This window comes from Borostomias antarcticus (assembly GCF_949987555.1).
Source record: "Borostomias antarcticus genome assembly, chromosome: 26".
NCBI classification, from domain to species: Eukaryota; Metazoa; Chordata; class Actinopteri; order Stomiiformes; family Stomiidae; genus Borostomias; species Borostomias antarcticus.
The window spans coordinates 5,453,371-5,525,459 of record NC_140259.1 but is presented as its reverse complement, the minus strand read 5'-3'; the positions used below and the strand labels follow the sequence as shown (position 1 = coordinate 5,525,459).

Here is a 72,089-nt window from a genome sequence, read left to right as displayed (position 1 = left end):
ACCCCAAAATCGCTCACTATGGCGCAGTACCTTGTACTGTCGCTCTCACAGCAAGGTCTCCGGGCCTTTCTGTGTGGAGTTTGCATGTTCTCCCCGGGTTTGTAAGGGATTCTTCACAAAATAACCAAATGCGAAAAACATGCAGAAGATACTCTTCAGTCCAGACTCTGACCAGGAGCACTTGGAGTTGGTGCCCGGGCACCATAAACGATGGCTACCCACTGGATGGGATAGATGCGCCGGCAACCACTGAAGATGTGTGTGTGTGCTGTCGCCCTCACATGTGTGGGTGTGATCACATGTGTGGGTGTGATCACGTGTGTGGGTGTGATCACATGTGTGGGTGTGATCACGTGTGTGGGTGTGATCACATGTGGGTAATAAAGGTCCAGAATTATTTTTAACATAAATTGGGCTAGCTATTTGCAGGCTCTCCTTCAACCCATAAATCCAATCCCAGAAGTTCCTGAAAGTCTTGGGTATTTGTCAATGAATGTACACATACATGTACACCTGAAATGCACGCATGCAGGTCACAAGCATCAAGGAAGCCTTTAATACCACTGCTGACTGGACTGTGCAGGGCCAAGAAGGTCAGGGTTTAGAGTGTGTATTTTGTGTTCCTGCAGTGCCTCCTAGTGGTCAGTAAAGACTAGGAAAGCAGAGTAATTGTTTCCCGAGTTATAAAGGGGAGCCCCTGATTAACCAAAACAATACCACATGAGTAATGCTTCTGAATAAATCAGTGTTGTCATAATAATAACAGTGGTTAGTGGGGTGGAGAGCGGTGGCAGTTGACACGTCACTCTGTCCTCCCCCATTTACGCACACAATTGTACTAACTGGCCAAGTCTATTGCGTAATACACGCAGACAGACACACACACAGGCACATACACACACACACACACACACTCACACAGACAGAACGTGAATCACGGGTCTATGGGGGAAAATTACTCAAACTAAACCACCAAACCACTAATAGGAGATTCTCCAGAGAAATATTCTGCCTCCTGTGTCTTTCCCAACCGCACGTGTGTCATGACGAAGGAGAAATGAACTGACCCTCCATTGACTCGTCTACCTAACTGCCTGGAGAGACCCCTAGAGAGTTTGGGTCTGTTTCCTCCATTTGTGAGTTATATTTGTGTGTGTGTGTGTGTGTGTGTGTGTGTGTGTGTGTGTGTGTGTGTGTGTGTGTGTGTGTCTGCATGCACGTGCTCTAGGGTGTAAGTATGTACTTAAAGTCAACAGAGGTCACCAAATATTCATGGTTGAATAAGGATAGAGTTTCCAATATTTCAAAATAATTTCTTCTGAAGCCCAGTATGTGGTCATAACATTTTTGTTTGTAGTCATTTAGGAGGCACTATTATGACAATGAGTAATTTAGATCATTTTAATGCTCATACTGTAGGTCATCTGCTCCATAAAGGCCAGCAAACTGCACACACACACACACACACGCACGCACACACACACACACTTCAAAATGCAGAGGCGCACACAATCAGTAAAAAATGTGTTAGACACATTCACAAAAATACATGTTAACACTCATTCCTACTGTATACAGTACAATATAATGCATGAGAAGATTCAGATTAATACGCATGCAAATAAGAATACCTTTACAGCCTTACAAAGCTAATGTAACACACACAGACTCATTTATTACATTTATGGCTCAACAGTCTGGTCATACATTCAGTTATTAGCTGACAAATACCTGCCGTGTGGTGATACATGATTTTAAAGTATAACTTTCCATTAATGCCTTTACTCATTCATTCATTGATTTATTACACACCCTCATGTTTTTTTCTCATTGTTTGTCTGGAATAATCGGCAATACAGTAACATTTTCGGGATGGACTCTGTGAGCCACATTTGCCTATAGACAGCAAGATGCTGCTTGGTCATGCCCCGTTCAAAAGTTCACAACCGTGTCGCCCTCCATGCGAGGAGTCTTTGGGTTTTCCCCGATTGATTTGTTTATCCGTGTGAGTGAAGCCGATGTGATCCGAGTCATGTCCCCGAGCTCACCTCTGTGGTCACGGTTACAGGTAGCAAAGAGAGAACAGCGTGCCACGGGGGAGTGGTGCTGCCACGGGGGAGTGGTGCTGACAGTAAATAATGAATTAGTCTTAACCACACCACCAAGCCCCCTGAAGCTGCCGTGGTTACACGACCAACCTCATCGCTGCATCAATCAGCGTGTCTCTCCCTCTGTCCCTCCCTCGTACCTCTCTGTCTCACAGTCCGTGACTGAAACTGGCTCTGAACATCAAACGAACTGAAGCCTTCTTTCCAATAAAGTTCAGATAAATAACTCAACACCTGTGGATTCAACCTTGTTGTTGAGTGGAGTCTCATGTTCTGTAAACATGATCCAGTCCAGGAATAGGCCAAATATGGGTCCCAATAAGCAACCCTCGTCTCAATTATCCCATGCCATAGTGGCAAATACTATTAATATTGAAGTTAAATGACTTGAGTCGCAGCAGACAAAATATATTTTCTCTAAAAAGTGCATGTCATGTTACTTCTAGTGAGTATAAGGGTTTTTGAGACATTGAGGCTTATGTAAAGCCATTCTGTGTGAATAGATGTGTAATCTGCTCTGATGTATGGAACTGGGGGACTGGCTCTGACCATTCACAGATTTTGTGTAAATGGGGTGCCTCTATACGCAGTCTTCCAGTAAGTATGTGCGCCAGGAAGCATATGGTTCCTATAGAAGCATATGCGGTCTGGGCAGGTTCAAGGATATGGAGAACAACTCCCACACAGCGTGTCTCACACACGTCATACTATACTTTCTCTGTTTACTGTGTGCTCTCCCATGTGAGGCTTACACCCCACTCACAGCCTTCTTCCACATCTCTTTGTCACACCATCTTTAGGTATTTTCACACGCCTCATATCTTTCGCACCTGTAATTTGTCTGTCTATCTCTGTGTCCATCTCTCTCTCTTCTCCTCAATGGAGGTATTATGACGCAGGTTAGTCACACTGAAACCCAAACCACCTGTGCATCAATTAATGGCTTCAGCTTGTAGTGTAGTCTAGGGCGGGGTTTCCCAACCTGGGGTCCGGGCCCCCCTTAGGGGGGCGCAAACAATCGCAGGGGGGGCGCCAGGCCTCAGATAAATTGAGGCCTTAATATCATATTTAAATAGACACATATTTGTTAAATAATCATGTCATTGACATGCCACACAGCAGTTATAACAAAATACATGATAAAGTCTGACAGGGCCAAAAGCCTACTACACTAAATTCTATGTTTATAAATATATAAAATCGCACAAGTCGCACTGAAATGAAAAAAGTATTCTGTCCCATTTTGGTTCACATAATTGGTCATAGTGTTCACCTATTCAACGATGTATGCCAGAAAAATTACAAAATTCTAATTTTGTTGTAATCTTATATCAAAGTATATAATTTCTTACTTCCTGGAAAACGGTAGGTCACGTGCAATGATGACAACAGGTACCTTAGATTTTAGGCCAATAATCTCACAACATCCACCCGTCAATCAACGCTATCCTTCTATCGAATCTGTCTAAAGTTCTTAAAACCCGTCCACTTGTCAATGTTCCAATCAAATTCCTCTAAATGCATGTCCCACCCTCATAGCTTATTTACGTCGGAAATACGTCAAATTATTATTTGCTGTTATAGTATATCCACTCCTTCAGTCACCACTAGACCACTGCTTGTACCATCTCAAACATATCGCCCTGATTAATAAAAAATAAATATAAAAAATAAACAAAGCCAAGTGATCAATCAGATTGATTTATAATAACCTGCCTTGATCTAGGGACACACCTTTCCTGTGTGCCAGCATCCAAAACATCCGTGGAATCAGGGTGTCAACATTCCGAAAAGGTGATTGGAGGTATGCAGATAGTTTGAAGCACTTCTACTGTAGTATTGGTAGCACCCTCTGATGACTCCACTAAATAGCCACTCTAATGGGGTGGAGTGTTTCCAAATGCCTGGGAACAAGATGAAATGTCATATTGAAAACATGTTTGTCACAGTGCAATTGGTCATAATGAGCTTTGATTAAACTTGCAGGATGCTTGCATTAATTAAAAGTGTGATTGACAACAGTTGACACAGACCTATACAGAATTAACTTAAGAGCTGGGAGACAGGGCAACACATTAGTTTAAACGGTGCATAGACAATACCATCAACATAAATATAGCCGCAAGCGGCAATGATCAGGGTCCAAGCACTTTGCGAAGAGGTGTCGAAAATAGGATTTGAAGAAGGAGCAGAAGACCAGTGAAGCAAAGATGCAGATGACTTGATTTAAATGAAGGAATTTGTCTAGCCCAAGAACCATCAACATGTTGCTCAATAGCCTACTTGTGTGTGTGTGTTGAAATAAAGGCCAGTTCATCTCAGTGCCGTAAATGAACAACCTAATGATTGTTCAACTGAAATGAAATAATTCCATTTGGAATGGAATCACTTGAACAGCTACACTTTGCAATAAAGACAACCACCGTATCACTCAACAACTGAGCAAATCATTGTGTATGTACATTACAAGCATGAAAAATAGAGACATGGCTAAAAGGTTTTGACGGGATGAATTATGAATTGAATGAAATTCTGTTTACTTAAAGGAGTAGTAAAGGGAAAATGCATGTTTAGTCCTGTTTTAAGGTTGCTTATGATCATATACAATGGTTCAGATAAAAAAGTTGACAAAACTAGCACTTTTGAGAAAGTAATTGCTCTACCACCGTTTAGGTCATACAATGGATGTGGGTGGGCACCGTGAAAAATCTTTCAAAAACATGTTAAACTCTCGATTTCAAAGACAAAAGAGAGTCTAGGCTAAAATAAGCGGTTGGGTTTCACTATTTAAGTTCTACAATCCCAGACATGTACTAGCTTACCACTCTGTCTGTACAGTCAAGCATAGTAAGCCTTTAATCCGATTTAGGAAAACAGAAGTGAATCCAGTTCCACAAAGCTGATTGCAGCAGGAGCTGCTCTCAGAATTCACAGGACTTTTGACTTCACATTGTGGTGATTCAGCACTCCACACTTCTGATTCCTCTGTAAGCTAGACTCATGAGGATGGCCCAATGTGTGTGTTTTTATAAATCATAGACCTGACAGACTTCTGCATCCCTCGTACAGGTCTGTGACTGAGCATTTACCTCAGTCACCAATGAAATTGGACCAATGCTCATGTTTGGAATAATGAAACAGTAGGCCCATACTTCAAGATGCCTGACCGCAAATACCGTGTTTGTAGCTGGCAGTCTTTGATGCTTTGAAAACTATGTATTCAATTCGTGTGAAGCTCTTTGCCTTCAAGAACTTTGAATTCCAGAGCAGAATGCTTTTATATAAACAAGGTTCATCCCAGGGTTATTGCTTGACTTAAGTTACATTAACTCTTACCTCTCTGTGTCCAAATTAGCCTGTTGTTTTTTTTTACATTGTATTTATAACCTTCTGTATGAACAGTAGCTTAATTTCATATTCAAAATCAGCAAGTATAGTGCACAAATATATTTTTACACTCAAAACATAATTTCATGATCTTGTAAACCCAGGTCTCAAAATTTTGGTGATCTCACAATTAGGGTCTGGGATGAATTTAGCTATTGATCATTGCAACCTTTAACTTAATCTGAATCATCCCCATACTATCAATCTCCTTTGATTTTCCACTCATCTCACTCTGCCTCTTAAATATCCCTTTCACATGTATCGTTCTTTCATGTGTAGTTAGACCATATCAGCTACTCCATGGGTCTCTAATTCCAGCACTGAAATCCTCTTAGGATTCATGAGCTATTTCTGTGGTGTCCCACCGTGATGTCTACTGCTGCTTCTCTCAAATCTCCCTTGGGCCCAGTCCATTGGCTGCCACACACACACACACACACACACACACACACACACACACACACACACACACACACACACACACACACACACACACACACACACACACACACACACAGTCTCAATAGTATTAGATATCCCAGTTAAGTGACCACAGTCCATGAGGAAAGCTACTGACAAGGACAGAGGAAATACTTAATAGTGACCAGGAACACAGGTAAGAGGAGGTCATGTACTTGTGGTACATTATAAGGCTTTGACACTGTTGCTTTGACTAACCTTAACCAACATGCTTTTACTATCTTTGACATGCTTGCTGTGGATAGAAACATGTTTCATGTTGTTTTGGGGTTGATCTTTGGCAATGGGGAGTATAATTGAAAATCTTTTCTGCATCTTTCCACTTGATCACTTAACAAACAAACACACAAAGCACGAGGCCTGAACAATTTACCAGTTTGCCAATATTATAGGCCAATTTAAAAACCTTCAAACACTTTCACTGATATCGGACAAATTATTTTCTGGGGGGGGGTTGTGGGGGGGGCATTTGCGGGGAATACTCCATTTGTTTACTTTTTTATGTATTACTTAAAAAAATTGTTTGACTTCAGCTATTCAAATTCTTACATTAAATTTGACAGACATTTCAAATTTATTTCTTATTTAATTTTCTAGAGCAGTGCTCTTTCTTTACTTGCACTGTGACTGGAGGTGCTGGTGGCATTTGTTCTTATTGAAAGCTTTACTGATGATGACTTGGATGTACAGTCAGTTTACTTCCTCTAGACAAATGTAATTATTGTAAGTCACTTTGGTTAGAAGTGTCTACTAAACAACTAAAATATAAATGTTATATATTGCTAATCAATATAAATATTATGGTGGTAATGTGGTACATTTTAATGTTGTTATTTGTTAAGTTATTTCTTAAAAATGTAGAAAGTTATCTTTAATCATCTTTTGCAGGGCTGTTTTGAGCACAATCGAAACAGGAAAAGGTCTATTGTTAATTTCCGCTCCAAAAAGTCTAAATAATGGCAAATATATCACCAAACTGTGAATTTTCCACTCTACTAATCTGTAACATATCCTTACATCTATGCAGCATTAGTCCTTTAGACAGCTTGGACGCTACCTATCCACAAAGCCATCCTAACACCTTGGGGTTAAGGGTTATTTCCAGATACCTTTCTCTGTCGTAAGAGGTTGGACGGGGTAGGGTAGAGATTTCGTGCAGGATGGAGGAGGCTGTCGATTATGACGTTGGGATCGAAACTCTGGAGATTAAGCCCATTTAATCCAATCACGTACTGTATACACTGTAACCGCCCAAATGAAGGTATTACCTCACATGTATCAGCAGGCACTGTGCCTGTCACAGGTTATAGGCTGATTTAAGGAGAGCTTAATGGAAAACATTGGAAGATATGTCTATCCAAAGATGAACACTATTGTAATTCTACAGTATGGTTTTTCATCTGATTCCAGTGAGGCCACCCAGGCCATCATTCTTTCTACTGCAAAATGTAACTGCCTTAATGTGAAGCATTTGATACCTAGGGCACACAAAGACAGAGCTACCTTTAAAGAAGAAGTAATCAACTACTTTGAATAATGTACTGTATCAGCAAACAACCCTCCCCCCCGCCCCGTGTTCCTGGAGGGATGATAAGGGAGTATCAGTTTCAATTAAGCTTCCGCTCCTCTATTTCCAACAGCTAACCCATAAGCACCATGTCCGGCAGAACGATGGATGAGGAGGAACCCCCAGTCACACACACAGGTGAGGGAGATTGTTGTCTCTAGGAAATGTAATGGTTTGCCCCCCCCCGGCCCCGACGCGGTGAGATGGAACACTGTCAGTCTCGTTTTGTAAACGTGAAATGAATGGGCTTTCTGATTGTGAATGATAAACCGTCGGCAAGTCGTTGAGCGGGGGGGGGGGGGTTCTGCTCCTCTTGCCGCCCCCCCCGAGATACGGCCCTGGGCGGCTGCCCATGTTGCCCATGCCTAAATACACCACTGGGAGTGTGTCAGGTGTAGCTTTTCTGGGTTTTAGTGTTAATTCCAAACATCCCACTTTATTTTTAAGAGTATTCCACCAGACATAGGGAGATAAGTAGTGTTAGTAGACAGAAGTGTTGCTGAGAGAGAGACCTGCATGCTGGCAGGTTGACAGACGCCCTAAGATGCTTTTCTCTCCCTGCTCTTACACAACCAAGGTACAATTAGAAGGCAGCCTTCAGTGTCTAGTTTAGGCTTTACAATCCATGACAGAGATGCTTCAGAAACCCTAGATCCCACCTGTGATTCACTTCTGCTCTACACTGTAGGCTACACATGTCAGTCATACTGTTGTGGTTGTTTTACAAAACCTACAGTAGTCAAAGGCCAAAATAAAGATGGCCACCAATCATGTAGTGGGGTGGTCCTAAAGTAGCATCAATCCAATTTTACTTTGTAAAGTATTTTCATTAGTTAGTATTTTCATTAGTTAATGATTAGTTGTCATTTGACAATCATGGCGGACATCGAAGCGGTACAAATTTGCCAAACTATATTAAAAGGTTACAGACTTTGTAGCAAAATGTGTCTGTGGAAAAAATATTTTATTACCCAGCTATCTTAGTTACACCAATATTGAACTATTTTGACAGCTTTGGGTTGTGTGTGTCGTATTTATTAAGTTTGACAAATCTACGAAGCTTATAGCTAACTTTAGCTAACTAGCCATAGCCGAAGCCGCGGCTCTATGCTGGCTAGTGTCTGGTTATATTCGTTATATTGACAACGTGCTTCACTAGATCACATGGGCTTGTTAATTCTGTTTGGAAAACGATATAGTTTATAACATTAAATGATTCAAGTAAAGTGACAAGAAAGCGATCTATCATTGTTTACACACACCATTGTTTACCAAAACCATAGCAACGCTATTTTCAGGTCGTACTGCCGGACTGGGATTTGCCGGATGAGTTCAAGTTTTTGTCCACCGGAACGGAATTTTGTCCGCACCGCATCCCTCGGAGTGCATGCGGTCTGCGGACTCTCATAGGAAATGAATGACTTCCGGTCTTTTCAGAACCGTACCGCAGTCATTTTTCCGCAATGGTGTAAAGGCGGCTTAAGCCACAAGGGCCAGAGCTGGCCTGTATATGGCCCAGATCCGCTTGCTATCTGGGGACACTTCAAATAATATTCTCTCTTCAAAAAAATTAACTGGCAAAAAGTTAAAAAGTAAAAAGAGATACAGGCTCCCCAGCTCAGTTTGTTTTCCCAAGAAAATATCTCCTTCATCACACCTGAACTTCCGAGCACTCCTGCCCTTTTCTTTTTGAATAATATTCTCTATTCAATAATCTAATTCAGTCCAAATGTTCCAATATATAGTCCTTATAATCAGTTTATTTGATGTCCTTCATCCATTCCCTCACGTTATAGCTCCCATAATATGACGAGAGGTACAGTAGGCTATTGAATGGATTCATGTCAGCCATCCTAATCTGTAATCATTGAGCAATAGCCTTGGAATTGGTTTGTCCGTGTGTGAGTCATTGATCAAAAATCTAAATAGGAATTGGATATGGAGTTTGGATAACTGGAAACCAGGCCAGGCCCAGCCTGGCTTATGTACGTGGCTGGCTTGTTTGTGTTCAGGACTGGTAGGACGGAAGCTAGTCATGTCACTCTAGCTGTGAACTGAAATGACATAAAATAATGTCTGATAAATTAAGATAGGTCTTGTCGCCTGGACGCATCAGTTCCAATGCTTCCAATGCTAATCCAGCACAATAAGAGCGGGATAGCCAGTTAGCTCATGGGCTCACAACAACTAGCAGCAGCTTCCATAACATTAATGGTTGCAGTCAGTGGCTAAAGCAGTTACACTGATGATAACATAAAGTCATCCCCACCGGGTCTTGAACCCCGATCTCCCGGGTGGGAGTCCAATGCTTTCATCACTACTCTACTTGTGGAGGGAAGGAGTGTGGGTTGGGGTTACAATAAGGGTTGGGGTTGGGACAGGATCTGACCTATAAGATCCTGTCCCAATAAGATTGTTCAAAAACGCCATCATAGCCATGGACCTCCGCACTAGTGTAATCCAGGCCTCAGTTACACATAGGCCTACACAAAACACTCAGGAGTCATGTGTAAATCATGTGTCTTCTCAGTGACATACAGAAAACATATATTTTATATCCTTTACCTACAGGTATCACATTACTTTCTGGTATGGCACTGTATATTAAAGGGGCCATAATCATGTAAAAATTGTATATTTAGAGCTTTAATGTATATAATTTATACAGGATTTTACAGAAATGAACATTTATGAAAATAATTTGTGCAGACCTTTTCCATATGGGAAGTGGAATTTTGTGTTGACTTTGGAGAAACCACTTGTATTATTAGTTGTGTTGAGCTATTTAAATTGTTCTTGTTTGATTTGTTTATTGCAAACAGCTGAAAGTTTGTACATTTTGCCAATACACCTAATTTGCAATGGGGGTTGAATAATTTTGATTGCAACTGTATATAATGTATCTATATTCCATTACAGAAACGATTGACATATCTATGGAGTATGAAATCATTATTGATCTGATTTGTGCAGGTCCAAAGGGAGTGATCAATGACTGGAGGCGATTCAAGATGGAGAGCATGGACCAGGATTCCCTTCCCCCTCAGAAGAGAGAGCTGCTCAGACAGATGTCCTCCTCACACAAGCCCAACAATGATCCCAACCGCAAGGTCCGTCAAACTGTCTGGTCAACAAAGTGTACTTTACACTGACACAACCATGACAAACACACTGGCATACACTGTGTCTATAGCCTCTAGAAATAATGAGATTTTTAGAATTGCCTTTCAGAATCAGAATCTGATTTATTTTGGCCAGGAAGGTTTTCAAACATGCAAGGAATTTGCTTTGGACTATTGCTGCATAACAATAAATAGACAACAAATAAACAAGGTGAAAGGATAAGACAGGATAGTGCACAATAGAATAGCGTGGAGGCAAATACAATATGATCCTACATGCAATACAATCCTATATGCAATACAATAAAAAATAATGTACAAAATAATGCTGCAGAGTCAATGGGGGTCATGGGCCTTGTTGATGACCCTGCTTTTGTACTGAAAGGTTTTGGTCCTAATGGACTGCAGCCTCCTGCCAGAAGGGAGTGGTTCAAAGACTTTGTGTCCGGGGAGGGAGGGGTTGGCTACAATCTTTCTGGCCCGCTTCAGGGCCTAGAGGCATGCGGTTCCTGGAGGGATAGCAGGTTGCAGCCAATCACCCTCTTGGCAGAGTGGATGACATGCTGCAGATCAGGGCGATGGGTCTGTAGTCATTTAAGTCCACTGATCCTTGTTTTTTGGAGACAGGGATGATAGTTGAGGTGTCGAAGCAATCTGGAACGTGGCATATCTCTAATGAGGTGGTGAAGATGTGAACACCTGAGACAGCTGATCAGCACAGTACTTCAGAAAGGAGAGAGAGACAGGGTGTGGCCCAGCTGCTTTGCGGGGGTTCTTTCTCTTGAACACCTACAAATACATTGGTATTTAATGAAATACAGTGGTATTTAGGCCTAATGCTGTCACTAGCTGAGTTGAGTTACCCCAAATCTTTAGAATACTTTGCTCATATTTTATCTGAGTTACAATGTCACTAGACAAATTCATTATCAGTCAATTCTGATAATCGTCATGCTTTCAGATGAGTGTCCAGGAGTACGAGCTATTGAAGGAGGAGGATGAGAATTGCTTGAAGAAATACCGCCGGCAGTGCATGCAGGAGATGCACGAGCGTCTAAGCTTCGGGCCCAAGTTTGAGGGGGTGTATGAGCTGGACAGCGGTGAGGCCTTCCTGGAGGTCATTGAGAAGGAGCACCACCTCACCGTGGTGGTGGTCCACATCTACAAGAACGGCGTCAAAGGTTGTGAGGAGCTCAACAACTGCCTGGATTGCCTGGCCACCGAATACCCCAGTGTCAAGTTCTGCAGGATCAACGCCGTATCCTCGGGCGCCGGGGAGCGGTTCTCTGACGCCGTTCTGCCCACGCTGCTGGTGTACAAGGCCGGCGAGCTGCTAGGGAACTTCTTGGCAGCTACGCAGCACCTGAACGAAGAGTTCTTCGCCACAGATGTGGAGGCTTTCCTGAACGGGTACGGTCTGCTGCCCGAGAAAGAGATGCCGGGCATGGAGGCCAAGGATGAAGCTGATGTGGAGTGAGAGAGCGAGTGCGGAGGAGGGGGTTGAGGTGAATGGTATAGGACTTCATAACAAGCAGGTGGGCTTTATATAAAAATAATACGTTGAATTATTCTGCTAGGTAAGAGACACATACACAGTCCTTGACTATAGAAGGTTTGTTGTGCCCTACTTGAGAGATCCTTTCAAATCCAGCCTGTGAAAAAACCTTGACAGCCTGAATACGGCTCTTGTACAGGTGCAATGTTTTTTCAAAATTTGATAGCAGGAAGAACAAGCAAGCATCCCTTGGTTTCAGTCGTTCTCCGTTGCTTGCTAAAGCTCACCTAATACAGGTATGAAGAAGGGAAACATTACATGCCGGACTGTTTTGGTTGTACTGCATTGTAAAGTGTAAATTAGCTACATATTGTAAATATGTATTTATATGTCTAAAAAAAAACATATTTATGTTTGTCAATGCATATCAATATATAAAATCCACTTGAAAAGTATTCTGTAATTGTTCTAGATTGTTGACTAGAATGTTCTACAGACTATCCTTGTACCTTGAAAGCACAGTATGTGTTACTGTGAACTTGGTTTATCCAAGCCTGTGAATCATGACATTGTCAATGGGGGTTCCGTTTCCTGTGTGTCCTTTTGAGGGGGTGGCATAAAGTCATGGAAACATCCCCCTGTTTATTTAGGAAACATTTGATTTGTGATGGTTTTCCTGTTTGGTGAGGTGTGATGTTTCTCCCTACGTGCTCCACACTATAGGTTCAAACTCTCACATCCCATGTGTTTGCATTTCCTAATAACATGGCGACTCTAACATAAATTGTGTATTGGGCTGTTATGGTAATTATACAGTAAGCATTAGCTTGTCTTAAGTGATGAGTCAATAATGTTAATAAAATAAAAACTCTATTAACCATTGACATAATTCTGTGTATTTCCTTTCTTGTCAGACTTGAAGGTTCTGTTATTTAAATTAATCGAGACATTTCAAAAACTAGGGAAGGGAATTCTTTCGAGAGGTCAAAAAGAACCTAATGGAGGAACATCTGGAAGAGAGACACAGAGAGGCAGAGAGGAACATCTGGAAGAGAGACAGAGGCAGAGAGGAACATCTGGAAGAGAGACACAGAGAGGCAGAGAGGAACATCTGGAAGAGAGACACAGAGAGGCAGAGAGGAACATCTGGAAGAGAGACAGAGAGGAACATCTGGAAGAGAGACACAGAGAGGCAGAGAGGAACATCTGGAAGAGAGACACAGAGAGGCAGAGAGGAACATCTGGAAGAGAGACACAGAGAGGCAGAGAGGAACATCTGGAAGAGAGACACAGAGAGGAACATCTGGAAGAGAGACACAGAGAGGCAGAGAGAAACATCTGGAAGAGAGACACAGAGAGGCAGAGAGGAACATTGAAAAGTGCAGCCTTTCCCTCTGCTCTATACTGTATAGCAGGCTGTCACACCCAGACATAGTTACTGTAAAAGTTCACACATAACAAAACATACATAAAAGCTGGTTGAGTTATTCAAGCACAGAATCAGAATTATTTACCAACAATTGTATATGCTGCCTCCTATTTTCTTAAATTGACATGCGTGCACCTCACCCACTGGAAACATGATCTCAGTTCAACAGTAGCTTGACTTGTGGTTAAACCTGGAGGCCCACAGCCATCAAGAGACAGCGCTGCGCGGCAAGCTACAGTATATAGTGATGACTGATGACAGGGTGAGTGCATAACTGTAATGTCTAGAATGAAAATCCAGCACCCCTCTTTGACAAGTGCTAGAGTCTCATGTTCCAACGTGACTTTCGAGTGCTCTTCCAACTTTCTTAAAAGATTAGCCTGTTGGACATCTTCACTGGAGTAGCTGTTCTGCCTCGATGCTGTAAATGAAAGCCCCTCAAAACCCACAGCTGGAGAACACTGAAAAACAAACATCCATGTTACTCAAAATGAAGTTATTACATAATCCTCAATTAAAAAGTGTCATATTGACAAGCAGTCCTTTTGATCACAGTAATCTTCATTGAGCTGATCAGTCTGATAATGCTCTTATGGGATTAAGCAGTAAGCCTTTGTGGCTGTCGCTGTATCTGTGTTCCTGAACGTTTGCCAAAAGAGGTGTAAACAATGGTGGATAAAGCTATCCATCACAGATTTGTTACATTTACAACCAATATCCATAAAGATGACATAAGATATGCAGGCTATACTGTAAATCCAATGTGTGGTTTGCACAGTTGCCCGATCATGCAAAATTGTATTCTCTTATCCTACACATTTTTGGAATTGCACTTCAAATAAGTACTTACTGTAGGTTACAAGACTATGCTTACCACAGATTTAACAGTATTTTTGTAATTATCACCAATTTACACCAATTATTGACATGTATGTGAAAACCTAAGTCACTGGTTCTGATGAGCATTCTTCAGTCAGAATACCGTGAACTATGACATAGTGACAGATTTTCCTCTGGGGGATGAAAGTACAGGTGTTCTTACTTCATATTCCTGGCATAGCCTGAGTAGCCTGTAGCTGAGAGAGTCGCTTTCTCTACACCCAGTAAAGCTTAGCGTGTCTAAGCTTTATCCTGACCTCACGGGGATACTGCACCTCCCACTGGAGGCTTCCGTGCAACCAGGTCCTCCTGAGGTACCCTAGCATGTCATGACAGAGTCTCACCAGACGCCCACTCAACACGACTACCTTCACATGGGTGGCGGCCGAGTTACCAAAATATCCTCTGCCTTCCTCCCTGCCTGTCTGGCCTTCATAGACAGTACATGCCACCACTGGCCCACATCTCACACGAGCACCAGTGTTTGTGCCTGTGGTGTGCCATTGGGCTCTGGGTGATACTCATGACACTCTAAGCACTCTCTGCATATCTGAGATTCTTGTTATTGGGGTTGGGATTCAATGAGTGCAGTGAGAGCCCCTGGCTTGAAGTAGTTTCAGAGGCACACAACAAGAAAAACAAGATTACTCAGCCTCATAGGCCCTATAGAATCCATGCTATCTAACCCTTATGTTTCTTGTTGTTGTTTTGTTAGATTACTCAGGACTTCAGAGGTTTAGCTCACATAAATATTTACCTCGATTCTGTGAGCCCGCCCCCTTTTTTCCCTTGCTGAACGCTGTTGTCAGTTTACATGGCCTCACTAACAGGAGGGCTTTGTGAGCTCAGATTCATACCCAGCTGCAATGCTCTATTTCACCCAGCTGACGTCAGGACATTGGATGGAGGACACCATCCAGGGCATTGTGCTTCCCGGGACCAAAAATGGGCAGTTGACTGGGGTATGAATGGGGGGTGACATAACTGAGTCTATTATTGGTCTTGGAAATAAGCAGCAGCTTGAATGGTATTTCACAGGACATGTGCTGAGCAAGTATTTCACCAAATAAATTGGCCGCTCTGAAAATGTACGCTTCAATTAGTATAGACTAGTGAACATCGCTAGCTCAAGACCGGGACGGGCCACTTTACAAGGTGGGGACTTATCTTAAGTCCACAGGGCTGCTGGCTGAGTTCCCATCTATCATTGCCTACCGTTGTCCCCTTGAGCTCTGATTGATTGATTGATTAATTGATTAATTGATTAATTGATTAATTGATTAATTGATTAATTGATTAATTGATTAATTAATTGATTGATTGATTGATTGATTGATTGATTGGTTGATTGATTGATTGATTGATTGATTGATTGATTGACTGACTGATTGACTTCATTGAGCAGAGCGTGAAAACAACAGTTACATCTCAAACCACATGGGGCCGCAGTACATGATTATTAAAACACTTCTGCCGAGGATATAAACACAAAAAAAACTCATGGTTTATAACAAGTGAAAAATAAATAATTGAGGGCAAACGCTTGGTTTGCCGACATACTGTACCACTCCATTCCTTAAAGGTATATGTTATATGTGGATTAAAATAAACATTTTTTCAAAAATAATACATCCATAGGGCTTTGCAAAGGCTGCCGAGTAAAAGTATTGCTTTTCCATAAAAAATGATATTTTGTCTGAAATTATTACATTATGAAATGTTGACGGCCCGACAATGACACTCTGTTGATATCATACCAGCCAATAGTATTACAGCGTTGGTACTGCGCACTGGGTTGCCAGGTACTATTCTAGCATCACCACTGTGAAATTAGCAGTAGCCAGAAAACGTTATACTTCCATGAATTAGCAGCATTATAGATGTTGGTTAGCATCAAGTGTGTGTGCGACTATAAAACGGCAGCTTTTCCGTCCACTTCCGCTCACTCTTTTCAGCTAAACGTTTGGTAAAATGGTTGAGTTTTGTCGTCCTGCTTCTCTGCCTGAGCCCCGGCGAACCGTGCGAATCTCAAAAGCTCAGTGACCGAAGAAGGAGCAAAAGTCGGATAAATATGGTAAATGGACTGCACTCATATAGCGCTTTTATCCAAAGCGCTTTACAATGGCCTCTCATTCACCCATTCACACACCAATGGCGGCAGCTGCCATGCAAGGTGCTAACCTGCTCATTGGGAGCAATTTGGGGTTCAGTGTCTTGCCCAAGGACACTTCGACATGTGGACAGGAGGAGGCGGGATTCGAACCGCCGACCTTACAATCATTGGACGCTCTACCACTGAGCCACAGCCGCCCCGATATATCGGGCCAGCCTTTGCTCGTTGGACGGAGTTTATGGAGTTTCATGGGATAAAGTCGCATGGTGACATGGCTACTTTTCTACTAGACCGGTAAGCTAGCTAACTAGCTATCGTTATCTTGGAATCTGCATAGCCAGACCTAACGTTATCTCCACACTACAGCATCTAACGTAACTTATTACATGGCACTCTGAAATACTTGATTGTGATTACTGATTAGTGTAACGTTATGTTTCTCTCGGAGTGAAGATCTTATCACGGTATGACTGAAACAGTGCATTCTCTGACATTTTGGCAACCAATACGTTGTGTTGTTGCAGTTCTTATCTTTAGACACTAGATGGGGTAAATAATCCACATACTACATATGCTACCTTTAAACAGCAGGATTGTTGGTTTTAAGAGTATTAGATAATGGAGTTCATACTATAGAGAGTACTCTCGTTGACGTCTCACTGTTCTGTGACTCAATGTTAGTGTTTTGCATAGCAAAGAGAGGCGAGGCGTGACAACCTTTACACTGTAACTATATCTGCTGCCTGAAGCAATCTATTGACTTAACTACAGTAACTGTAGTCTTTCTTTCATGAAAATTCCATGTTGATTAGTCATCTGTGTTAACTGCTTGATGTGTGTGAAAACTGGTCTGTACTCTGTACATGTTCTTACAGTAATACTTGACTTATTATTAGATTCATTTGAAGATGAATATCTGTGTGTGTGGGTTTTTCTTCTTTATTCAATACAGTATGCTTTTTCAGCCTGACTCCTTTGGTACTCTAAGCTTGTGAGTCCAGCATGCCAATGTACAGTATGTGTTACTCCGCCAAGGGGCCATATGAACACAAACATAGTGATAAAGAACAGAATATAATCAGTAGAAAATAATAATAGAATAACAGCAGTATGGAATAAAAAACAATACAAGAAGAGAAGAGAATTTTCACTCTACTTCCTCCACATACATGTCTTGTGATGACAGATGGCATTACTGTACTGTCCAGTGTGACATGGACACACTGTATAATAGCCTCTAAACTTTACAAAGTTGTGACACAATTCTACACCTCCCATAGCATCTACTGTATGACTATACATGTGCCCCTGTAAATTGGTGCCACTGAAACCTGCCCTGGACCAGCTGCTTGGTGACACGGAGATTCCCGGTAGCTAAGGTGAAACCACCCAGTCCCCGACCCTCTTCTCAACATCCGCTTCCGTCTCAGATGGGAGCACGGCGACCACTCGCTGGGCGTGGGGCTGTTGACCCAGGAGAGCATTTAGGATGCCGAGGAAGACGCATGCACAAGTAGACCGGAGTGGTTAGATAGGAGTGGGTAGATAGGAGTGGGTAGATAGGAGTGGGTAGACAGGAGTGGGTAGACAGGAGTGGGTATATAGGAGTGGGTAGATAGGAGTGGGTAGATAGGAGTGGGTATATAGGAGTGGGTAGATAGGAGTGGGTATATAGGAGTTGGTAGACAGGAGTGGGTATATAGGAGTTGGTAGACAGGAGTGGGTATATAGGAGTGGGTATATAGGAGTGGGTATATAGGAGTGGGTATATAGGAGTGGGTAGATAGGAGTGGGTAGACAGGAGTGGGCAGATAGGAGTGGGTAGATAGGAGTGGGTAGATAGGAGTGGGTAGATAGGAGTGGGTATATAGCAGTGGGTAGACAGGAGTGGGTAGATAAGAGTGGGTAGATAGGAGTGGATAGATAAGAGTGGTACAAATGCTATGTAAAACACAATAGCGCCATCTTCTGTCATCAACCACATTACAATTGTCAATATGAGACCTTACCTGAGTTTGTGTTAATCATCAGATGTACCGTACCTGAGTTTGTATCAATCATCAGATGTTCAAAGAAGATTTTGGCACAGCTGAGCACACTTCATATAATGTGTCTCTTGATGTCCTGTTAATGATACATGATATCTAAGTAGTCAACAACTTCAACAAATAGATATGTGGAAGGAATACTTTAGAGAAGGGGGAAGGAACATCCTGACATCAATAAGGTTAGCTCTGAATGGCAAAAGACTGTTAGACTCGTTTTAACACTGTTTACTGCTGATTTCTCTAGCTAAAAGTCAGTGGACGGTACTGTATGGTTCTGTATGTCAACTCTCCTCTCCACTGCTCCCTACCGTAGTAGCTGTCTTAGCGCTGACCCCTCCTGGGCTCTTGTACTCCCTGCACTGCATACTCCCTGCCAGGCTGAGTATGCAGCTACAGGCCTGCAGTGATGCAGTGGAGGGCTTGTCTCTCAACTGACCTGTCTGCAAAACAGCCCATAGACATAGTGGGAACATGCATTCCTTTGAGTTTCAACATTCAGCAGAATTTATTCACAGAAACACTAACCGTTGCAAGAAGGATCTGAGCCAGGATTCTCACTTGCTTGCCTTTTAAAAAATATTTTATTTGTATTTTTTATTTATGGAGACACAGGAAGTCTTTTTTTTATTTTATTTACTGTAGTAAATTAACAGAAAAATACGAACAGAAATTGACAGTGTTATTCCAAGTGCACACCACATACTTTAGTTGGGGGGTTCAAATTGGTGACATCAGGCAGCCTTTTGTCATTTAGGAGACGAACACTGTGGTGAATTTAATTTGCCCACGTCTGCAGGCCACTCTACAACATGGACAAAGAGGTATTATACACATACATGCCAGAAGAATTCCTGTCTTGGATGAAGCAGATCGAGCCAGAGTGGATTAGTGTACCTCCATGTACTCCATAAGAACCTGAGGGCTCTTGCCCTTTATGGGGAACATCAGGTTAACGACGGGCCTGAATGCCGCTAGGCTGTCCTGATAAGTCCAGCCAGCAGGTCTGGAAGATTTCTAGGAGACATGCAGTAAACATTCAGTACACTGTTAATACATTATGTAGAATGGATATTAAATTATAATATGCACTCAATCGTAATCTTTTTTCTCTATTGGATAGTAAGCCAGCAACTGAATTACACTATTACTATCCCTGGGTATAAAATAGGTAACTGTAATGATGAAGTTAAGAGATTTTTTAATCCATGTGAATGATCACCATATCATAGCCTACCAATCCATGCAACACAACATTAGCCTATTTCACTAGAAAAAAACAGATTGCACTTAAATGCATACATCTGGGAATAAGGATTTTGTCCTGACCAGCATGAGTTATTTTTCCAATGTGCTGCCCTGTTTTAACTGATTCTCACATGTCGTTCTCTTATTCTAAACATATTCTAGAACACGCATGCCTTGTTTTAAAATAATTCTTAATTGTGACTGAATGTTGGGACAGCTCGAATGTTACTTTCGCATCAGTAAGTTGTGCTTAGAGCGTAGGCCTGTTGTGGTTTTTCACATGCCTCTGTAATATGATCTTTAGAAACATCTTTAGAAACGAAATAGCTTCCTCACTTGCTCCAGCACGCATGCGCACAACTAGCGATTCATAAAGACAGATTGATGAAAACAACCGTTTCGCTGCAGAAAATAGATTTTTTAGAAGCTGCATTCTCAGTGCCCCGTCCGCCGCCATTACATGGATATACTTGACTCGCACTGGATTTAAAATTTCTTGTACAGGCCTCCGAATTACACCAAAGTTATCTCGGTGAGTCAAACGTCTTATAATATGCCATACATAAGGTCCAGGTTGTCAAAAACGAGCATTCTCCTTTAAGGGACAGCTTGATCATTTTGAATTGACTAGAATAGAGTAGAAATCAAAGACTGCCATAGGATTGGTCTTATCTTGCTGCATGGGAAAGCCGCTCATTAGATCTGGAACTAGTGGCAACGAAAATGCCTTCATCAAAGAACTGTTACTCTGCTGCAGCTCACCCCTCCTCAGGCGTCACAGTTCACATCTCCCCCTGGTGGTTATTCTCCTGCTGACCATATGCCTGCCATATCCCCTGTGTCACCTCCCTTTAGAGCCCCCTTCCCTCAAACCTCTTTAGTTCTCAAGCTTTGCCCCCAATATAATAACAGCTCATAATGTAATAATGTCTCATATTGTTAGAAAAGTGTGTTTTTTTTTTTTTTTACCTCTGCCAGTCCTGCAGGGGAGGAAGGTAATGCTTTCACTTCTCTGTCTGTCTGTCTGTCTGTCTGTCTGTCTGTCTGTCTGTCTGTCTGTCTGTCTGTCTGTCTGTCTGTCTGTCTGTCTGTCTGTCTGTCTATATACATCCACCCTCAATGTGGGGCAGGCCACATAAACAGGAAGAGAGGTCTAATTGTTTAATGCATGGTCCCCTATAGGTCAAGTCCAAAATAAAGTTAATTGAGTAAATATGGTATGCTGCTTGTACCATGTATTTAACGTTAGTAGGAAAATATTTCAAGAGCAACATTTTGACTGGATGGATCTTCATCAGGTTGTATGGAAGGAGTGTTCACCTATTTATTTGAACAATCTTACAGTAGACGCGTATTATTGTAGATATTATTCCAGGATAAATAACATACTACAAGTTATTATGTCCTGCACTTCTTATAAACAAAGAAAATGCTCTTTTAAACTACATGAACTCCACTCTCTTGAATGAATGAATTCATTAATTTTATTTTGGATCATGCAGACAGATATCCAAGGGATAACATGAAAAAGTACGAACACTTATTTATACTTAGACAGACAGAGAATTAAAAGCATTACCTTCCTCCCCTGCAGGAATGGCAGAGGTAAAAAATGATGATAATTTACACTTTTCTAACTATATGAGCCATTATTACATTATGAGCTGCCCCAATAAGGTTCATAATGCAATAAGTTATTACATTATTACATTATGCGCAAATCAGTTATTACGTTATGAGCGCACGGTTTTATTACATTATGAGCTGATTATTACATTATGAACTTTTTAGTTAGTTTATAATGTAATACGTTATTATATTATGAGCCTTTATTACATTATGAGTTGCTACAACTGTTTCTAAAGTGGTGGTTAATTGGCACCTTTAAGTTGTGGGGATGTGTGCCACAAGAAGGCTCATCAGAATGACCTGTTTTCTAATGCCAGTGCCATGCAGACACGCAGTTAATACTTGAAGCACTTTATTGCTCACTCTCTCCATCTTTTCAAAGTGTTAGGTTGATGTACTCTACTGGGTTAATGGTTATATGAAGATTTAACTATAATGGGAGCAAAAATTTGAGAAAGTATACAGTTACTGGTGACTGCCTAGTGTATGGAAACATTAGGATTCTCATTGTGCAGAACTGTGCATGAGTTACCTTGCCATCTTCGATGTCACAATTATGCTTTTTTCCTCTTTTCACTCACACATACACTCATATGCACACACACAGCACAGAACAGACACACACACACACACACACACACTGTGTCAAGCAAACCCTGTGGCTGTGGATCTGGAGTCAACCGAAATTATGAAAGGGGCCGAGGCAAACCCTGTAATCCCAGAAACAGTTTACGGCCACTGCTGCACCCAAGGTGACAGCAGCACCAGCGACACTCTTAACCAAGGAGAAATTGGTTTTGTGTTCTTTTGCTGCCAGAATATATTGTTGTCTTGTATTTTATACTTTGGCTCCTGACTTTTTTCTAATGGCAGCATCTTCTGAAACTGGACTAACGGCAACAAGTAATGCAGACAACTGAAATGCTCAAAGCATTACTGGAAACTTCAATGGACCCTGTGGTCTCAATAAGAACACGTCAAACCACATATCAAACATATGCTAGGATATTTATTAGACATGCGGGAGGAAAAAACAGTACAATCTAGCAATCGTCTTCACAAAAGTAAGTAAAGATAAGGAAGTAAATTAAACTTTGGTTCTTATCTCTCTCCAGTCATTCATCTACTCCTGAATCAGCACCACCAGGCCTGTGAGCTACGATATGATCTACGAAATCTAAAAGCTCTGTGTGATTCCTGATTGTCCAGTGCAAGTTTTGTGAAAGCAGCTTATATAACACTTCACATTCCGCTACTTGTGTTTTAGGAATAAGGCAGTGCAGGTTTGGCAAAGGGGACAGTGTGTGTTTTCAGGGTGTGCAGGGAAAGAGCGTGAGGGGGGAGGGGGACACCAGCCGAGCCACTGGTCTCAGCAGAGGAAGGTGAGGTCACTCTTCCTGCAGCCCACCTGACAACACACAGTGGTCAGCACGTTGTTCATGTCCCGCCGGGTGAACTCGGACCCTAGACTGGTGCTGAGACTCTCATGGCTGCTCTGCTCCCTATTGGCCAAACCTGCAAATGAGACAACACAGAGAGCCGGGGTTACACTCAAAGACGTTATATCATACTTCAATAGGCCGTGATATTGCAGTGTGATATCGAAGCGTGGATTCCAAAAATGAAAATGCTGCAGGGAGAAAGCAGTCACTGTAAGAAAGCAGCCAGTTTTATTCATTGATAAGCTTTTTTTAAGTTAAGTCCTGGCCCCAATTGGGTCTGAATTTGGTTGGCATAGTTGCTGTACAAGTTCAATTAAATTGAATTAAATTCAACCTTTATTAATACTGGAAAGTATACTGAGGATTCCCTCATTTACAGTGAGGAAACCTCATCTAATGTCCCTTAAAGGAATATGCTCGTTTTTGACAACCTGGACCTTATTTACGACATATTATAAGAAGTTTGACTCACCCAGATCACTTTTTTGTTGTTCGGAGGCCTGTAGAAGAAATATAAAATCCAGCGCGAGCCAGTATATCCATGTAATGGCGGCGCACGGGGCATAGGGAATGCCGTTTCTCAAAATCCATTTTCGGCCGCTAAACGGTTGTTTTCATCAATCACATTGCATGAATCGACAGTTGATATTCCTCTACGCCAGCCATTGTTGTTTTGGTGCCAAATAAGGGATCTTGATCCTCTGTAACATGGTCTTTATAAGCCTCTCCCCCACTTGCTCCAGCACGCATGCGCACAGGCCAGCGCGCAGACTTGCTATTCTCCGTCTGTAGGCTACACTCGCGCTCACATTGTCTGCGCTACGATCGGATTGTTGGTGCCTAGAATATTGTGTGCAATATGGCTGAATATTTGTCAGATTTAGAGGATCTAGAAAATGAATTAGAATATGACGGACGTCCATATCGTTTTGAGCCAGAGTATACGGACGAAGAGCTCCTTGAAAGGAGGGTGAGGAGACAGAGAGAGGAACAGCTGGCTCGAGAACAAACCGCTGCACGCTCCCGAAGAGATGGTAACTGGTGGTGTTTTTGCCTACATTGTCACCCTATGCCAACAGAGGAGGAATGCATTTGTTGCTCTGAGTGGGACTTGAGGCCAGACGATGCACGTCTGGAAGTCTCGAGAAATAACGACACATCGGAATAGCAAGTCTGCGCGCTGGCCTGTGCGCATGCGTGCTGGAGCAAGTGGGGGAGAGGCTTATAAAGACCATGTTACAGAGGATCAAGATCCCTTATTTGGCACCAAAACAACAATGGCTGGCGTAGAGGAATATCAACTGTCGATTCATGCAATGTGATTGATGAAAACAACCGTTTAGCGGCCGAAAATGGATTTTGAGAAACGGCATTCCCTATGCCCCGTGCGCCGCCATTACATGGATATACTGGCTCGCGCTGGATTTTATATTTCTTCTACAGGCCTCCGAACAACAAAAAAGTGATCTGGGTGAGTCAAACTTCTTATAATATGTCGTAAATAAGGTCCAGGTTGTCAAAAACGAGCATATTCCTTTAAAGTCCCAGTTAACCAAAATCAGAGATTTGCTTGAAAACACATTCTATGTGTTAGTGATGCATTGCTGATAACATGTAAAAATGGGATGAACCATGTGTAGTACTGAATTGTGAAGTTAGACCAGTTTTGTGTTTTTGACCAGTTTTGATTTCCGGATTTTCTGGGCGGGCTTAAAACGGGTACCGGGTGACGTAGAGCGGTGTTCTTAGCATATCCCCGCCCTAACACTATATAAAGCTAGAACGGATTTGAATCTCCGGTTTTCCTGCTCAATCTTGAGTCTAGAATTAGCTAGTTTTAACCAGCAGTCTAGAATTAGCTAGTTTTTCTTAGTTAGCAATGCCTATGCATAAAACTAAACGAAAATGCATCCTTCCTGGATGCCAGCAGGAATGGGATGATAAGGTCTCCTTCTTTCACTCCCGAGTAAAGCTGAAATGAGAAGCAAATGGTTAGCATTTTTGAAGAGCCATGGTGTTACAGAGGAGTCTGTCACCGCTAGCGCCCGCCTCTGCAGCAAACATTTCACTCCCGAAAGCTTCTGCAATTATAATATGAGGCTTTTGGGTTTCACGGACTCACGACTGGTCCTGGTGAATTCGGCGGAGCCAACCATCTCCCTCCCCGGCCTCCATTCTCCTCCTGTCAACCATCTCCCTCCCCGGCCTCCATTCTCCTCCTGTCGCATCAACCTTTGGTGCCGACACCGTTGCCTTGTGTGCTTATAGCTAATTAACGTTATAACGTTAGCTAGGTAACGTAAGCAATAGGAAAATACACTGCTACGTTAATCTACAAAATGTGTCTTGACATTTATGTGGTAATGTCAGATATGATGAATTATATGTAATCTTAGGAGGAATTATAGCTAACATTAGCTATGTAGCTTGTTGCAGATGGGAGTGTGTATATAACCTTAGTCTAGCTAACACAGCTAGCAGCACCGACCAGGCGACCACCCACCAAATAACGTTACGGATGATATATTATGACTATAAGCGTTAACTATACAGAAACTGCCTGCCATATTTGTGGCACCTGATGTGCGTATGGGTTCACCGGTAATGGTAACAGTATATTTCTCCAGCGGGAGACCTGGAGGCGGGAGCGAGGGGGATGGTTAGGTAGACCAGCTGCAGCTGGAGAAAGACGCACCCTCTCCCAGTGAAGCGGTGCTCGGCGGCTACTGGCTGAACATCCCAGTTCTGTTGGATATGTTGCGGGAAAGTTGAAGCCGAGTGCTCGTTATTCTCACACATAACATTGCCAACGAGAGTGGATGAGTCTGTCCCGATTATCAACTCCGGTAGTGTACGCTTCTTCGCGCTATCAGCGCTGTTCAAGCCAGTGACTAAAAGGTACGTTTTAAACAACTTTTTCCATTGATCCCAAGGGACGACAGGATCGCCTGGGAGGGATAGGAATGGGTCCGGAGGTGGCAGTGAGAAAATAGGGACAAACTCATACATTCCTCGTTGCCTGTTTTTGTATTTTGCATCTAAGGGCAGTAACACTGGCGCGTTGGTATAGAGTAGCTACAGTTTTACCCGTGTTGTTTGTCAGGAGGTAGGTTAGGAGGAAGCATCTGTGCGTTTGACTCATTAGACAAGTGTAATTTCAACTCCTCTCTGTTTTCACAAAGCTGTGCCTTCCTACCACAAAAGAGACGGCGTGCCAGTGTGACAATATGCAGACCAGAGAACGGTACTGACAGGTTCTTCCCTCCACACCCCCTCCCCACGCAATTGGGTGTGGCTTCGGTGCCTTCAGCAGACACGCCCCCACAGTCTCAGACCAGAGAATGCTGCTGATTTTTAACCGATTTTGAAGCCTTATTTTATATACTTAGCGACATTTTTAATCACTCAGATTTGGCTGGGCGGTTAATCACATGTTTTCCTGTGGTGTGTGAAGCTCATAACAAAAATTTGAACTGGGTTAACCTGGACTTTAATGACAGGACAGGTGTACCCAGTGCTATGCAGCTATCTGTCTTCTGGTGTAACTCACTGTAATGAGCATGGCTAATGAGCTCAGTGAGAACAGGCTGCCCCATGATGGCTTCCTGTAATGAGATGAGAGGGTTATGATCTGCCAGAGCAGGACCGCAGCCCTTTATGACCCAGTCACAACAGCTATCTGTCCACACACACACACACACACACACACACACACACACACACACACACACACACACACACACACAGATTGAGGCGGTCTGGAGTGACGGACACATCACTGACTCATAGTTGAATCCCAAATCTTTGGTTAATTATTATGTTATATATATATATATATTATATAATTATATAAGTGTTATTATGATGAGTAACAAACAAGGGCACAGTAAACATGGTGTCTCCAGCCCATCATGCATATTCCTTTGTGCTAATGAAGGAGTGGAAATAACTTTTTATATTTTCTTCATGAATAAAAATATAAGAAATCACAGAAATAAAGATCTCAGCAGTCAACAACCGGTCCTCACAGATCCCCACCTAAGGGCATGACTAACTTCATCACTCTATCTCTGGTCTATCCAGCATGACCAAACTAACTAAATAAGGCATATGATCTATGTTGTGAAATATAACGACTATAACTAATGATAATTGTACCTACAATGCACCTGGCCCCGATACTAACCTATGAGAATCCTAACATTTAGAACAAGCTACTAAACACCTCAAGCTCTGAATTTAGAAAGTAGACTGGCCCCTGAGTAGAATAGACTTACTGAGAAACCATTTTCTTATGTACAAAGTAAAATGTACTTGGCAATGGGAAAATGAAGTGTGGCAACTGCCCTCGGGTGGTGGGCTCTGATACATGTCTGACAAACAAACAAACAAACAAACACACAAACAAACAAACAAACAAACACACAAACAAACAAACAAACAAACAAACAAACAAACAAACAAACAAATTAACTCATAGGGCTTGATCTAAAGTCCAAAAACAGTCAAGAGAAAACCAGTGGAGTAAGAGATGAGAGAAAGTGGACTCACCTTCCAGCTCTGGATCAAGGAGTTGCCTCCTCCAACGCGAGCCTCCACAGGTGTAGACTACGGCTCTCAGGAACTCTCTGCCACACAGTTTCACTGACCTCACCTCCGCCCGCACCTGGCTTATGCCCACCACGGCACACAGCAGTAGGGGCAGCAGCACAGCTAACGCACGCATGTTGGATCTCTGTAGGTGTGAGAGGGTATCTTTGTCTGGACTGTTCTGTTCAACCTCTCTGTTCTTGTCCACCACGTCTTTCTTGAGTTTGTTGTCCTTTTCTTTCTCTCACTCTTGTGGCGGTACAGTGGCTTGGTCTCTGGTCCATGGCGTGCGTCTTCTCCGAATATATACCATCCTCCTTTCAGCTCATCAGTGGAGGAGTCTATCACTCCCTCCCCTACTCTAACCCCTGGCCCGCCCCCATCCATCCATCCCTCCATCCCTCTCTCCTCACCCTCCACCCCCCTGGTATTTTCCAGTCAGGTCATTTAATGTTTCCGGTCATCCCCATCATCACCATTTGGAATCTAAGAGAGTGATTCCCATAAGGTAATCAGTTCTTTACTGCCCCAATCCACAATCCAATTAACTGTTGTGAGAGGGGGACGACACTCCATTTTCACAGCTTGATTGCCGTGACCTTTACTTTAATGCATTCCTTATTAGGTGATGTGTTGATACCCTCCAGCCAAACAGATGTTTCATATGTTCAGAGTCACTCGTCAGCCCATTCATGCTCCTCTAACAGCGGTTTGTCACAGTTTTGGGGAAAAGAGTCAATGTTGACTATCCATTATCTTCACCGTTATGGGTTTGATAATGTGGTATTCTGAGTGACAATGTCATCATAACATGGGAATCTCATTTTAGTTCCAATGGCCTGTGACTATGACTACATGTGACATGGTAGTCATGTGACTACCATGACTACATCATGCTATGAGGGTTCCCTTGTGAGATGAGATGCTCTAATGCACTCACTTTATTTACTGCATGCACATTTGCCTTTATGTATGGCCTCGCTGGAAGGTTTGTCGAACACATAGTAAAAGAGTGGTGTTTCGAGGAAAATATAGCAAGGAAAGTGTGTGTAAGAATGACATTATATCAAAATCAAAGCCATAATATAAGACAAAGAATTATCATCTAGTATGATTTGGGAAACATGGTTTACTTTTTTAGGAATACTGTTAAAAATGAGATCAACCATACAATTTAAAGTTATACATAGGTTGCACTACTCAAAAGTTAAAGTGGACAAGATGTATTCCAGCGTATCAGCATATATAAGAATCAACCTGGCACCCTTACAAACCAACCGCCACTCATTCTGGACTTCTGTATTTGCTCTGTACATTTGTTTCTTTTTCCTGTTTTGCTCTCTTGTTTTCTAGTAGAGTATAGACTTCATCATTATCTCAGCCATGGATGTGTTAAAAGAAGCGGCAATAGCCTAATTGTAATAGTATGTTCTTTATGCCGCTGTTATGTTGTCATTGAAAATGGAAAGTAAGATTGCTGTGTTATACCACCAGATTGTACACAACAACTTTCTGCAATAAAAAATAGTTGTAACACTTTATTTTAGAGGGTCAAAATTACCTAGTAATTTCCTAGTAATAAGGTATTAATTACCTAGTAATTTCTTAGAAATAAGGTTGAAATTAGGTCCCCTAGTGCCTCTCTCTCTCCCTCCTATCCTCTAACTAGGTCCAGTGTCAGCTGCGGAGCTGTGGATATCGTAGTATTTAGTACACACACACACACACGTACACTCAGTCCACATCCGGCTTAGGCCTGGACCTGATGCTCTTAGCCTTTCTTGCCCCGAAAATTTAATTTAATGTTATTTATTGTTTTTTAAATGTTCTTAGCCATTAGACAAATATATTCCAGGAGCTTGCCCCAGGTTGCCTGTTTCAATATCTGTGTGGTCTGTATGGCTCTATGTGCTACTAACCCTGTTCTGCCTTCCCTCTCCCTAGTGCCTCTCTCTCTCTCCCTCCTATCTTCTACCCAGGTCCAGTGGATGCCCCACTGTCACCAGCAGACCTCCAGAAGTCCGATAGATACCCCCGTGTCTGCTGTGGATGATGTAGCATGTCTGTAGAATATTCTCTCTCCTATGACGCTTTTAGCCCCTCTCACTCTGAAATGTAATTTAATGCAATGTATTGCTTTATAAATGTTCTTAGCCGGTAGACAAACATACTCCTGGAGCTTGCTCGATCGCCTTGTTGAGAGGGGTCAGGGAAGAATTTTTACAGCTCACTTATCTGGCCCCCGGGTGATTACTGTTTTTTTGCTTCCCTCTGGAATATGTAGAGAGTGGGTCGTATGCCCACCTCCCTTGTTCTCTGTAAAGCGCATTGTGTTGCCTCTGGGTATGAAATGCGCTATACAAATAAAGCTTTGATTGATTGATTGAAATTACCTAGTAATTTCCTCATAATAAGGTGGTAATTATCAAGAATTATTTTTTTAATTACCTTATAATTTCCAAGTAATAATGTGGTAATTATCAAGTAATTTCTTATAAACTAGGTTGAAATTACCTAGTCATTTCCTAATAATAAGGTGATATTTATCAAGTTTTTTTTTTTTTATATAAATAAGGTGACAGTAAGCAGCAGTAATGTCAAAGTAATGAGGTGATACAACTCCTTGTAAAGTGGAGAGAATTATCATAAGTTCATTTGTAATAAGGTGATTGTTTCTAAGTAATTTCTTGGTAATTTCTCAGGAACAGCCCCCTTAAATAAAGTGTGTTCCTACTGTGTAATTTCCAAGTAATTTCTTGGTAATTTCTCAGGAACAGCCCCCTTAAATAAAGTGTGTTCCTACTGCGCAATTTCTAAGTAATTTCTTGGTAATTTCTCATGAACAGCCCCCTAAAATAATGCTCAAATATCCTTAAAAAGGTGTCCAGCCACTCTTTCCCTGTTTCCTTGTCAACCAGTGGTTCCACTCAATGAACTTCAAGTTCATTCTGAGAGCTGCCGGTGTGGGCTAGCTGAACCAGTAGATCATCTTGTGTACGCCAGGCTCCCTCAATATGTTGGCTGTGTGTCCCTCTCGCTGGACGCACAAAGTGCCACCCATGATTCACCTGGTAGTGCACGTAACCGTCTTATCCTAGATCAACCGTTATCATTTAATATTTTCCTTGCTGAGTCAACAGACATAACGTTAGGCACGAATCGTAGACAGCTAGCCAACCAGCCAGACAGCCGAGAGTTTTACAATCGAGAGTTTAACATGTTTTTGAAAGATTTTTCACGGTGCCCACCCACATCTATTGTATGACCAAAACGGTGGTAGAGCAATTATCAGACTTTCTCAAGAGTGCTAGTTTTGTCAGCGTTTTGATCTGAACCATTGTATATGATCATAAGTAACCTTAAAACAGGGCTAAACATGCATTTTCCCTTTACTACTCCTTTAAAGGTGCTCTGTTCGATTTACTGCACTTTTTGTTAAAAAAAAATCCAATATATGCAATAAATAGGTCCAGGGGAGTCATAACTATCTGTACAGAAAATATAGCGGTGTCGTGCCTGTGGAGCAAATGCAGAATTTCTTTTTATTATGAGCGAAGCCGGCCCGGCGCTGAGCCCCACCCCCTGAACAGCACCGTATATAAGAGAGGGGCAGCGTCATCTTGATGGACGTTTGAGACATGGCCGTTGGGAATAGGCCTATATAGCTAAAGTTATAGTCTGGGAGCAAAGACACCACGGTCTTCGGCTTAAAAAGAGTCAGACAAAAGAAGCTCACGTACACAAATCAATATTGGGCTGGCTTTTACTATCTGGAGAGAGGTTGGAGCTACTTTGGGCATCAAAAGCGACTTGGAGCTCGCCTTTCTTCTCCTCGACTCGTAAGTAGCTAAATTCAGGTTCATAAACAACGTTAGCCAGCCCTAGTACCCCTAAAATGTTAGCTACCATCTATTTCTGTATGATATTCATGTATATCTGTATATGTTCTGTATGTGAAAACGCCCACTTGTTTATATCTGATACGCTGCACCACTGCCCCATCTAGTGGCCGAAAAAAGAAAAGAGAAATCGAACTGAGCACCTTTAAAAACAAGGAGCGAAAAATTCCCCCCATTCATTGTTAATGGGGGGGATTGAAATGGCCATATCTCGACATTCGAAGGCTCTCGACCTAACGGCATGAAATGCATTCATGGGCAGAGGTCTGTGCTCCCCGAGCACCAATTCTAGTATAAAATAATCAAATTTGTACAATTCAGTTTCCTTTAACTGAAAACAGCAGTATTGCTGTATTGTGAGTGCTCACTGACAATAGCTTGTGCATTATATTCAGCTACTTACGACAGAGCACAAGTTATTTCTCTCTCAAGGGGCCAGGCACTCCCACCATGGGCCAGGGAGGGGTTCTTCTGTTTGGCAAATCATCTACCACATTGTTTCATTGTTTCCGCTCACTTTAAGCCTTTTTACAGTATCTTCTTTATGATCACGCAGCTAGGTTACATGTTGGGGAAAGACTTTGCCTGTGTAATGGCTGTCATTTACTGAGATGTGTGAGGTTCATGAGCTGTGCACCGTAATGCGTGTGTTTGTGTTTATGAGAGTGTGTTTAACAGTCACTCAGAAATCGCAGAGTCTGTCAATCCTCTACAGAACAAGCCCAAAGACACCCTCAACAAGAGTGGTGGCAGAGTGAGAGGACACTGTTGAGTACTGAACATGTTCTTGAGCGTGTGGGTTTGACGTAAAGCAAAGCCATTGCCGAGCAGAGTGATATAAGATTTCATCTAAGCTTTGAGAGACAATGATCAACCCCAAAACTGCTCTAATCATATAAATGACCAGTAAATCAGATCATATATATTTTCTGGTAATAATTATAGCCTTTTTATTTTCAATATCAATAAACAAAAAAAACAGATGAGATGTGTTTGCAGATGCACTTTTCCCTAATCTGATTGTTGCACTAACATGGAGACATCCAGTCGACCACCTCTCTGGGGAACAAAAAATTACAATGACAGTCAGTGACATAGCATGTGGACTAAGCAGGCCCAGAACAGTTTGGGGACAGAGCAGGGTGTGTGTGTGTGTGTGTGTGTGTGTGTGTGTGTGTGTGTGTGTGTGTGCGTGTGTGTGTGTGTGTGTGTGTGTATGTGCGCACGCGTGTGTGCGTGCGCGCGCGCGCGCGTGTGTGTGTGTGTGCGTGTGTGGGCACGCGCCTCTCACAGCTGGCTGGCCAAAGTGGAGCCAATGATATCTTCTAATGTGTCCACCTGGAAAAGAGAGGAGAGTTTCAGCTGTTTGCTCAGGAGGTAAGTACAGTTCCCCAGCCTCCCACTGTCTGACCACATTATGCTTTAAACTATATTATACAACGGTTAGTTCGGGTTCTTGATTCTGATTGGCTGGAAGCCGTGTTAAAATACTTTGTAACACACACCTGGGACTGCATATCATTCCATTTTCAGTATTAATGCGCCTCCCATTTGATCCAATGCATTGTAGTTGTTGTTGCTTGGAAACCCTTTTGTTAGGGGAACAATTTTGCTCGGCGGAATTGAGGGAATGATGCTTCGTTTTGAATAAATGTTAATATTTTACTTTGCTGTGTGTTTATTTTACACTAATACCTGTAGTAACCGTTGTATAAAAGCAATAAACCACGAGAGGTTGTGTGTTATAGTGATTTTATAACGGCTAGGGGGGTTTTAACAATGCCCCCTAGCTGTTATAAAATCACTATAACACACGGCCTCTCGTGGTTTATTGGTTAATTGAAACATAGTATATGGTTGGCAATTTCACTACATTAACACAGAGAGCAGTTGAATGTATGCTTAAGGCCGTGGTCACATTGTAGCGCTTTTTTTTTTTTTAAGTGAAGGCGGAGGCAGACGCGTACTGTAAGTGTGTCGTTAACAGACACTTATGGTGCATTCGTTTATAACTGGGAGGTGGCAAATTGCGACTTTCTACTAGGAATGATTAAATAAAACATCGCATGAACTCGCACTTCCTCGTCGCAAATTCGGATACGTTTCTCAGCCCCCAGTTGCTCGAATGCACTAGATATAACTAGGTAACTGTGATATAATGGTATATAGATATAACTAGGTAACTGTGATATAATGGTATATAGATATAACTAGGTAACTGTGATATAATGGTATATAGCTCGAATGCACACAGGTCGGAGGTAGGTATTTTGCCACTTGCGACTTGCCACCTCCGACCACAAACAAACGCACCATTATCCCTGGCTCACCTGTGTGCCCTCTCCCACAGTGAGGTTCTTGAGCTGGTAGACGCTGACCTGTCCATCACTGTCTCCCACCAGAATACAGTCTGTCTCTGACGCAAACAGCAAGGAGGTAAGCTTCACACCTGGGCTGGCCAGGCTCACAATGGTCGGGTCCAGACTGGGGGGAGAGGACATCATTTCTATGGTTAGTCATGGAGTCCTATTGAGGGTTGAAGTAGTGAACTTGGCTAGAGAGTGAACGTGGGAGTGTGTCAAAACCTCAGTTCATCCATGAAGTGAAAGAGACAGACAGGGAGAGAGTGTTCCCTCACATGCTGGCTCCCAAGTCCCAGATCTCCACCCTGCCCTCGTTAACGGCCCCAAACACCGTGGCCCACTTGGGGGACCACATGACGTCGTAGACGGCCCTCTGTGTGGAGGTGAAACCCAGCACAGGTGTGAACAGGTCCTGCCTCCACAGCTGAATGGTCCAATCAGAGGAGCAGCTCAGGAAGACATCGTTGCAGAATGGAGACCATGTGATCCGATACAGAGGACCCTGACGATAGGAAGAGATAAGCATGAGAAACTACTAGGAATGTTTGACCAGTCCGTGGCAGCCAGCGTCATGTTCTATGCTGTGGTGTGCTGGGGAGGTAACATCAACAAGAGAGATGCAAATCTTGCTTTGAATTTTTTAATGACCTTGATGATTCAAATAAATTGTGTATAATTTTAGCCGGTAGACACTGTATCAACGAATGCAAAGCCAAAGCCTGCCACCTCATCCTAAAAAGAAGAGTAGCTTTCATGAGTACTGGTCTATAAACTGACCCATTTCTATTCCTCTCTATTCATTTAGTCCTCATTCTCCTTTATACTGTATTTTGTATGTCCCTATACTGTAATGTATTCTCAATTGTATGGTTGTATGTGTGTAGTACTATAATGTACGCTCTATTCTATTCTTATTTGTAATTATATTGTATCTCACAACTCATTGTGAGTGGTCCTTAACTTTTTATTATTGCACTTTAGTACTAATGTGATGGAAATGTCTGTTAAGGAGTGACACAAAAATAAAGATTTATCTATCTATCCATCTATCTATCTCTATCTATCTATCTATCTATGCAATGCGGCTGGACAAACTGGTCAGGTGTTCTGGCTCTATCATTTGAGAGAAAATGGACGACCTGGTGACTATGACTGAGAGAAGGACGCTGTCCATCATGGACAGTGTCAGCCACCCACTGCACACCACCATAGTGAAGCAGATGTCACAGTGCTGCTCAATGGACAGACTCAGGGGATCCTTCGTCCCCAGAGCCATCAGGCTCTTTAAAGGAGTAGTAAAGGGAAAATGCATGTTTAGCCCTGTTTTAAGGTTACTTATGATCATATACAATGGTTCAGATCAAAACGTTGACAAAACTCGCACTTTTGAGAAAGTCTGATAATTGCTCTACCACCGTTTTGGTCATACAATGGATGTGGGTGGGCACCGTGAAAAATCATTCAAAAACATGTTAAACTCTCGATTTCAAAGACAAGAAGCTCACCGAGGGGGTAATTGGTGTCCGTTGGTGTTCTGACATCAAATTCGCCTCAAAGTATGAATCCTGTAGGGTTTTATTGATCATTTTTTGAAATCCATTGACTTGTATTGAAGCTACTGTTGTAGATGTGTAGATCAATCCGCAGAGGGGATTCAGGAAGCGGAACTACTTACGGTAGCTATTGTTATTGTTCAAGCGGAAGTTTACACACGTATGTGCTGCGACTAAATAGTTAGTGCGAAATAGTGCTAAATATTTAAAATATTTTAAAAAGCCTTTCCAGATGAACTAGAATCTTACTTTATGGCGAATTATATGTCAGAACGCCAACTAACACCTCGGTGAGTTTCTTGTCTTTGAAATTTAGAGTTTAACATGTTTTTTGAATGATTTTTCACGGTGCCCACCCACATCCATCCAAAAGTGCTAGTTTTGACACTGGTCCATTTAAAAGCCTAAGATTCCAGTGAAATGAGACAGATATGCTACTGCTTTATACTTTGAATCAATCATGTAATGCAGAAAGCCATATATCACTTCCTGTACGTACTCTCCTGGGTGTATGCATGGTACAACCTTATGTGCTTTGTAGGTCTCCAGGAACTGCTCATTGTAAGAACAGGAGCACTTGTGGATGTGGCCCTCCTCTGTGCCTGCCAGGTAGATGTTGGAGTCCTGAGAGCACAGCCCAATAAAGACAGTCTTAAGAATCATTCACAATAATTAAGCATTTCCCTTCTGGGATAAATACAGTTCAATGACCTGCCTGCCTGCCTCCCCGAGCCTGCCTGCCTGCCTAACCTACCTACCTACCTATTATTGAAATGATAAAAAATCTAAGAGTTGATCATCAGTCGGAGATTCTTTAAGTTGAGCAGCCGTTTTTTATTCTCCACTGTCAAGATGCACTGGTGGGCTAAGACCACTCACTTGCCTTGTGATTTATATAACACAGGCAAATCAATTGTTTTAAACCTAGGCTATTACTTTAGCTATTAGTTGTGCAGTAAAAGGATATATATAGCAGAGAGAAGAAGGCAGGGAGCCCCTCTCCCCGCTGCTGTGCGCCTAGCCTACTGTGCGCCAGCAATCACGTGTATTTTCCAAATGGAATATCACAACACAAAACTGCTTTCTTAGATCTCCTTGTATTGACTAAGATATCAGCTGGAATTTATTTTTTTCCCCATAGACAGAGTTCTAAAGTCTGTGAAAATGCTTTAGTGACTGCCAAAACATTTCCTTGTTGACTGCTGCAGAGCCTATTTGCGCATGCTTTGAAATGTGCAGTTGACTATTGTCGTATCACCCAACCGTAGGCTATGGGAAACACTGCACAAAAACAAGGGGGCATCCGAAGTAGATGGACCATGTGGGCTACACTGTAGATGATTCATGTTTAGCAAGAAAAACACGTCTTTTATTGTGCTGCCTGCGAGTTTGAGTTTAAAGTTTGACAGCTGTCCCGACTCCCGCGGTCTCCCCTCAGTCTAGTCTACATATGAGGAAAAAAACTCACTAAATTCAGAGTCGGGTACAGCCCTAGCATGAAACCAAAACAGGAGATCTCACAGTGGGGTGGAAGTCGAAGCACAGCCCTGGCGCCTGGCGCGAGATCAGCGCCTCGCTCTTCCTCTCCTTCTCGCCAGACGCCTTCTTGGACTTCTCGTTGCTTGTCCTCTTCAGCTTCATCAGGTCTGTGGGTGGAGAACAGAACACAGGTTTTGGTGAAGGTTATAGTGAAGGAGGTTTTAGTGAAGGAGGTTTTAGTGAAGGAGGTTTTTGTGAAGGTTTTAGTGAAGGAGGTTTTAGTGAAGGAGGTTTTAGTCAAGGAGGTTTTTGTGAAGGTTTTAGTGAAAGGTTTTAGTGAAGGAGGTTATAGTGAAGGAGGTTATAGTGAAGGAGGTTTTAGTGAAGGAGGTTTTACTGAAAGAGGTTTTAGTGAAGGAGGTTATAGTGAAAGAGGTTTTAGTGAAGGAGGTTATAGTGAAGGAGGTTTTAGTGAAGGAGGTTTTAGTGAAGGAGGTTATAGTGAAGGAGGTTTTAGTGAAGGAGGTTTTAGTGAAAGAGGTTTTAGTGAAAGAGGTTTTAGTGAAGGAGGTTTTAGTGAAGGAGGTTATAGTGAAGGAGGTTTTAGTGAAGGAGGTTATAGTGAAGGAGGTTTTAGTGAAAGAGGTTTTAGTGAAGGAGGTTTTAGTGAAGGAGGTTATAGTGAAGGAGGTTTTAGTGAAGGAGGTTATAGTGAAGGAGATTTTAGTGAAGGAGGTTTTAGTGAAAGAGGTTTTAGTGAAAGAGGTTTTAGTGAAGGAGGTTTTAGTGAAGGAGGTTATAGTGAAGGAGGGTTTAGTGAAGGAGGTTATAGTGAAGGAGGTTTTAGTGAAAGAGGTTTTAGTGAAGGAGGTTTTAGTGAAGGAGGTTATAGTGAAGGAGGTTTTAGTGAAGGAGGTTATAGTGAAGGAGGTTTTAGTGAAAGAGGTTTTAGTGAAAGAGGTTTTAGTGAAGGAGGTTTTAGTGAAGGAGGTTATAGTGAAGGAGGTTTTAGTGAAGGAGGTTATAGTGAAGGAGGTTTTAGTGAAAGAGGTTTTAGTGAAAGAGGTTTTAGTGAAAGAGGTTTTAGTGAAGGAGGTTTTAGTGAAGGAGGTTATAGTGAAGGAGGTTTTAGTGAAGGAGGTTATAGTGAAGGAGGTTTTAGTGAAAGAGGTTTTAGTGAAGGAGGTTTTAGTGAAGGAGGTTATAGTGAAGGAGGTTTTAGTGAAGGAGGTTATAGTGAAGGAGGTTTTAGTGAAAGAGGTTTTAGTGAAAGAGGTTTTAGTGAAGGAGGTTTTAGTGAAGGAGGTTTTAGTGAAGGAGGTTTTAGTGAAGGAGGTTATAGTGAAGGAGGTTTTAGTGAAGGAGGTTATAGTGAAGGAGGTTATAGTGAAGGAGGTTATAGTGAAGGAGGTTTTAGTGAAGGAGGTTATAGTGAAGGAGGTTATAGTGAAGGATGTTATAGTAAAGGAGGTTATAGTGAAGGAGGTTATAGTGAAGGAGGTTTTAGTGAAGGAGGTTATAGTGAAGGAGGTTATAGTAAAGGAGGTTTTAGTGAAAGAGGTTTTAGTGAAAGAGGTTTTAGTCGGGGCTGAAGGACTGAGCTCCAGGCCAGGTCAGCTCATCTTCCTTCCCGCCCGTCTACCTATGCAGTCGAGGCCTTTGCGCAGGAACCACTTGCTGATCCTTCCGTCTGCAGACACAGATATGAGGGTCTCTCCCCTGTCCTCCCCCGACGCCCCTCTCTCATGGTCTATCCACTTCACCTGCCACACCGGGCTGGTGTGCTTGTGGGGACAGTCACTATGCAGGGACGGACAAACAAGAGAAACAACCGGTATTTTATTTGCAAATTGTGCAAAAGGTTCCAGAGTTCCAGAGTTTTTCTGGAAAGAGTGACTTAGGGAGAGAACCCAGTAAAATGTACATTTTACAACATACGGAAAGTAGTGTACATGCGTTATCAGTGAGCCTATTCCAGTGAATAGATGGATAAATGAGGATAAAAAACAGGAGTGACCTAAGCATTGCCATTGACATCACTGTTGCCACTGACATCATAGTAATAGTCAGTCATAAAAACAACAGTCTGATATGGAGAAATGGGACAAACTAAACAAAATGCACAAAATGCATTTTAGGGAAGTGCGGCGGTGAATTTGATTTCATGTGTCTACCAGAACAGTGGGGAAAAGTGCTGTGATGTCACACAGGCTCATTAAATGTGTTAGCAGGCGAGACCTCAGTGGTTTTCGTTTTGGCTTTTCCCTTTCACAGTGGATGTGTCCTGTTTTCACAATGTCACGCATGTTTAGTCAGTTAAATGAAGACAAGTTTTAAGCTTCTTAAAATGTAGTCAACTAGTGATCAGATTGCCTCTTGTCTCTGACAGCTCAGCTCGACATTAGTAAGCATGAGAGCAAACATGCTCATTCCGCACAAAGTCTCACACGCCTGCTCCAGAGGACCCACTTAGAAAGCAATCTCTTGAATATGGGGAAATGGTGCACAGGAAAAAGGCATTTCAACATACCCACAGTCAACCAACCTATGGGCTTGACAAACAGTTTGACTGTTGACACATACATGACCGAGCCATACATACACTATCACTAGTCTACTCTCATCTACTAACATATGTGAATCCAAACATGTAGAACAAGGACCAAACAAGCAAGGAAGCTCCTCAAGCTCTAAACTTGGATTTGGAAAGTAGAAGGGCCTCTGAGTAGAATGGACTGCAGACACACAAAGTGTAATTTGTATTGGCAATGGGAAAAATCAACTTACACCACTAGTGGTGGGCTTTGGTACATCTTGTGTGATGGATGCATGGACAGAGGTCATTTTAATAGCTGCCCCCTCCGATTTCCTCAGGTGGGGGAGACTTAGGCCTGATTCATAGTCGACGTAAACAACGCAAGCTACGTTGTGAACGCAAGCTCCAACATGACTCGAGAGCTTGCGTTCTGTGTTTTGTTTTGTGGAAACCCAAGGAATTGCACTATTGCTTGCGTCAAGTGACACATTTCGGCATGACACACGCAAGGACGCAACGAGATCTTGCGTGGCCTTGCGAAGCTTGCGTTGCTTGCGCTTATGTAGTTTGCGTGGACTATGAATCGGGCCTTAGAGTGGAAGTATTCCTGTGAAAATATCTTGTTTGTGAGGGAATAGCCCCACCTGCTGTCAGTGATAAGTAATGAAAGATAATGCATACATTTAAATGACAGGACCCGAGGGCAGGCACGTGACAGACACATTACACACAGGGAGCGGCGACACAGCACGTGGAAATTGTTCCTTGCATTTCTCCCATCCAAGCCGTGCTCCTCCAGGAGCAGCCAGGAGCAGTGGGCAGCCATCGTTTGTGGCGCCCGAGGACCAAGTCCAAGTGTCCAGGTCTTGGTCAGGGACCGGACTGAATGTTTCTTCTTCTTCTGCATGTTTTTCACATTGAGGACAGGGGGAGAACATGAAACTCCGCACAGAAAGGTCTTGAGACCTTCTTGTTGTGAGGCAACAGTACTAGGTACTGCACCACCGTGAGCAATTTTGGGGTTCAGTGTCTTGCTCAAGGACACTTCAGCACAATGCCGGGAGCTGGGATCGAACCGGGGAGCTCCTGAGCTACGTGGTTCGAGGGTGATTTGCGGTAGTCTATTCAGTAACATAGATCTGAAACTCGAGTGGCGTCTCTCTCACAGACCCACCTGCTGTCTACGATGGGCGTCCTCTCTCTGCTCTGCACGTTGTATGTGGCTATGCTGCCATCATGCATCCCCACCACCAGCTGGCTAGCGCTGCTCGCTGAGAAGTCCAGAGCAGTCACTCCACTTTCACAGTGGAAGATCCTCTCAGGCCACTGAATACAATAGAAAAGAAGATAGCTAAAGAACAGGCGGAGAACAGGCGGAGAACAGGCGGAGAACAGACAGATAACAAGCGGAGAACAGGCGGAGAACAGGCGGAGAACAGGCGGAGAACAGGCGGAGAACAGGCGGAGAACAGACACTACACTACTGTCCTACCATTGGGTTCTTCAGTGACCAACAGCACACCAGGCCTGATTTCTGGTCTTTGAAGTCAAACTGTCCATACCCCACAGCCAGAAGGTCCTGAGAAGAAGATATATCTTCGTATATTACTATAGAACTTATACAGTATGTACAGCAAGGCAAATTAAAACTACACAATACATCCAATTGAATAGCCGAGTTAGAGGTGGGGGAGAAGAGGTCTTACAGGGTTCTTCTTGTTCCAGGCCATGCTGCTGACATTCCGTCCAGCGGTGAGCTCACAGCTGAAGGCCCAGAGTCGGTCCAGGGCCGGGGTGAGAGAACTCTCCTCACTATCCTCCCTCCTGCCCGCTGTCCGGGGCTTCTGCACAACATCTGGGTCTTGACAATCAGATACCATCTGGCGTTTAGTGGTGACTAAAGAAGTGGGTATACTCTGACTAAAGAGGTGGGTATACTCTGACTAAAGAAGTGTGTATACTCTGACTAAAGAAGTTGGTATACTCTGACTAAAGAAGTGGGTATACTCTGACTAAAGAGGTGGGTATACTCTGACTAAAGAAGTGGCTATACTCTGACTAAAGAAGTGGGTATACTCTGACTAAAGAAGTGGGTATACTCTGACTAAAGAAGTGGGTATACTCTGACTAAAGAAGTGGGTATACTCTGACTAAAGAAGTGGGTATACTCTGACTAAAGAGGTGGGTATACTCTGACTAAAGAAGTGGCTATACTCTGACTAAAGAAGTGTGTATACTCTGATTAAAGAAGTGTGTATACTCTGACTAAAGAAGTGGGTATACTCCGACTAAAGAAGTGGGTATACTCTGACTAAAGAAGTGGGTATACTCTGACTAAAGAAGTGTGTATACTCTGACTAAAGAAGTGTCTATACTCTGACTAAAGAAGTGTGTATACTCTGACTAAAGAGGTGGGTATACTCTGACTAAAGAGGTGGGTATACTCTGACTAAAGAAGTGTCTATACTCTGACTAAAGAAGTGTCTATACTCTGACTAAAGAAGTGTGTATACTCTGACTAAAGAGGTGGGAATACTCTGACTAAAGAAGTGTGTATACTCCGACTAAAGAAGTGGGTATACTCTGACTAAAGAAGTGGCTATACTCTGACTAAAGAAGTGTGTATACTCCGACTAAAGAAGTGGGTATACTCTGACTAAAGAAGTGGGTATACTCTGACTAAAGTAGTGGGTAAAAGTAAAAAGTAAAAGGATACTCATGACTGATATAGCAGATGGAAGAAGGCAGGGAACCCCTCTCCCCTCCGCTGTGGGTCTAGCCTAGTCTACTATGCGCCAGCAATCACATGCATTTCTCAAACAGAATATCACAACACAATTTGCTTTCCTAAATCAATCTTCGTATATTAACTAAGATATCCGGTGTAAAAAATATTTTTTCCAATAGACAGATTGAGCACTAACGCACACGAAAATGCTTTAGCAACAACCAAGACATTTCCTTGTTGACTGCTGCCCAACACATGAGCCTATTTGCGCACGCTTTGAAATGCGCAGTTGAGGAGACTCTCGTCAAATCGCCCAACAGTAGGCTATGGGGAACACTGCATAAAAACATGGGGGCATCTGAAGTACAGTAGATGGACAATGTGGGCCAGAAGATTCATGTTGAGCAAGAAAAATAGGCCTCTTTTATTGTGCTGCCTGCGAGTGTGAGTTTAACGTTTGACAGCTGTCTGACTCCTCTATCACTCCACTATCTCCGGTCTGAGCGGATCGGATTCCACTCACAGCATTCAGAGTCGGGTGCAGCCTTAGTGGTGTTTAGTGGGGATACATACTGGGTGTCCCTGGATGAAGACGTGGGTGCACTCCGTACACTTCTGTACACCTCCACTACAACACTGGATACCATTTTAGTTTGAATGTGTTTATAGTCAATCAGCTTCTACAGTAACATTACTTTAGTATTACCCTGCTACACTTTTGGACTGCAAGTATTACTACAATAATGACCATACCTTCCAAAGTGGGGAGCTGTCTGTATGCTGCCAGCTTGGGCTGGTAGATGTTCTCCAGAACGATCCTCTCCATCACAAACAGATCCTGCTGGAACTTCTCAGAAAGCAGGATGAGCTCAGGGTCCGGCTCATCTTCCGTTGGGACCACAAACGGCTCCATCTCCATCCGCCAACTAGAGGCACTAGCTGGAGCAGAGTGGCACACTTGTCAATGCTATTGTACATGCCATGAAGTACACCGAATTATATCATCATACTTCCTTTCGTGTTACCTATGCTGCTAGTGCTGAGGACTGACGTGGCCCTCTCTGCACTTTCAGAGGTGTCCAGTCTGTGGTTGGAGACGATCTCAGGACCGTTGGCGTTCTCTGCATCAGCGGTCAGGGCAGCCTCCCCCAGCCCACCAGCACTGCAGAAAGAGTCATACATATCCCAGGCGGTGGCCGTGGTAGCTGTGGACATTACATAATGCAGATTTAGAATAGTGTTGAAGACATATTATTAGATTGAGCCTAGTAAGATTGAATTGAGATTGAGATGAAAGGCATATTGCGGGAAGAGAGTGCACCCTAACCTGTATCCACCATGGTGATACTATCACACTGAACCTCTTTGGTTTTGGGTGCTCCATTGAATGTCTGCATGGATCTCTCCACATACTTATCATTGCCTATTCTGTTCTTGCAAAGCTCTGCATACAGGTTGTTTCTCTCTCTACAGACAGAGGATGGGAGTGACAAACAACCGACAAAACATGACATATTTGGTAATAAACTTGATACGGGAGATTCACAGCAGAAGTAGGCATTATAGAGAAGCAGTTGGTGCTTACTTGACAGCCTCTGCTTTCTCTGACTCCACAGACACTGAGATGGCTGGCATGTCCAGTATCCAGATGGTCTCAGACTCAGTGAGGTAGCGATCCACTACATCATCCAGCATCTCCTCCCTTATCAACTCCTTCACCTCCTCCCTTCTAACCTGGACATCTGACAGAGGAAAAAGGTCGATCAATATAATAGTACATTTTCAACAAAGTAGTAGTATTTTTCCTACTGACTTTTCCTATTTTAAATGCAATTAAGTCGCTTTGTATAAAAGCGTCTGCTATTTGACTGTAATGTAATGTAAGCAGTCACACCGTGACAGAAGACCATGTTTGAAAATGTAGTTTGTGTGTTCATAGGTTAGTTGATGTTCAGATAAAGAAAGACCTGAATGTGAATAGCCAGAATGGCGTCAACCTGAGAGACTGATGGAGATGTCCCGTTTTGATGATGGGTCCTCAATCTCTTCGTTCATTGACTCCATTGTGGACTGACTGGATCTGGAGACTGTGGTGCTACTGAAGACTGACCTGGAACACATTACTCTGTCATTATAGATCACAGGGATTCCTTAACATAGCAAGAGTCTAAACATGTCACATTCTATCTCCATCTTTAAGAAAAAACTGAAAATACAACTTCTATCAACTTATATTCACTGATTATATCAAGAATTTATATAATTCTGTACTCCAATGTTATTCTTATTATTTATTTTATTCATTTATACTGATGTTGAAACCTAATGTAATACTGGGATTGTCTCTATTGTCTGTTATATGTCTGTTAAGTGTTTGTGTTTGTTATATATGTTGTTGTACACTGCTGTTGACCATTTGCCACTGTGTTTGTGGGAGACTGGGCCCCCTACTAAAAGCTTTAAATAACTTCCTTGGGGTGACCCTTTCATACGTCTATGTACATAAAGTATGCTCCATGATGATGATGATGATGATGTATGAATAAACCAAACAAACAAACAAACAAACAAACAAAGATACCACCAAACCACAGACTGTGAGACGTTTCACCTCAAAACGTTCATAGTTCCTAAAGGCATTGCAGTCCTGCCTTTGTCTAATCAGGCTGTTCAATACCTGGTAAAGGGCCCAGCGAAGCTTGCGTTGGTTGTTGTCTGGTATGCAGTGGAGAATAAGTCTGAGACAGTGCCACCAGATGCGTCGTTGGCAAAGATTTTGCTCTGCCTAGGCTGCATGACCCCAGGGTCGGGCTGGTAAAGGACCTGGGGGGTGACATCCTTGCCATTTTCATCAAATACCTGTAAAGGAGAGGGCTGTGATATTACTGTCCGTCTCTCTAACATCTCAATAGGCTAGAGCCTACTCTATGAGGCTGATGTGTTACCTGAACGTTGTGTTTTGGTGTTTGAACAGAGCTTTTATCAAGGACTTTGCTGTCACCAGCCAAACTGAAACTCTTGCGGCTCATAGAGGCAGTGACACTCCTTGAATGTGTTGTGCTATGGTTGACCCTTCCTGATGTTAACACATTTATCGCTCGGGAGGATCTGAAAAATACAATTGGTCAGTGATCAGGCAAATCAGGCATGTAGTGCGATACGCTTTATGTATACAAACAAGTCTTTTGTCATGATAGAGACAAATACAAATGAATTCTATAATTCTAACATTTCAACCACGCCTGGCTTTAATCAACTAGATTGAGCTCTCTTCGCTTGGCTAGTTATGGTGCATTCGTTTATAACTGGGAGGTGGCAAATTGCGACTTGCTACTAGGAATGATTAAATAAAACACCGCATGAACTCACACTTCCTCGTCGCAAATTCGGATATGTTTCCCAGCCCCCAGTTGCTCGAATGCACTAGATATAACTAGGTAACTGTGATATAATGGTATATAGATATAACTAGGTAACTGTGATATAATGGTATATAGATATAACTAGGTAACTGTGATATAATAGTATATAGATATAACTAGGTAACTGTGATATAATGGTATATAGATATAACTAGGTAACTGTGATATAATGGTATATAGATATAACTAGGTAACTGTGATATAATGGTATATAGATATAACTAGGTAACTGTGATATAATGGTATATAGATATAACTAGGTAACTGTGATATAATGGTATATAGATATAACTAGGTAACTGTGATATAATGGTATATAGATATAACTAGGTAACTGTGATATAATGGTATATAGATATAACTAGGTAACTGTGATATAATAGTATATAGATATAACTAGGTAACTGTGATATAATGGTATATAGATATAACTAGGTAACTGTGATATAATGGTATATAGATATAACTAGGTAACTGTGATATAATGGTATATAGATATAACTAGGTAACTGTGATATAATGGTATATAGATATAACTAGGTAACTGTGATATAATGGTATATAGATATAACTAGGTAACTGTGATATAATGGTATATAGATATAACTAGGTAACTGTGATATAATGGTATATAGCTCGAATGCACACAGGTCGGAGGTAGGTATTTTGCCACTTGCGACTTGCCACCTCCGACCACAAACGAATGCACCATTATATCAGTTACCTAGTTATATCTATATACCATTATATCACAGTTACCTAGTTATATCTAGTGCATTCGAGCAACTGGGGGCTGAGAAACATATCCGAATTTGCGACGAGGAAGTGCGAGTTCATGCAGTGTTTTATTTAATAATTCCTAGTAGGAAGTCGCAATTTACCACCTCCCAGTTATAAACAAACGCACCATTAATACAGCTAAAACTAACGTTAGCTAGTCTAGTAACAGCCAGCTAGCGTAGCACTATCATGTTTTAGGCTGTCAACTTACGGTGTTATTTTCAGAGTGGGTTTCTTCTTCACTTTGCCTGTGGCGGTAGACATGTCGATCTATTGTTTAGTTGCTTTTACACCAATATCAGTATTATATATATTGGCTGGCTAGCAACTTTATAACGTGTCTAGATAGGAAGAGAATGCGTCCTTTCAGTGGGTTTTTGTTTGGGATTACCATAGCAACGGAGATACTCCAGCCCCCTAGGTGGCGCTACAGTCATGTCCGCCATGGATAACTTGTGAGCTGTGTTGTGCATTATGGTTGTGTAGCTCACGGAATCCCTTAATTCCTGTTTTTTTAATGTTACTCATAAACTGTTAACACTGTATTTCAAAAGAACCAAACATTCCGTCTCGTGGCCACTTTATTTCTATTATGAAAGGTGAGAATCTGTCTAGATAATGTTATAGCTAGCACTAGCCGTGCTGCAGAATGATTGATAGGCTAGCTAGTGCTAGTGCTAGCAGCACCAACGTTACTAGCTTTGTTTCAGCCTCTTCAAACTTTGTTTCAGAGTAGCCTGACATCTTTTCTACGCGTGTGGATATAGCTAGCCAGCTACATGTAACTAGCAAGAGTTGTAGAGTGCATGGATGTTGGCTGATTAGTTATTAATTTCATATAAAGCTAGCTAGCTTGTCATAGTTGTCACTGACTGACCCATTCTGCTGACCTTGGAATTAGTTCATATTAGCCCTACCTATTTGACTGTCATGGAAAAATCTAATCGTTCTGTTTCATTTTATTTAATCTAGGATACTAATCCGAAACATGGAAATCCTGATGCATCAGTTCTGGCAGAGAGTCCTCCCGCGTCTGCCAAGGGCCCTGACTACTCCTTTCAGAAGCCATTCAAGCTGTGCTGGACATGCTCCTATTCCCACCCCCACTGACTCGAGGCCTGCCCCCCCCACACTCCTCGTGTCCCGTCTCTTCCAGCCCTCTAATCTCCGTGATGCGAGGCAGGAGGGTCGGGCTCCAGGGGAGATGACCTGTAAAAGCCAGAGACTGATGCAGCAGGCAGGTCTCATCCACCCCTCCAACCCGGGCTGCTATTACTACCTGCCGGCAACAGTGCGCTCCTTGGAGAAGCTGGTGAGGCTGATCGACCAGGAGATGCAGGGTATCGGTGGGCAGAAGGTGGACATGCCCAGCCTGTGCTCGGCGGAGCTGTGGAGACGCAGCGAGCGCTGGGACCTGATGGGGAAAGAGCTGTTCCGGCTGAAGGACCGCCACGGGGCAGATTACTGCCTTGGCCCCACCCATGAGGAGGCGGTGTCAGAGCTCCTGGCTTCCCAGGGCACCCTTTCCTACAGACAGCTGCCACTGCTTCTCTACCAGGTACACTGCATGGCACCTGTAATCACTCTATGATATAGTGATGTGTTTATAGTTATCTACAGTGTAGTTATATTTGATATGATACAGATAATACATTTTGTTTTATGCAGATCACTCGCAAGTTCCGTGATGAGCCAAAGCCAAGATTCGGGCTGCTACGGGGGCGGGAGTTCTACATGAAAGACATGTACTCGTTTGACGTGAGTGAAGAAGCTGCCTACAAGACGTACGAGTCAGTGTGCCAGGCATACACCAGGCTGTTCTCCCGGTTGGGTCTGCTCTGTGTCCAGGTCCAAGCCGACACAGGAAACATAGGAGGGAAGCTCTCCCATGAGTTCCAGCTTCCTGCAGACATAGGAGAAGACAGGCTGCTTATCTGTGGAGACTGCTCTTTTTCTGCTAACGTGGAGATGATGACAACAGGCAGGACAAACTGTCCCCAGTGCCAGACGGGCACACTGGCAGAGTCCAAGGGCATTGAGGTTGGCCACACCTTCTATCTGGGCACAAAGTACTCCCACATATTCAATGCCACTTTCAACAATTCCCAAAATAAGCCTGCCATCACCGAGATGGGCTGCTTTGGACTTGGGGTGACCCGTATTCTCGCTGCAGCCATTGAAGTCATGTCAACAGAGGAGGGTATCCGCTGGCCTGGGCTGCTCGCCCCGTATCAGGTCTGTGTCCTACCCCCTAAGAGGGGTAGTAAAGTAGACAATCTGGCAGCCTTAGTTGTGGACTTGGTTCACACACTGGAGACCCTGCCCAGCCTGAGGGGAGAGGTGGTTGTAGATGACCGGACCCAGATGACCATTGGTAAGAGGCTGAAGGATGCCAGTGGACTGGGATACCCGTTTGTGGTGGTGGTGGGGCAGAGTGCTACAGAGGAGATGCCCAGGTTCGAGGTGATCTGTCAGCAGACTAGTGAAACGATCTACCTCAGCAAGGATGGCCTGGTAGACCTACTCAGAGCCGTGGAGACAGTCTGAGTTTCATTTTGACGTGGAGGTGGACTGAACTCTTTGCTGTACTCTAGGGTTTCATTGTAACTGGTGGCTGGCAGGGACCAGGTGGAAGACCAATGATTATGTATGTACTGTAGGCAACATGTATTAATGTGTGTACTGTGTGTTCATGCACTGTATGCTCTACGCTGAACTGCACTGGCCTTAGATCAATATGACTGAGATTACATGCAGGTACAGTATATGGAGGGAAGGGGTTTCTTCACTAGCCATCGCCATCCTGGTCAGGTGAGCTCACATTGGGTTTCTCTCCATGTATGGAATTGGGTCTGGCGATGACCCAGTTAACAGTGACATGGTGGGATAGGTTGAAATGTGCTCTCGAATAACATAAATGTGAAAAATAAAGCTGTTTGTATTCTGTGGTTATGTCTGTTTGATTTATCTCTTACTGTGGAGCTGACGGTACTCTGTTACTTTAAAATACATTCTTCTTCGTCGTTTGGGTCAGTTGTTGCTCTCCCCCCAGGCCCGGGGCCGATGGGGCTATCCTTTTATCACCCCGAGCCTGGGTGAGGGGTCACCCAGGGTATATATCCGGGCATGCCTCCAGGAGCCACGTCACTTTTCCGTCATCCACAACCGTCAGGCCATGCATTCCGTTGGGTGCCCGATATATGGGACAGTCCTGGATGACGTGGTCTGCAGTTTGCTCCTTGGCGCTGCACGGGATACCAAGCCCCACCAAACCAGAGTCAGTAGCAGCAGCAGAATAAGCTGTTTGGCAGAGATGATTTGTCACGTGTTTCATGGGCGCACCCCACATACTGCTCATCCCACAAATGCATGTTCCTTACAAATGGGGAACCATTTAAAAGGGAAATAAACAGGCTTTCCAACTTTGTGTTTTATGTTTACTATGCATGACTACTAATATTTGATGATGGATTAAGTATTGGAATATGGATACTGTAGGTTGGTACAATCACAATTTGCAAATAACTGAATAAATATTTTATTAAAATATTTCCTACTTTCTCTATGATAGCCTACATTCATATAATAGTAGGGGGGTCTTCGTGTTGATATGCACACTACTGGTAGGCGGCGGAACTATCAAACCCAAATACAGTTCTTCTGCAGAGACATTTGTACGACAAAGGTGGTGGAAAAGAGTACGGCCCGATCTTATCAATGAGATAATAATTGTTCTATATAGAATAGCGAAGGCCAGCTGTGAGGTGAAGTTCTGCTGGGTCCCAGGTCATGCTGGAATAGTGGGGAATGAAATAGTGGACTCCATTGCTAAAAAATGCTCTAGGCACAGAGGAAATCAATCTGTCTATACCCCTGGGGAGAGTGGAGCTGAGGGGGATAATCAAGGCAGGAGTTATGAAAGACTGGCAGGGAATGTGGGACAGGGAGACCAAGGGGAGACACTGTTATGGTATCCATCCTTCTGTGGGAACGAGGGCCTCTCCTGTGGGAACAAGGAAAGACTTAAAATGTGCAGGTTGAGGTTAGGTCACTGTGGGCTTCGTCAGTCTCTTTTTATTGTGGGAAAACATTGCACTGGGTTGTGTGATTGTGTGAGCCCTGAAACGGTGAAGCATGTTTTTATGGAATGTACTCGGTACAGAGAGCAGAGACAGTCCTTTTACAGATCACTGACTGCTTTAGGAGTCTGTTCTTTCTCCCTTCATTCTCTCTTTGGCCTGAGTGAGAACCACCAGCTGATCACAGAAGCAGTGCTACAATTCCTGCACAACACTGGGACTGTATGATAGAATATAAAGTGCTGCTGTACCTAGGTAATAGGCTCTGTGCACCAGCTTCACTACTTCCTGAAAGTCACTTGGCATCTTTATTTCCTGTCCAATATGATTGGATTAAGTGATTAATCAGGTGTGCGCTGGGTCTGCCGAACACCTGATTAATCACTTAATCCAATCATATTGGACAGGAAATAAAGATGCCAAGTGACTTTCAGGAAGTAGTGAAGCTGGTGCACAGAGCCTATTAGCAGGGACCTCACAATACATAGATATAATATAAAGTGCTGCTGTACCTAGGTACTACTCAGTACAACTCCTCACCGACCGATGGAGGGCAGTAATACGCATCGACGCGTCTACACTGCCGGAAACGCAACAGAAGAAGAAGAAGAAGAAGAAGAAGAAGAAGAAGACATTTTTTGCGACACTAACTGGACGCTAGCGGCACATCCCTCTTTCATGCTGGATACTTGTCGGTCTGCTGTGATTGTGTTGACTTCTGACGTCTTGCCAGATAACTTGATCACTTAGTCAAACAATTAAAATTACTGTAATACAATACTTCGTCATACAAATCGTCCCGTGGCTCATTTAGAAAACACATTTGTGGCTGACAGCTAGTGCTAGCTAACGTTAACAACATGGCTTCGCCAGCACAGCGTGAAGAGGACAGTGATGAAGGCATGGACGGGTTCATGGACAAGTTCAAGAAAGAAAAATATTCGAATGCATTTAACGAAAACACGTGGGAAGAGGTAATGGATGTGTTATTTAGACTAATAACTTGGGTTACATGATGAATTCAGCAGGCTCAGGTTATACAGCTGACGTCACTGCTAGTTAACTCGGCGAGTTACGACACGTCTTGCAAAACAATGACGTAAATCAGGCAATTTTTATATCGGATGGGGTAATAAATATTGGCAAATGTTACTTCCAGTTGTGTGACTCATTCGTGTCCCATGCAGGAGTTCGATAAAGTGCCGATGTTCATGAAAAATGCCCCTGCGGACATAGATCCAATGAAGCACCCGGACCTGGCTTGTATACAATCCATGATCTACGATGATGACAGACCTCCCGAGGGTATGCTGACTGGCAAGCTGGAAACATGAGAGTGAATGAATACTGTGTCAACCACTGTGTGTCTGCTGTGGATGTCGTAGCATGTCCGTAGAATGTTCTCTCTCCTATGATGCTTTTAGCCTCTCTCACTCTGAAATTTAATGTAATGTATTGCTTTATAAATGTTCTTAGCCGGTAGACAAACATATTCCTGGAGCTTGCTCGATCGCCTTGTTGAGAGGGGTCAGGGAAGAATTTTTACAGCTCACTTATCTGGCCCCCGGGTGATTACTGTTTTTTTGCTTCCCTCTGGAATATGTAGAGAGTGGGTCGTATGCCCACCTCCCTTGTTCTCTGTAAAGCGCATTGTGTTGCCTCTGGGTATGAAATGCGCTATACAAATACAGCTTTGATTGATTGATTGATGAACCACTGAATAATTAAATTTCTCTTTTGTTTCCTTAGAACAAGCAGTGAGCCTAAAAGACGAGGGGAATGCTTATTTCAAAGAGAAGAACTACAAAAAAGCCATAGTGTCCTATACAGAGGGCTTGAAGAAGAACTGCACTGACTCTGATGTCAATGCCATCCTACATACTAACCGGGCAGCTGCACACTTCCACCTGGGTAGGTATTATGTTCTCAGTATACCATAGTCTCCTTTTACAGAAAACGAATAAAGAAATATTCACTCTTTTGCCCCATAGGTAACATGCGATCTGCATTGAATGATGCTGTAGCTGCAAAGAAGTTCAAACCAGACCATCTCAAAGCATTAATCAGAGGTTTGCTGACCACAGTGTAGTCACGATAAAAGTGCTGAGCTGTGACAAGTTTCTTAGAGCTTTTGGTTCTGTTTGTACACACTACAGGCGTCCGTCTCCTCCTCCAGTCCCTCTCTCTCTCTCCGTGTCTGTCCAGGTGCCCAGTGCTGTATGGAGCTGAGAAGCTACGCGGGTGCTCTGCAGTGGTGTGAAGAGGGACTCGGGTTACAACCAAATGACAAGAAGCTGCAGGAGCTGCGAGCAGCTGCAGATAAACGGAAGGTATGACAGACATGTTACAGTGTGTCACATTCATTTTTATTTATTTATTTAATCTTAATTTCATCAGGCAAGTCATTAAGAACAAATTCTTATGTGGCGCCCTGGGAAGTGACAAGAGCCACTTAAGGGGAAGGGAATTTGGGCTGGAAGATTTAAAAAACAAACAAACAAAAAAAAACATGTTAAAAGCACAATATACATCAATAATAACAGCTAAACATAGCCACAAAATACATCAACAATAGCAGCTTAACACTTTGTCATCATTACTGTAAAGGACGAGTCTGTGGACGTTGGGAAGTGGCCTCTGTGGTTTGGGAGGAATAATAGAACTGTTGTCCTGGATGTTTAGAGAGCAGCAGAGAGAGACGTGAGGAGAGCAGAGTTCAGAGAGAAGAAGGAGTGCAGGGACAGAGAAGCCCTGCTGGCTGTCATCAAGGTGAGTGTGTTGGAACATGGAAAGCAACAGCACACTTCCTCTGACAGGCTGTGTATAATTTCAGGGAACATTGCAGTCATGTCTGTGTGCTCCACAGGAGCGAGGCATCAAGTTGCTGGAGCCGGCGCGCCGTCCCAAGCGGCACGCCACCGGTGAGGGTGAGGGGGCCGCCTCAGCAGCCATGGCAGGGCTGGGCCTCGAAGCCCAGGAGGCCACAGGGGCACAAGTGTTCCTGGATGAACAAGGCTCCTTACAGTGGCCCGTCCTCTTCCTCTACCCTGAACATCAACAGACAGATTTCATTTCAGCCTTCAGCCAGTCATCCAGGTTTGACCCCCCCCCCCCTCCTTCCAGAGCACACCCTTGGAACTTCAATACACCGTCAATGCATGGGAAATGACCAGAAAGGATAATCGTAACACCTTTTCTGTTAGCTTCATGGATCATCTGGCTGTCATGTTCGGGGAAGAGCTACCACCTTGGGACACAGACAGAAAGTATCATCCACAAAATCTACAGGTCAGTAAAATACTTTTACCTTCTTTCTCTGGGAAAGGAAAAGACAGGTCCCCCACGAAACGTCTCCCATCTGGATTATAACCGCAGAAAACGTCCATTATGGTGGTATATCACTGCCCCCTTCTGGTGAAATAGAAACATTAATAATTCAATATGTTTGATACAGATGTGTGGCACATTAAAGGAAACACCAACATGAAGTGTCTTAGTAAGGCGTTGGGCCACAAGCCACCAGAACAGCTTCAATGTGACATCGTCTCTGGACTATTCCCTTGTGTTCAATTGGATTGAGATGTTAATGGTAATGGTAAATGGACTGCACTTATATATAGCGCTTTTATCCAAAGCGCTTTACAATAGCCTCTCATTCACCCATTCACACACACATTCACACATCAATGGCAGTACCAAACACCAAAGTGCTAGCCTACTCATTGGGAGCAATTTGGGGTTCAGTGTTTTGCCCAAGGACACTTCGACATGTGGAGGGAGGGATTCGAACCGCCGACCTTACGATCATTGGACGACCCACTCTACCACTGAGCCACAGCCGCCCCAGGCCAGGCCATACGTAGCATCACATCATTTGCATACTCATCAAACCTTTCAGTGACTCCTTGTTCCCTGTGGGCGGCTGAAATGAACAGAACAGATCTGTCTGTTTCTCGGAGGATAAAGGTGATCACTCAGAATATCTTCCCAGTGACTCGTCCCTCTAAGGGGACAAGTGGACCTAAACCATGCCTGTCCTGACTGGAACCAAGAAGCGGGACCACATCACACCGGTGCTAGCCTCCCTCCACTGGCTTCCTGTTCGCTTCAGGATTGATTTTAAAATCTTAATGTTTATTTTTAAGGCTCTACATGGTTTGGCCCCCCACTATCTGGCTGAACTGATTCAAGTTCGGGCGACATCTAGAACCCTGAGGTCCTCCTCCGAGACTCCTTTAACAGTCCCTAGATGGAGACTTAAGACCAAGGGTGACCGAGCTTTTGCGGTGGCTGGCCCAACGCTCTGGAACAGCCTCCCTCCACACATTAGACACGCACAGAACCTAGGGCTCTTTAAGTCTCAGCTTAAAACGCACTTGTTTTCACTGGCTTTTGAGGCCTGATAGCCTACATCCCTTGTCCTGTTTTGTGTCCTGTCCTTTTATTGTTCTGTGATTATGTGCACTTTATTCTGTTTTTTGTTTTAGTTTATTTTATATGTTGTACAGCACTTTGGTGCAACTTCGGTTGATTTTAAACCTTGACCTTGACCTTGACAAGGCCACCCACAGCATATAACAGCCACCGGATGCCCTCACTGTAGGGGTCAAGCATCCACGGCTGTACCATTCTTTGTACGCCACACATGCACTCGCCCACTTGCCGCAAATATGGTGGAGGATGACTCATCTGACCATATCACTTTTTTCCCCACATCTCTGTAGACCAGTGTCTATGGTTTTTGCACCACTGAACTCTCAAATGTGCATTCGTCTTTGTAATGAAGGGTTTGTGCACTGCGCCCCTACCATATTATCCCTCTTTATGCAGTTGTCGACGGACTGTTCTTGCTGACACAGTATAAACATGTCCTGCTTTGACATTCTCAATCCCATGAGGATGAGTTGCTCTTCTGTTTTTCCTTACATACCACACTAATGCATGAGCATCGCTGTCATTGAATGTGTGTTTACTCATGTCGTTCCCATTGATCTAAATGCAGAGGTCACTTTAGTCACTGTTTGTATTGAAACAGCCTCTGTGACTGAAGCTCCTGCTGTGCCCCAGTCAAGAACCTCTTTCAAAGACATTTCCTTCCTTTCCTCTAGAAGAAGTTGGCTTTACTTTACTTACTACTGACACTCCAAAACGCGCACTGGGTGATATAAACATACACACACACACGCATGCAGTAGGCTGCCCCTGATGAAATGTTCTCTGCCCTTAACCCATCCCTTCGTCCGTCCCCCAAGGGCAGTCGGGAGCAGGCAAGGGCGATTGCATGAGCCGCGCTCGGGGACCAATCCAAGTGCTCCTGTCCACCTTTGTCAGGGACAGACAACGTTAGCGATCTGTTCTCCTGCATGTTTTTCGTATTGGGTTCTCTTTTTTTTGTGGACACGGGGAGAACATGTGAACTCCGCACAGAAAGCCCCCGGAGACCTTCTTGCTGCTAAGTACTGCGCCACCGTGCCGCACCCGAGAGATTTTGGGGTTCAGTGTCTTGCTCATGGACACTTGGGCACACCGCCAGGAGCTGCGATTGAACCAAGGACCTTGCGATACCCAGCCGGCCACTTTACCTCCCGAGCTAGGTGCCGCTTGATCGCAAGGTCCCCGGACCTCTGCCACCTTGATCCAAAACAAGGTCAACTGGGCTTACTCATTTTTAAACATGCCACAGAGCATGATGGGATGAACAGTAGTTGCTTAACTACATCCATCCTGCAGATGTTTTTCCTTTGTATCATGCAGTACACCTGTATGGAAGCATCTACAATAATATATTATGTTTCTCCACATTTATTCAGGTTTTTCCCTTTGATTTGTCACCCGTGTGTATCTCCTTTTGAAATTGCTATAAATGTATAAATCACAGTATTGCCGTGACTTCAACAGTTAGGCTTGTAAAGTCTTTTGACTCATTCAATTTAATTATACTGACACTTATGCCTTCTCTTCAGATGTTCTTTGAAGACCATAAGAAGGAGTCTTTGTACCAGGTTGACCTAGAGCTGCCTCTCCTGAAAGTCTTACAGCATAAAAGGTATCGAACCAATCATTCAAGTCTTATTGAGATGTATATGGACTGATGTGAATGATATGTATTAGGTCTTACTCATGGCTCATCTCCTACTCTTCACAGGTGCTTTGTGAAGGCAGGTACACCCAGCTTCATCGTTTTGGTAAAGGGCTCCTCATTCTGCAAGCAGTTTTTAACAGGAAAGAAAATTCATTTATTGTGAAGATGGCCTCCTCAATTATCATCCTAGGTCTCATTGCACTATGAACTCTCCCTCCAATCAGAAAGGACTTTGCATTTTACAATCTCTCCCCACCCATAGTTAATAGTCACATACATATTAGGTACAGTTCTGCACATTTTTTATTGGCATATTTAAGATATTCATTCTGATCACCACCTCTAATAATATATAATGAGAAGTCAATATCAGTGCTCCTAAATAAAGTGACAGTAGTTCACATGCCCAGCTTGTCTCAATTTGTAATATATTTTCACTAGTAATACAGCACAGCAATAACACCCTTGCCAGTAATACTATGAAAGCTTCAACCATCTCAGAAGTGCGATTGACAAGATACAGTGTGACTAAACCAGCTTTTCTAGCGATGATCACATTGTTAGCTGACGGAGTGAATAAACACAGCCAGGGAAAGGACTAAACTTGAGTTCAGGGAGCAAATGTCAATTTAAATGTAGAGCTTTGAATCCAAGTGAATAATACAAGATCAGTCATATTAGGCATTTGAAGTCTATAAAGACAGCATCAGTTCTTTCTCTTGTGTAATGTAGCACTATTGTTCCATCATGTTGCTGTCCCATGTATTTAGCCCTCATGACCCTTCACCTCTGCCCTCATGACCCTTCACCTCCATCTACTCTCCATCTCCCTTTTTCATTTCTACTATGTATTAAACCATTTTCTTGGTCAGGCTGTATATTGCTGTCTTTGGAGAAGGACCATCGGAATTAATTTTATTTATAAATTAATTAAATTATTAGTTAGCCAACCTTTTGATCCTTCTCTTCAGAGCTGGTCCCAGTTGCACTAGTGTCAGTCTGCTGGGGGAAGTCAGAAAGTAGCCTCTGATGCTCCTCAAACCTCTGATGCTCCTCAAACCTCTGACGCTCCTCAAACCTCTGAGGCACCTCAAACCTGACGCTCCTCAAACCTCTGACGCTCCTCAAACCTCTGACACTCCTCAAACCTCTGACGCTCCTCAAACCTGACGCTCCTCAAACCTCTGACGCTCCTCAAACCTGACGCTCCTCAAACCTCTGACGCTCCTCAAACCTCTGATGCTCCTCAAACCTGACGCTCCTCAAACCTCTGACGCTCCTCAAACCTCTGAGGCTCCTCAAACCTCTGAGGCTCCTCAAACCTGACGCTCCTCAAACCTCTGACTCTCCTCAAACCTGACGCTGCTCAAACCTCTGACGCTCCTCAAACCTCTGACGCTCCTCAAACCTCTGAGGCTCCTCAAACCTCTGAGGCTCCTCAAACCTGACGCTCCTCAAACCTCTGACTCTCCTCAAACCTGACGCTGCTCAAACCTCTGACGCTCCTCAAACCTCTGACGCTCCTCAAACCTGACGCTCCTCAAACCTCTGACACTCCTCAAACCTGACGCTCCTCAAACCTGACGCTCCTCAAACCTCTGACGCTCCTCAAACCTCTGACGCTCCTCAAACCTGACGTTCCTCAAACCTGACGCTCCTCAAACCTCTGACGCTCCTCAAACCTGACGCTCCTCAAACCTGACGCTCCTCAAACCTCTGACGCTCCTCAAACCTCTGACGCTCCTCAAACCTGACGCTCCTCAAACCTGACGCTCCTGACGCTCCTCAAACCTCTGACACTCCTCAAACCTCTGACACTCCTCAAACCTGACGCTCCTCAAACCTCTGTCGCTCCTCAAACCTGACGCTCCTCAAACCTCTGACGCTCCTCAAACCTGACGCTCCTCAAACCTCTGACGCTCCTCAAACCTGACGCTCCTCAAACCTGACGCTCCTGACGCTCCTCAAACCTCTGATGATCCTCAAACCTCTGACGCTCCTCAAACCTGACGCTCCTCAAACCTCTGACGCTCCTCAAACCTGACGCTCCTCAAACCTGACGCTCCTCAAACCTCTGACGCTCCTCAAACCTCTGACGCTCCTCAAACCTCTTTTTCTGCAAGTTCTGGGGTTTTGAATTTAACAGCAAGTTGCTCCACTGTGCCGACTCCATCAGGAAGTCAGTGGCCAGCCACGCCCAAGTCAGACTCGTCCACAGGCTTCACATTCATGTCAGGTGAAACTCATATTATAGATTCATTACACATGTAGTGAAATATTTCAAGGCTGATTGCCTCAATGCTACACTCCATGTTGATGCAGTAATTTGTGCAAAAGGAGCCCCCATCAAGTATTGAGTATAAATGAACATCCTGAACATACTGTACAATCATAAATATAACAACAAAAAAGGCTTGAAATACTTTCACAATATTCTAATTTTCTGAGATGCACCTGTATTTTGCATAGGAGAAAGAATAGAGATGATCTGATCGTGTTACTCATTATCTAAACAGTTCAGCGACTAGATACATGTAGGCACACACACAACCAACAGTCTACTGTAGATGCATCATCGCACATGCACACACACACACACTGACGTGCAAACATGAGTTCAGACATGTCTGGTTTGACGTGCAGACGGGTGAAGACAGGAAGCGGCCTCATTCACCTCCTGCAGCGGACAGCGTAGTGTCCATCCTCTGGGGACAGGGCAGCTTAGTGTCCATCCTCTGGGGACAGGGCTTAGTGTCCATCCTCTGCGGACAGGGCAAAAGACACAAGATGCACAATTAATCACGCATTAATCGTAATCACGATTATGACCTCTGCAATTAACTAATTGCAAAAGGCCTCAATTAATGCGATTCATAATTCAGTTTTGAATTGAGTATGCTGGGGGCATTGAGTGTGCTGGAGAATCTTGGGCTGTCTGACGAATCACGCGTTCCTGCTGCGTGTGCTGTGAGCAATTTCACTGATAGCAGATGGACATTTCTCTGAGTTTTACATGGAGGCACCACAGAAAATGCATTAAAATGTGAAATTAATCACACTTCATCACAATTACAATATAAGGCAAAAATAATCACAATTATAATTTTTTGTCATAATCATGCAGCCCTACAACACAGGATTTTTCTGGACATCGTTCAGGACCACAGGGAATAAAAGAGATCACCAAGTGCAATCAAAGTGAAAGCAAAGAAGCAAAGTGCTGAGAAAATACAGTGGGAAACGAAAAGGAACAACAAAGTTAAGAAAGGGAGCAAACAGGGATGAGGGTTTGAGTGGGCGGATAGATAGATGAAACGGACGGATAGATGAAAGAGATGAGCAGTAAAGCATATACCTTTACAGTTATACAGTAAAGCAATCCAAGGACAGAGTGAAACAGAGAACGGCAACTAGTGGTGATAGAGATAGACGGTTCTCCCCACCCCTGGGATGAGTGTCTCTCCGATGAGCATGCCGAAGATGTCGGTGAAGGTGACGGGCTGTCCAGCGGCCTTCTTGCTCCACAGGGCCTGGATGTAGTTAGTGATGTGCTGGGGCAGCAGCAGCCTCAGGGGGTTACTGCTCACACTCCTCATCAGCTCCTGGTTGATCTCCTTAGGGCCCTTAGTGGGGAACTCTGCGTGGGAGTACAGAGTGGACATGTACCTGGGGGGGGGGGGGGGGGCTCACAGCACTGTTGGCTCACAGCAAGAAGGTCTCCGGTCTCTGTGCGGAGTTCACGTTCTCCCCATGTCCACAAAAAAAGAGAACCCACAGCATTGGTGTTGTTCTTGGAAAGAGAGAGAGATGGCCGAGAGAGAGAAGGAGACAGAGGAGAAGAAGGCATGCTCCAGAGGAAACTGGTGAATTTCCAGCACAACTGACCAGGAGCCTCATTTATCAAAAAGGGTGTAAATTCAGGTGTAAAAGATGGCGTACACCGAAAACGAGAAACTAAAAAGGCAGACTTCCGCGTACGCCGAAAATATTAAGACGCTTTTCGGATCTATCAAACATGGCGTACACGCTGCTGCGCCGATTTCTCAATGATAAATCCCACGGTGTCCTAGACGAGTGCAGACGTGAACGCGCCTCATGTTCCGCCCTCTACACGCCCTAATTCAACCATATATGGTGTAAACCATGACAGTGCACAACGTGGTTCACCGGAAGGAACCGGCATAAAAAGGTAGCGTGGAGCAAAGGCAAGACAAGCGGAAAAGCGCGGAAAGAGAAACTTTTCGGAGACGGAGGTGCATGTGCTTGTTGGTGAGGTACACGTGAGGAATTGCTCCTACAGTTTAGGTAGCCTACTGTAGGCCTACGTTTCGTGCATCCTGTATTTGGCGTACACGGACATTCGGTATTATGTGGTTGTGAGGAAAGCAAACATTCCAAACATTCTGTGGTAGGCTATGATTGATTTAGGACCAAAAACGGAACGATAACACAGATGATCACTTCATAATGTTGGACCACATTAAACATTTTCCCCTCTGGGAAATTAAGACTCTCATCTAATCAAAATGTCTGATGAAGGTCAGTGGACCGAAACGTTAATAAAACTCCTGAAAAGTTCTATATGTGCTCCAGAGTGCAGACTTTTTCTTTTTCTACGTAGTTCTTCTCTCATCTAATCAGCCATAGCCCCGGCCTCACCAACAAGCGCAAAGGCACTGAGTAGTTGGAGGTGGCAAGAGCTGTCAACGAGAGGAGTGCCACGGAGGTCAAGAAAAAGTGGGCTGACTTGAAGGTGGGTCTCATGCTGTAATAGCCTACATCTAATTTCATACCCATGTGTACCCCCTGATGAAAATGTACAAGAGCTGGCTGCTATAAAGAACTGTCAATCATTAACATTGTCAGCTGGTTACAATGTGTGTGTGTGTATGACTCCTGTGTGACTGCCTGAGGGTTCCTGGAGACGGAGGTTACGACAGGGGGAGTCATGCTGCTACCCAAGGGGGGTATGGGTGCACTACAGCTACCCTAAAGGTTCATTGACCTTGCCAAAGCTATGGACACTGTTGACCACACCATTCTTATCAGCAGGCTGAGCAGTATTGGGGTCACAAATCACTCACTGGCATGGTTTTCTCACTATCTTTTCCACCGGGTGCGAAGGCGTAAGGTTTGATAGCTCTGTCTCACACCCCCTCCCAGTCACCAAGAGTGTCCCTCAAGGTTCCATACTTGATCCTACCCTGTTTTCCATCTACATCAATAACATACCACTGGCTGCTGGCAACTCACTCATTCATCTTTATGCCGATGACACAATTCTTTATGCCACAGGCCCCTCCTCCACCACTGTTCAATCCACTCTCCAGGATAGCTTCCTCCAGGTACAACATGCCTTTACCCAACTCAAACTGTCACTAAATACATATAAGACAAAGGCCATGTGGTTCCACCGGAAGGGTGCTCCATCCCCTTCACCGTTAAACATCACTACCTCTGAGGGAGCTATCCTGGATCACGTCACCACCTATAAATACCTGGGCATCTGGTTAGACTCCACTCTATCTTTTTCTCACCACATCTCAAAGCTACAGTTTAAGGTCAAGGCCAAACTAGGGTTCCTCTACAGAAATTGTTCCTCCTTCGCCAAACTCACCCTTATCAATATGACCATCCTCCCCACACTTGACTTTGGTGACACAATATACAGGTCTGCATGTAAGGGCACACTCTCCAAACTCGACACTCTTTACCACTCTGCTATCCGCTTTGCCATAAACGCCCCCTTCAACATGCACCACTGCACTCTTTACTCCCTGTTAAACTGGCCCTCACTACACACCCAACGCAACATTCACTGGCTCACCCTCATCTATAAGACCCTTCTTCACCGGTCAACACCCTACATGTCTCGCCTGCTGCATTCTCTCCCTGTCACATACAACAACCGGTCCTCTCTCCACATCCAACTGAAAATACCCAACTCCAAAACCTCTCTGGGACTTGCATCATTCCAGACTGCTGTTGCCTCTGACTGGAATGCTCTGCAAAACTGGACACATTCATCTCTATTCTCACCTTCAAAAATGCCATCTCACTCACTCTCGCCGATTCGTGTAAATGCTTTTCCACCAGTGGAGGCTCGTCCATTGAGGCAGGGGAGGACAGTCCTCAGTTTTTGGAAGAAGAGAGGGATTAAAATATAAACATATGAATTTATTTATTCATAATTAATATTATCTCAGTTTTGTTCATAAAGCAGGTTTTCCCTATGGATAAAAACCCATTATTGTAATTCTAAAGCTCCAACAGTGACATATATAACATGCAGCTGGAGGACCCATAGATATCTATGGAAGGGAGGCTAGCCTCCCTTAGGGCGGGTTCTTTTCTCTTAAATCAATGTAATGCCTTTTTTTCTTGCTAATTTGTGATTGGCCAAAACGCTGAAAAATTACCGCAAGGAAGGACAGTACTCCGGCCCTATACAATACAATAGCTGTACCATTGCTAGCTAGCCATGAGCGAACTGTTGGATACTGCATTAGCTCTGCAACGTATTCCATTGTCCAGTTGTCAAATCTATTTGCCAACAAACTGTTTGAGAGGGAGCACACCTCAGTTTCCCCTAATCAAAAACATTTTTCATATATCACCTAACCTCTCCAGCACCTCACCAATATCAATTATTTTCTCTCTTTAGAGAAGAGTACAATCCATTACAACAACTATTGCTTACAATGTTTTATTGTTTTGTAATATTTTATCATGAATATTTTATCATGAACTAGCTGCATGTAGTTAAAAAGTGTACTCCTCTTCTGTGTTATGCCTGTTTTACCATGCCTGTGTGATGCTCGGTGTTGTGTTCTGTGTAATTGTATGCTGCATGTTATGTTATATTTGTGTTGTGATGCTTCAATGTATGCTGTCTTTAACTGTTTTTTTTTAACTGTCCTGCGTGTTTGCTGAAGAGTTTGTGGTGGTGATGCTTAGTTGTATGCTGTATGTTCCATAGGTATTGTGATGCTTCCATGTATGCTGTCCTTAACTGTCTTTTAACTGTCTTGCATGTTTGCTGATAATTTGCTGCTGCTGTATGTCTGTGCTGGTGATTGCTCATTGTAGTGTTGCATGTTGTTTTATTTATGTGTTGTGATGTGTCAATGTATGCCGTTACAAAGCAAGTACAAAAATCAGGTGTAAATGAAATAGGGTGTATCCACAATGATAAATGAGGCCCCTGGGGAGGCATAGGCTATTTCATGTTCTGTTGATTCATGTCCGTGATACCCTCCATAACTTCGAGGTGGGCGGGAGCTCCAACCCGCAGACATACATTCTTGCATTGAGCCACTTAGCTACTCGTGTTTCAACCCGTCATTGTTCCCGGCTTTCACCGATTGGCTAAGGGCTTTCAAGAGAAGTAGTCAAGTAGCCGTGACTGTTTGTAATCCGTCTCTCTCTACCTTGGGACCTTTTCCCCGTTTGTCACGCCTGTAAAGATTTGGAATAGCATATCCTTTATCCATCTGAAGAAAACAAGAGACACGCTCTTCATTCTTTTTAGAAAACACACGTTTCCATCACAACCTCTTCACCAACCTTTCACTGTAGGCTACAACAATCTTCAATTCGGTAAGTTGTATGTTCATTTTTATATTAGAGCTCAACGGTTTTGGGCGTAGGTTTAGAAAGTGAATTTCTCATACATTTAGGGTTCGTTCTTTAAAATCATTAAAGGGTTTTAATCCTGGAGCCAAGTCAACACGCTAGCTGATGAATCGTGATCTTAGGGACCGTTCTTAATTCATGGGAGGGGGTTTTAGTAGCTATGCATTGATCACACGAGCCCGTGTACTTCTGCACCCGTGCCTTTGTCTTCGCGGTTCTGTTCGTCCACATGCAACCAAGCTTTCGGGCCCCTGAAACCGTGTTCGTTTGAAACCGGAGTCCAATTCCGGTTTCAGCGGTTGCGTATGTGCTAGTGGTTGAGGTAAAATGGTAAACGTAAGAAAAATGTTGTTGCTACTTATTAGCATGCTGTCGGCAGTCTTTGGGTGTCATATCCAGCTGCTTAACCTGGTCAACGAACAGAGGCGCCCGAACGAGCAAATAGTTATTTTATTTTTATTATGTTTACATTGTATTCATTGGTGACGTTAGGGAGCAATTCTACCTCACTATCTGTCCAAACAAAAGATTCTGCCCTGTGAGTCGCCATTGTTGTTTGTGTTTTCGTATTTCCGGCTTTCCGCGCTTCTGTTCCGGTATTGACTCTGGCTTCTGATTGGTTAAAAGGGCCTTTACTTTTGAAGTTATATCGCCACCTACTGCTTAGATTACATCACTTGGCGTCGGATTTTGCGGTTTCGCCACTCGTGGGGACGAAGCTCTGTACAAATAAAGCTTTGATTGATTGAGCAGGGAGGAGCGAGAGCGACCCCATAGGAGGGTGGAGCCCAAGCCCCCAGGAATCTAAAGTGAAACCCTATTGAACCGCGCCATCTTGGCTACATTTGTAGTCATTTGGCTATTTCCGGTAGCTTTTGTACTTGCGCAGTTGTGCTTTTCTGTCCTACGGGCGTCCACGAACAAGTTTATGTGAAATGCAATGAAATGAAAACCGGCTTGCATATTAACCTGTTTTTGTCAAATATATCCATTGGAGACATTATTTTTTATCCAGGCATCTTAGTTTTAACAGGTTAATTATAGCTGAACATGTTTTGTGAATCAAATGGTAGATGTTAGATCATCTGGGAGAAAGTCTGTGTAATTGTGTATAAGTTGCATTTCCTATCACTGGAATTTGCTGGAATGCTTGTATATTTATATTGTAACAAAAAATGTTATTTTATTGCGACTTGCCACGCTATTTAGTGGCGCAATGTAAAAAGGGGGCAGAGAAGTGTACCATACTGTTGAAAGCTCAGAGACAAACTGAGACCCACCAGGAAATACAAGTACGCCTATAGGATAGGCGGAGCATAAGTCCCCTACCTAATCTAAAATAGTGGTGATTCTCCACAGAAAAGAGCAGAGCTTTTCAAATGCAATGGATATACCATCACCACTGGCCATTGTGGGATGCAAACATCAAACACTATTAAAGGACATTGAGAGAACTTCTGGAAAATGTACAAAACACACTAAAAAATTGAGCTCAGCGTGGCCTAGCGTGGCCTGAGGATTGTACTTGAGATGTTGGTGTGTGTGTTGTATGGAATGCCTAATAAGAGACTACAGGCCAAGAGATGCATCTGATAAAGACTACAGGCCAAGAGATACATCTGATAAAGACTACAGGCCAAGAGATACATCTGATAAAGACTACAGGCCAAGAGATGCATCTGATAAAGACTACAGGCCAAGAGATAAATCTGATAAAGACTACAGGCCAAGAGATAAATCTGATGAACATCAAAAGAGAATTATTAATGTTTCTGATTTAACGTTAGGCTATTAGTGCTAGTATTTAACAGCCAGCCTGTATAGTGACGTTAATGTCAAATGAGGTGAGACTTGCTAGCATGAACCATGGCATGGACCAAACCATTTAAGAAGGGGGATATTGCTCAGTAAATTAAAACTTTTTTCATCTGTATTGCATTATTTGTGGCTTAATTTGAATTGTGATGCAGCATTAGTGTGACTGATCTACATGCAGAATAATTTCATCATAGAAAGAGGGAACTCTTGTTTGTTTTGTGGGCCCTGCTTGCTAGTGGGCCCTTATAATCATGATCACCTTTCACCCTAAACAACGCGCTGGGTGGAGGTATTGGTCAATGAGGTAGAGACGCGGCAAAAGGATCTTTTCGGAACGATGATTTCACATGTGCAAGACTGATAAGAGCACCTGTTAGGCCTGAGTGGTCCCATTTAGATTATAATGAATTATCTATCATGCAGGCTATATTGGCATTCGTTTAGTGCGGTAGGCCTTATTAGGTGGCTGCTATATCCAAACTGATAATCATTATAAGCCTATAGTGTTGTTGCATGGGTAATGGGGTTTGGATCTATATTGCACGTATGCTTCACAGGGTGGCCCATGAATAAAAGGCCTAACTTATCAACGTATAAACGGGTCAATTTACAATGACATCCATAGCAATGCAAACATGTAGGCCTATAGTGACTACTTAAGGCAAGTATCCCCAATTTAACTGTACGACAGATCTGAGGGTTCTTTCCAGCAGCCAATTTGTGTATTTTCCGGGATATCATATTTCACATACTTTCTCAAAACATTCTGTAGGCATATAGAAGATGCGTGTTCTAATGGATGTTGCGGGATAGCCAAGCACATATTAGAACATCTGTGCCAAGTCCCGGCATATCCAAGGCCCCGTGCGTCATGGCCTACTATAATCCAGCTATATCAGTGCCTGTATCGAGGTCTTGTAAATATATGGGGTCCATGGACGGGTTTCATGTGATTCTATAAAGATTTATTATAGCTACACACATGATGATTCGGCAAATCAATAATCTAACTTGTTGCCGTATTACTCGGTTCACCACGGATCTTTCAAACGTAAAGATCCTTTCCAGTAATCCAAACGCCATATCCAATTCCTGTTTTGATTTTTGATCATTGACTCACACGAAACAGACTAATTCCGATTCCGATTTCAGAATGATTAAACTGTAACATAGCCTAGGCTATTTGTATTCGTTGGTGTATTCGTAAAAACTTTTACACACCTGAATATCACAAACAACTTCAGCGTAAGGATTGTTGACATAAACCCATTCATCGTCTCGTCATATTCAAGTCGCATCATAATATGGGAGCTATAACGTGCGGGAATGGATGAAGGACTTAAAACAAATTGATAATAAGGACTGTATATTGGAACATTTTGACAGAATAAGTTTATTGAATAGAGAATATTATTTAAAAAAAGAAAAGGGCAGGAGTTCTGGGGAGCCTATACCCACGCCCTAGCGGCATATCCAATAAAGACTTTTTAACTTTTGGCAGTTGCTTTATTTTGAACGAGAGAATATTATTATAATATTCACGCCAAATCCAGGATACTCGTGAATGCGCCTGCGTTTGTTATGAACGGAACGCTGCTAGGATGCTAGAATCGGCTGCTAGAATATAGCCAGCTAATTTATGGCAACAAAGCCTTTATTGAGATATGCCGCTGTGCGCGTGGGTGGGCTCCCCAGCTCAGTCTTGTTGTTCCGACCATGGTTTAATTTGCAATAGCACCTTCATCACACTGAAAGTGCTAATCAAGTGATTTACAGTGATTTTAGAAAGTTGGTGGTTTTGTCAAAAGAGCCTTGCAAACCGTGACGTCACAGAGCAAACCGTGACGTCACAGAGCGCCCTTGTGACGTGGGCCAGGAGGTGTATAAAAGCCGAAGAGCAGCCAGAGAGAGAGCGAGGGGGGCTTCTTCCTCTCCCTCTCTTTCCCTGTCTCTCTCGTGGGCTAGAGAGAGAGAGAGGAGAAGGAGGTATCATCTCGACATCTCCCCCCCCCCCCCTCTCTGTCTCACTGAGAGAGATTCACTCACTCTTTCGCTGAGTCTCTCTTTGAGCTAGAGAGGGTAGAGAGGGGGGGAGGGGAGATGTCAGGATGGTATCTCCTTCTCCTCTCTCTCTCTCTGGACCACTGAGAGAGAGTCAGGGAGAGAGAGGGAGATGTCCTCTTCTCTCTCTCTCCTCTTCCCTGGCTCGGAGGAGGAGGCGGTGGAGGTGGCAAATTTAAAAATAAATAAAAACCGATTTTAATCATAAAAACTTATTCTGATTCTCATTGTAAGCTAAAGTGTTGTTATTAAGATATCCATGTTAGCATATAGGAGTACTGTTACTATAGTTACTGTTAGCACTTCAGACTTAGGGGCTGGGCAGCCTCAGCCCTCCACCTCTGACCAGACCTCCACCTCTGACCAGACCTCCACCTCTGACCAGACCTCCACCTCTCCAACGAGTAAACACGCGTTTCAATCACACCTCTTTCACTGTAGGATACAATAATCTTCAATTCGGTAAGTTGTATGTTCATTTTTATATTTAAGAATAGAGCTCAACGTTTTTGGGCTTCGGTTTAGAAAGTGAATTTCTCATACATTTAGGGTTCGTTCTTTAAAATCATTAAAGGGTTTTAAGCCTGGAGCCAAGTCAACAAGCTAGCTGATGAATCGTGATCTTATGGACCGTTCTTAATTCATGGGAGGGGGTTTTAGTAGCTATGCATTGATCACACGAGCCCGTGTACTTCTGCACCCGTGCCTTTGTCTTCGCGGTTCTGTTCGTCCACATGCAACCAAGCTTTCGGGCCCCTGAAACCGTGTTCGTTTGAAACCGGAGTCCAATTCCGGTTTCAGCGGTTGCGTATGTGCTAGTGGTTGAGGTAAAATGGTAAACGTAAGAAAAATGTTGTTGCTACTTATTAGCATGCTGTCGGCAGTCTTTGGGTGTCATATCCAGCTGCTTAACCTGGTCAACGAACAGAGGCGCCCGAACGAGCAAATAGTTATTTTATTTTTTATTGTGTTTACATTGTATTCATTGGTGACGTTAAGGAGCAATTCTACCTCACTATCTGTCCAAACAAAAGATTCTGCCCTGTGAGTCGCCATTGTTGTTTGTGTTTTCGTATTTCCCTTTCCGCGCTTCTGTTCCGGTATTGACTCTGGCTTCTGATTGGTTAAAATGGCCTTTACTTTTGAAGTTATATCGCCACCTACTGCTTAGATTACATCACTTGGCGTCGGATTTTGACATTTTTTGTCAAATAAATCCATTGGAGACATTATTTTTTATCCATTGGAGACATTATTTTTTATCCAGGCATCTTAGTTCTAACAGGTTAATTATAGCTGAACATGTTTTGTGAATCAAATGGTAGATGTTAGATCATCTGGGAGAAAGTCTGTGTAATTGTGTATAAGTTGCATTTCCTATCACTGGAATTTGCTGGAATGCTTGTATATTTATATTGTAACAAAAAATGTTATTTTATTGCGACTTGCCACGCTATTTAGTGGCGCAGTGTAAAAAGGGGGCAGAGAAGTGTACCATACTGTTGAAAGCTCAGAGACAAACTGAGACCCACCAGGAAATACAAGTACGCCTATAGGATAGGCGGAGCATAAGTCCCCTACCTAATCTAAAATAGTGGTGATTCTCCACAGAAAAGAGCAGAGCTTTTCAAATTGGGGAGGGCTATCTGCTCACTAGGGCAGACACAGACCTGGAGCAAAACTAAACTCTCAAACAAAAACTCTAGTTTAAGAAGTTTGAATCAGAAATACAAAGTAGGTAAACAATGGATATACCATCACCACTGGCCATTGTGGGATGCAAACATCAAACACTATTAAAGGACATTGAGAGAACTTCTGGAAAATGTACAAAACACACTAAAAAATTGAGCTCAGTATGGCCTGAGGGTTGTACTTGAGATGTTGGTGTGTGTTGTATGGAATGCCTAATAAGAGACTACAGGCCAAGAGATACATCTGATAAAGACTACAGGCCAAGAGATAAATCTGATAAAGACTACAGGCCAAGAGATAAATCTGATGAACATCAAAAGAGAATTAGGATAAAAAATAAATAAACCTGTTCAAAGATGAGGGCCAACACTACAGGAAAACTCTGAGACCTTGCTGGACCAGAGTGGGCTCCCTTCGTTAAATAATAGTCAAATTAAAAAATATATACAAAATACTAAAGACCAAGAATGGATGAAAGTAAACAGCAGGAATAAAAAGAGAACTTGGGTCACTTCACACTCAACAAAAGCAAAAACCAATATGTTTGAACATCTTAACCAAACTGTAAAAGACATTTGCAAAACCTGTAAAAAGGAAATCATTTAGCAGCTCAATTAGTCCATTAATTGCCAGTCCAACTATGACATGGATTTAGTGAGAAAAGAGAAGACAGTAAAAGAGAAAGTAGCAGAGGGACAAAACAGCCCCAGAGAGGGACGCACAAGCAGACAGAACTAAACATGCTGCAGAGCAGCCAGCCAGCAGAGCTACACAGATAGATACAGACGCACAAGCAACCAGAGATAAAGAAGCTCTTAGAAAGCATACGTCTAGGCAGAGACAGATGGAGAGAGATGCATACGCAACCAGAGATGAGCATAATGCTGAACAGCATGCCACTAGAGAGACAGAAACAGCAGGATCCAGACATGATAAGGGACTGTGTGATAGAACTAATAGAAGGAAGTTCATAGAGAAGCAACTCTCAATGAATCCAGAGGCCTATATACAATCAGATGCAAATAAAAAGGCTATGTGAAGGCTAAGCCTAGTGCTTTAAGCCACTATGGCGCTGCTGCTCCGGATTTATCTAATTGACACATTTTACGTTACCTTGTTTGTTGATAAAGTAGTCGGACAATAAACTGCTGTGCGAATACTTGGTCCATTTATTGTCCTTCCATAATCAATAATCCAGCAAACAACCCGGTACGCATGTTTGTGTGTGTGTGTGTGGTCAAAAACTGTTTGCCCTCTGTGCAGCAACACCTAGCCAACAGCAGGTGAGTTCCTACCTAAATATCATCAGTTCCTATTAACATGGGAGGAGCAACGCATTGACCCAATTAACCTGAATTTGGCTCTTACAGGCTATGTTAAAGGAAAGATTTCATGAACAATTAAACAGGACAAAAATAGGCAGAATAGGACTTTTTAGAGATCAGGGATGGACCCATCTTTGCATGTGTAAACTGTAGAATAATTAGGCATTACAATCAGGTGAAGAAATATGAACACATGTTCATTTCTCAGATTTCCAGAATGTATTCTGCTGCTCCCACTCAAAATAAACCACCTCTCCAGTCTTGAAAGTTTCCTTCCCTCCCTCCCTCCATACAGTCAGACCCTACATCTCACCCACTTGGTTTTCTCCCTCCCTCTCTTCCTTCATCCTTCCTTCCTTCCATCTCTCCCTCCCTCACCAGCTTGTTTTTAAGAAACCATCCCCCCTTTCTCCTAGGTAAGTGAACTGTGCCTGTACTGAGGAAGAGCAGAACCTGGTAGCGTTTCAGTACCGTGGGGGGATCCTGTATCGCTGCTGCTGGCTGTCGGGGAGGAGCTGCTGGTCTGGTACGGACAGGAATACAGATACAAGAGCATCTCCTTCGACTACTTCTGGGACAAAAAGAGCACCACTAGAGGTAGCTGTCATCGACTCTCCTTCCCTCTGTCTTCTCCTCCATCTCTCTCTCCTCCACTTCTTTTCCTTAAAGCTGAAACAACCAGAGGTCTGCTAGTCATAATAGTAACCGCTGTCCAAGTAGCTGTCCTCTTCCGGCCTTCCCTCTCTCCTCTGTCTTTTTCCCATGGTGCCAGACAGCAGGCAAGACGTGGGCATACAGCGTGAAATTCAGGACACTCATGGATGCAACGATACAGGGGACAGTATGATGCACTTCAATGGCGCCTGTGCAAATTGCTGTTGTGGGGCACGCAAATTGCCAATATTAGGCAGCCACGCTATATATGAACAGAATGGAATGCTCTTAGTTGCCATGGAACATGGTAGCTTGACATAAGTTAAGGAGTGCTGGCTAGCTTATTCTAGCTATCTAAGTTAACACCGTGGGCTTCAACGTATTACATGTTTTCTCTCCTCTCTCCTATTTACATACTATTATATATACATAAAATCACCCTATAC

General features: G+C 43.3%; 5 protein-coding genes across 6 annotated transcripts; 3 read left to right on the top strand and 2 right to left on the bottom strand.

Moving 5' to 3' along the window:
* Window positions 1–7,631: 7,631 nt before the first annotated feature.
* Window positions 7,632–12,141, top strand: pdcb (phosducin b; the record flags this gene model as incomplete). Its single annotated transcript, XM_084459057.1, has 3 exons — window positions 7,632–7,680; window positions 10,516–10,652; window positions 11,626–12,141. 3 exons carry the CDS (start codon window positions 7,632–7,634, stop codon window positions 12,139–12,141), a joined length of 702 nt encoding a protein of 233 aa, XP_084315183.1.
* A 10,730-nt stretch (window positions 12,142–22,871) lies between these two features.
* On the bottom strand, window positions 22,872–27,670 carry insl5a (insulin-like 5a; the record flags this gene model as incomplete). The annotated part of the gene is made up of 2 exons (XM_084459006.1): window positions 22,872–23,017; window positions 27,496–27,670. The coding sequence occupies 2 exons, from the start codon at window positions 27,668–27,670 to the stop codon at window positions 22,872–22,874; spliced, it is 321 nt and encodes a 106-aa protein (XP_084315132.1).
* Window positions 27,671–32,720: 5,050 nt separating this feature from the next.
* On the bottom strand, window positions 32,721–46,558 carry dnai4 (dynein axonemal intermediate chain 4; the record flags this gene model as incomplete). The annotated part of the gene is made up of 17 exons (XM_084459168.1): window positions 32,721–32,771; window positions 33,764–33,917; window positions 34,072–34,298; window positions 35,875–35,973; window positions 36,871–36,995; window positions 38,471–38,628; window positions 40,539–40,690; window positions 40,857–40,943; window positions 41,071–41,225; window positions 42,846–43,031; window positions 43,118–43,297; window positions 43,420–43,559; window positions 43,678–43,834; window positions 44,090–44,202; window positions 44,770–44,951; window positions 45,038–45,200; window positions 46,506–46,558. The coding sequence occupies 17 exons, from the start codon at window positions 46,556–46,558 to the stop codon at window positions 32,721–32,723; spliced, it is 2,382 nt and encodes a 793-aa protein (XP_084315294.1).
* A 207-nt stretch (window positions 46,559–46,765) lies between these two features.
* On the top strand, window positions 46,766–48,841 carry pars2 (prolyl-tRNA synthetase 2, mitochondrial; the record flags this gene model as incomplete). The annotated part of the gene is made up of 3 exons (XM_084459235.1): window positions 46,766–46,893; window positions 47,267–47,852; window positions 47,963–48,841. The coding sequence occupies exons 2-3, from the start codon at window positions 47,283–47,285 to the stop codon at window positions 48,839–48,841; spliced, it is 1,449 nt and encodes a 482-aa protein (XP_084315361.1). The 5' UTR covers window positions 46,766–46,893; window positions 47,267–47,282.
* Window positions 48,842–51,042: 2,201 nt separating this feature from the next.
* ttc4 (tetratricopeptide repeat domain 4) lies at window positions 51,043–56,862 on the top strand. Of its 2 annotated transcripts, none has more exons than XM_084459056.1 (10): window positions 51,043–51,347; window positions 51,561–51,678; window positions 52,123–52,284; window positions 52,365–52,442; window positions 52,579–52,703; window positions 53,056–53,142; window positions 53,240–53,469; window positions 53,577–53,661; window positions 56,337–56,419; window positions 56,519–56,862. In XM_084459056.1, exons 1-10 carry the CDS (start codon window positions 51,234–51,236, stop codon window positions 56,616–56,618), a joined length of 1,182 nt encoding a protein of 393 aa, XP_084315182.1. In that variant the 5' UTR covers window positions 51,043–51,233; the 3' UTR covers window positions 56,619–56,862. The 2 variants fall into 2 exon arrangements, with proteins under 2 accessions (XP_084315182.1, XP_084315181.1); XM_084459055.1 differs by having other exon boundaries at window positions 53,219–53,469.
* The last annotated feature ends 15,227 nt before the right edge of the window (window positions 56,863–72,089 follow it).

What these genes read in the sequence shown, in the direction of transcription:
- ttc4 (XM_084459055.1), top strand. Translation starts at nt 51,234, where the DNA reads ATGGCTTCGCCAGCACAGCGTGAAGAGGACAGTGATGAAGGCATGGAC. An exon ending in TGATGACAGACCTCCCGAGG is followed by an intron (nt 51,679 to 52,122) that starts GTATGCTGACTG and finishes TTGTTTCCTTAG; the next exon opens with AACAAGCAGTGAGCCTAAAA. An exon ending in AGCTGCACACTTCCACCTGG is followed by an intron (nt 52,285 to 52,364) that starts GTAGGTATTATG and finishes TTTGCCCCATAG; the next exon opens with GTAACATGCGATCTGCATTG.